A 55,454-nucleotide genomic window follows, 5' to 3' on the forward strand; every position below is an offset into this window, starting at 1 on the left:
CTTCGTCTTCTCCTTCTGTGGAGGTTTATTATGGATTCTAGTTGGTGTGGATCAGGGTCTGGAAATTGCAAAAGAATCTGCTCCCGGACAAGAGATTCCAGCGAGTCTTCGAATTTCCATATCGTATCTTTGATTCGTTTATCCAATGCATTCACCTTCGTCCTGCTCTTGCTGACGCTTGTGGTGTCAAGGCGTTTGAGGATGTCTTGCAATGGCTGAAGCTCGTCGTAGGCGAGTTGTATGATATATTGAGATGGCTCAACAAGGTACATATAAGAAGAATTCACAATATGCAGAATTGTATTCTTAAGAGAAACAACTGCACCCCAAGCTGTCATTTCTCTTAGTGTGGTGGTGGTGGTGTCGGAAAAAGGAATAACGTTGCCGGCGGAGAAATCGGGGTTGGATGAAAATTTAGAGTAAAACAGACTGGGTTGTTGATAGGGTCCTCGATCTTAGTTTAGCGTATCTTTTATTATAGTTAGTTATCTTTTTTTATTTTTCATATTTTTTTATTTTAATTATCTTTCTTAATTAGCAAGATATGTTCGTCTTATCTAACAAGGATCTTTTTGTGTTTTGGTTCTGTCGTTGTGCATTTACAAGTGGTTATGTGTTGTTACATAGTCAATTACCAGAAACGAGGATCTTTTTGTGTTTTGGTTCTGTCGTTGTGCATTTACAAGTGGTTATGTGTTGTTACATAGTCAATTACCAGAAACGTTTGTTTGTACTTATTTGCTGAAATATATTCAAATTTGGTGGCTGTTAGAACTTAAAAAGTCATTCTATAGCTGTCAAGTTTTTGGCATTTATAACATGGTTCAAACTAAGAGTCATTATTCATAACAAACAAACACATTTGAGCCCTTTGATCATTAAGCTAACAACCATTAAGCTACGGTGGATGATAATCTTAGCATGTAATGTAATGTTAAAATACTAAACAAAATTAAATCAAGTAATAATTATATTATAGTTAAAAATACATTTAATTATAATACTACAAACGAGATGGAGTAGTAAACAAGTGTATTAGGTGTGAGTGAAAAATGACATACCACCAACTACAGCTCGCAATTAGAGACTTAACTTCAGTTTTAATTTGATGTTAGTCAAATGATGTTTTAGGTCGTTGCCTTTGTTTTTAATTTGTAGTCTATAAATGAGAATTTCTTTTGTTTAAATGTTTAATTTTACTAAATCTTCTTGTAAAATTGATGGCAAAATTAGTACTTTGACAAGTCAACACATCAAATGATGATTAATTAGGTGAATGTTTATATTTCATTTGAGTGTTTTTTTTATGTATTTTGCGACGAAATGATGTTGTTTTGATCTATTTAGACATTTCAACATGTCATCTCGTATCAAAACGACATCGTTTAGAACTTTTTGATGCTGCCTTTGATATAATTTGATTTTGTAATAAATTAGCTACGAGCTACAAGTTCATGTACTATTTTTTATAGTACATGGAAATGGAAATTGAGGTTGGACTATTAGCAAATGGAAATTGAGGTTGGACTATTATCAAATGGAAATGATTCGGGCTTTATATAAGGGCTCTCAATAAATCTCAGGCCCAATATTGATTTATTTTGTTAGAGGTGTCTTGGTTTTAATTTGTCACGGTGGGAGAATTAGGTACATTCATTTTGTAAAAATCATCCATCACAATTTGCGACTATAAAAATTTGTCACGTGAAATTCAAGATTCAATAAATTTAACTTTACCAAAATTGAGGATGGGCAACTATATTTGTCACATATTCCCTAATTTTTTCCCACGTGAAGAGAATAAAATTTCACTTTCAACATATTGTAGTAAATCTTTTGATATAAATTGGGCCGGGGTGATATATTTCGGGCTAATTGATCTCTCTTACAAGCCGCGATGAATAAAAAATCATTAAAATGATTAATAGTAGATCCAAACTTCTTTTACAATTATACTCTTGATACATACAAATATGTTTATTTGAAAAGACAATATAAAATCCAAACTTATAATACTTCAACTATGATATAATCGTTCTAATTATGGCACCACAAATAGTTTGGGTACTTAAAAATAGACAAAATTGATCACCAAAGTTTCATTATAAAAGGTGGCCACAAATGACCAAAGCAATTTTGTCAGCACTAATCAATCTAAATTTGAATTTCAATCATCCAAAATATGTACATATAAAATTGGGCTTATCTACAAGTTAATCAAATGGAATCTCTTTAAGCTTTGTCCAATCAAAATCCCATTTCCTTCTTCGCTTTAGTTTTTTAAAAATGACATAAACTCAATATTGTAATTGACCACTAATTTTTGAAAATGAAAGGGAAAGGGGCTTTGAAGGTGTCGGCATTGGAATTATTGTCTAGTCATTTTCATTAAACCAATTGAGAAAATAAATAAGAGTACTTATTTTTGTGACTATAGTCTGCCACGAAATAGTACCTTTTTGATACGTGTATTAATTTGTGATTAAAAATTCAAATGGTTTATCACTTGCTATAACAAAAAGTCATAGCAATAAAGTTCCCTTTTTATAAGGGCATCAGTAGTGGGGCGCCCTAAGGCGCGCCCTAAAACTCACTCTATGCACCGCCACGTCAGTATTTTATCCTCCTATCTTTTCACCTGCAGTGGGGCGTCCTATAAGTTTTACTATTGTTTTGTTACGGGAAAAGGTATAGTTTTCTTATACATATAGCAATACATTTCGTTATATGTTAAACATTTCCAATAATATACTACACGAAAAAAAACGAATTAATGGACTAATAATAAAATATTTCCTTTCTTTAATGACATAGAAAATACAATCGAAAATCAGTCGTTAATAATATAATCGGTCATAAATTATTTTAAAATTATACTAGTGTGATTTTTCATTTTTTATAATTTAAATAAAAAAAAAAAAACGGTTAGAGTCGTGCCAAATGTAACCACCGAAATGCTTTTCTCCCCAAATGCGAGTAGCGCCACTCCGTCGAATCCTCTCTGATTTCGTGTAAATCTTTGAATTTTTTCTTGTTTTTTCAAGAAATGGAGGAAATTGGAGGAACGGAGAGGGTTTTGGAGCTGAAGAAGGAGCTGCGGAGAGTGACGGAAGCCTTGATGGTGGATGATGATGAGGATGGCGATTTGGGGGTTACTGATCATGCAATTGAGACATTGCGTGCCCTAAAGGAATTGGAGCTGAAACGGAGTGATTTTGGGGAGGGGATTGTGAAGCTGAAGAATCTGGAATTGCAGGAGGCGCCTCATGAATTCCGGTGCCCAATTTCTGGGATTTTGATGAAGGAGCCTGTTGTTGCCGCCTCTGGTCAGGTTAGACTATCATTCCCCCTTCTCTTGAGAGAGAGAGAGAGTCTGTACTTCAATGATTATCTGTGTCTTTGATACGATTCCCATACCCTAGGAAATCTCAATTATTTAGTATCTTTTGATTCACCGTATCTTTCCATATATTGCTATCTTGTTTGATAAGTTAGGGTAGAAGTTCTAGTATTATAAATAGGATAGATTGTTATCTTTTTATTCAATCAATCAATGAAATTACTTATTCGATTGTTATCTTTTTATTCAATCAATCAATGAAATTACTTATTCGGCTCAATTAATTATGCAACAAGAAACTCTCTTTATCGAATTTCTCTCGCGCTCAGCTTCCACTTTGCCGGAAGAAATCGCGACCCAAACCTCTTGGGCGCTCGACGACTTCGGCCTGTGTTTCTTGATTGTGTGGAAATAGGACGTTAAGGAAGGCTACCCTTAACAGTCTTGCATTGTAGGATTTGATTTTGAGGGAAATTGTTTGCATAATTGAAGTATAGGGAACTAATAGAGAGGGAGAGTGTGTGTTTTAGGATTTGATTTTGTGAAACTTGTTTGCGATTGCTGAGTAGAGATAGTGAGAGTCTGTGTTTTGTGTTTCAATGAATATATGTATCTTGCATTTTCGGACTTGATATTGTGGGAATTTGTTTGCAAAATTGAAATATAGGGACTTAATGGAGAGAATGTTTGTGTGTGTATGTATTTTCAATTAATATCATGGTTTGATTTTGCTTGAATTTATTTGCCATTGCAGTAGAGAGAGAGCTAGAGTTTGTGTTAGTTTGTGTGTTTAAAGGATTTGATTTTGTTGAAACTTGTTTGCAATTGATGTATAGAGGTGCGTGTGTGTGTGTTTATATAAGAATTATGTTTTGGAATTTGATTTTGGTTGAACTTGTTTGTAATTGCTCAATAGGAAATTATACATATTAACAATCTCTCTCTATCTTGTTCGAAATTGGTCTGTGTGTTTCAACAAATAATATACTCTGGTTTGCTTCGTTTGAATGATTTTGATTGAACTTGTTTCAAATTGAATTGCATCAATCTCTCTCTTTCTCAACAATTAATTGATCTCAAATTACTTGAATCTTGAATTCGTGCAGACATTTGAGGAGTTATCAATTCGAAAATGGCTAAATGAGGGCAACACAAAATGCCCAAAGACTCATCAACTACTGTCTCATAATGCCCTAATCCCAAATCACTCAATCAAGAACATGATCACCAGTTGGCGCAACGCCACTGGAAAAGGCGACGCTCGCCCTACTCATGCTGATGCTCCCGGACCAAACCCGACTAGGGAACATCTGGTAAAGCTGCTCGAGACTCTCCCAGATCAGACTGCCTCTGTGGGAGAGCTCCGTCTCCTCACAGCCTGTTCCTCCTCTGCCCGCACCCTCATTGGTGAGATCAGCGGCGCCATACCCCGACTCCTCTCTCCATTCTTGATCGAGAGGTGCTACTCCGATCCCGCATTGTACGAGGATATGGTGGCAACGATCTTGAACATCTCAACTGATCACTCGTGCCAGACGAAGATCTTGAAAGGGGGCACGACCACGACCACGTCGGCCGTAATTTCATTCCTCTCAGACGCATTGAGGAGTAAGAATAGCGACACGAGAGGCCACGCCGCTGCTGCCCTTTCCACCCTATCAACCCTTGATGCAAACAAGGCCGTGATCAGAGAATCGGACGCGATCAAGCAGTTGATCAAGCTCTTGGAAGAAGGGCACCCATTGGTTTCAAGAGATGCAGCTTTTGCTATCCTCAATTTGTGCACATTGGTTGAAAATAGGGAGAGAGCTCTCTCCCATGGCGCGGTCACAGTTGTCATAGACAAGATCGTTGCTCGTGTCTTCGTCGATGAGATGCTCGAGATTCTCGCACGTTTCTCCGGCCACCGGAAGGCTGTGGAGGAGATGGAAGAGCGCAATATGGTGGCGTGTCTACTTAGCATATTAGGAGAAGATGTTGGTGAACGTTGTAAGGAAAATTGTGTGGCCATTGTGTATAGTATGTGTTATAGTGATCCTAGGAAGCTAGTTATGATAAACGAACGTGAGGCCCTCTCTCGTGTAGCGAAGACCGGGACGTCAAGGGCAAAGAGGAAGGCGAACGGTCTTCTCGAGAGGCTAGATAGGTTCGCTTTCGTCTCACACACTATGTAGAAGTTGGTCAATTTCGGGCGTTCGGGTCAATTTGGAATAAATAGGGAACCATTATTGATCATCTTTTGTAAAGAAAAAGTGTAAATGAAGTGGTATATATTAATGACCATTCGATTGAAGAGTGTAATTGCAACAATATTTAGAGGGTATACTTGAATTATTGTGAATTTGTACTTGGGCTTGTGCATTAACTATTTTGGGCTTGGGCTTGGACTTGGCCCGGGTAATTATTCCATACATTTTTGCTCAATAAAGCCCATATACATATACTTTGAGAAATACTATTGCATGTCTTATGTGATCATCATTTTTGTTTAATCATGCCAATATTAGTCTTTGTTTATTTATTTGACGTCTACTTAAAATTTATATTGACGTTATTAATTTTACTAGTAACAAATCAAAGTTCGATTTGTTTTTATTCCTTTTTTTTAAAGGTATGAAGAAAAAAGATCGAGCTTAAAGATAAGCAAACTGACCATTATGTGTAGCTAAATATTTTAATGATGAGTCAATGTTCAATTCACCGTAACTTTTAAATAAGAAAAATATCTTTAGTAATTCATTTGATCAAATAGTTTGCGGTGCATTTTCCGCCGCCGCATAATTGATCCTTATCCATTATTATTGTCTATGAATCATCATCAAGCACATAGCTCAAATCTTGAACCAAATCCACAATGTATAATTTAATTTGATCAAAATGCTGAGTTTACAATAATTTGTTACAAACCATCGATGGTGGTTTCTTGATAAATTCGAAACACGTATAGAGCCCACATTTCAGTAAAGGGGTGGATTTTTTAATGTCAAATGTTTTGATGATTCCTAGGTTGATTTCTTCAGGAGCAAATTACTAAGCAGTAAATTTATACTAATCTCTCTATGTATAAGTATATAAGTTCATTGCATGAATTTATAAAAAAAAGAAAATGCTTTCCATTAATAAATAAAATTAATTACATAATTCTGATATGATTAGTAAGATGGAAGAAAGATACATAAAATCCAATTTCCTTTGTTTTACTCTTATCTCCCTCTTTCAAGCTGCGGTTCATTCTTTCCCATCACCAGGAGATCCAGGTTTTTATTCATCATAAATTTTCATTTTTTATTTTCAAATATTTTGTTACTATCTTAAGATCAAAGTGATGTTAATTTGTTAATTATGTGTCACAATTTCTTTAAAATGTGAAAAAAATATCTATTTTATGGCGAAGACAAAAAATAATTGTCTTCGCCATATTTTTATATTTTTAATTTTCTATGAGGAAGTAATCATTTTATTACTATTATTATTATTATTATTATTATTGTTATTGTTATTGTTATTGTTGTTGTTGTTTTTATAGTTTTCTTAAAGGCCTATTATGTAAAGGCACTCGAATTGGATCAGTGGTCGATTTCTAGGTTTCGTCTAGCTTGCAGGTTAAACTTCACTACATTCCCCTACAAACCTATCGGTGGATGCACCGACATCCACGAGAGGCTCGGCGATTGGAATGGCTACCCTAAGTCGAGTTGCTGTCAACACGCGCTAGCCTTTTTCGCGCACGGACTAGCCCTCCGCGCTGTGAGGGATCCGTCTGGCGCCATTTTCGTCCCACAATCTCAGTGGAGCGACTGCAGCGGGCCTGTCCCGCTGCAGCCGGCCGTGTCCATCCACACGTGTGGTTTCTCCGACTTCTACTATGGGAGCAGCAAATGCTCGAGTCTACACTTGACACGTGTCGATAAGAACGTCGTGGACCGGTGCTCCCTTTTCGGGCCCTCCTCGTTTGACGACGCGTGTGGGAGTTGTAACTCAGCCATTGAGAATGAAGTTGGGAAATTGTTGGATGATTTGGCAGCTGAATGGGATGACGTGGAAGAGTCCGTGTGCCGTGTGGCTGTTGTCGTGGCAATCATGGCGGGGACAATTAATCGGACGGTAGGGATTGAAAGCGGTGATCTCGAGAGGTGCTTGCCAGGTTTGAGTGGCTCAGGTATATATTTCAATCTCGTATTTTATTTCATTAGTACGTGGTATTAATGTCAAAATATTGATTTTATGAAATTTAGTACATTGGAATAAACCTAAAAATCTCATCTAGTTTCCTTTTTATCTTTTGCAGATCCAGAGAAATTTATCAAGCTCAACTGTAAGCTAAAAACGCTCATTCTAAGCAATTCAGATCAATTTTACACATAATGATCAACTCTTTGATTGCAGCATTTTGTAAATATATTCTTATTCAATATTCTTAATCTAGTTATAAATATAACTATATAAGAGATATTTCAGAATTTGAGATTAAATTTCCACGCCTTTCAGTTTTTGGGATTAAATTCATCCACTAGAATATGAGATTGAGTCATACAAATTTTTTCATTTTAGGAGATTTTTACTGAAATCCCTTATTGGATAGCTTGGTCAATCTTGTATTTTGTGAGGGAAAAAAAAAATTGAAAATTTTCATTTCGTAATTTGGTCAATTCTTGTATTTCTTGAGGAATAGAATAAGAAAAGAAAAGAAAAAAAAGAAAAATATAAAAATCCCCTAAAAATGAAAAGTTTGCATGACTAGTGAAATCTCATATTGCATGGTTTGTTCATTCTTATATTTTGTGAAAAAAAGAATTTTTATTTTAAAAAAAAAAACAAGGAAAAAATACAAAAATCCCCTGAAATCAAAAGTTTCGCATGCCTCGATCTCATATTTTGAAGAGTATTCAAATTTAATCCCAAAAACTGAAAGGCTTGCGTATATTATGAAATCTCACCATTCATTAACTTGATCAGACGGCGTAGCTGCAGCCCTTGTGGCAGCGATTCTGGTGGCTCTCGGCCTCATCGCGGTGTTCAACCGCGTGAGGCAGAAATCAAAGAAGAACAAGAAGAAAAAGAATACAAGCCTGAGCAAAGAACTGGCCACAAAATGCTCAGGCCTCTACCGATTCTCCATAGAGGAGATCGAAAACGCCATGACCCCAGAGAGGAAGTACCTGGGCCGCGGCAGCGCTGGCCAGGTCTTCGCCGGCCAGCTTCCCAGCGGTCAGCTCGTCGCCATCAAGCAGCTGTTTCGGAGCAGCGCTTCCGACACCTTCGCCAGAGAGATCGACGGCCTATCGAGGGTTCGACACCTGAATCTCGTGTGTCTGTTTGGCTGCTGCGTCGATGGTGAACAGCAGTATTTGGTGTATGAATACTGCCCCAATGGGAATCTTGCTGAGCATCTCTTGAGTATAATTTTCTTGAATCCTAGTAGAATCTTTTGTGTTTTTTTTATAGTGTGTGTCCTATTTAACGAGGAATCTTTTTACAGGTGAAGACTGTGTCTTGACTTGGAAATTGAGGGTCAGGATTTTGAAGGATTGTGCAGCTGCTCTCAAATATTTGCATTACCACATGAGTGGATGCATTGTTCATAGAGATATCAAGGTATTTAAATCGCAAAGTCTGGTCAAATTCTAGTGAGTTGGATTAAAAAATTGATATTAAATCATGTAGTTTTAAATTATTTTCAGAGTAAAGGTCAATTTTGATCTTAAACATATGATCAAAATACAAATTTGGTCCAAAATACATTTTTTGAAAAATATGTCCATAACAAATGGAATCATTGTATGAGTGGTCTTTTTTTACGGTTCCGTCAAAAAACTAACGGTCATGTCACTTGCAATTAGCGTTGACCGTTAGTTTTTTTACGGAACCGTAAAAAAAAGACTACTTTGTTGACATTTTCATTTGTCCTGGGCCTGTTTTTAAAAAAAAGTGAATGTTTTGGACCAAATTCGTATTTTGGTGACCAAAATTTACCTTTTTTTTTAATTGTCTTTAGTATACAAAAGTACATCTTTTGGTTATGTCACATTTTATCACTTTTCTTTTAGTCCTAATTTAATATCATGTTTTCCTCTTGCAGTTGACAAACATTCTTTTATGTCATGATCTCGTAGCGAAGCTTTCGGATTTCGGATTAGCCAAAATGCTGGGGATGGAAGAGAGTAGGGTTTTCACCGATGTTCGAGGAACCATAGGCTACATGGACCCCGAATACATAGTCAGTGCCAAACTCACTTGCTCGAGCGACATCTACAGCTTCGGCATCGTCATACTGCAGCTCTTGTCCGGACAGAGAGTGTTCGACCTTGACCTCGCCGCCAGGGACCAGCTCACAAGAAAGGTCTGTGCAGTGACGGAGCCAGAAACTTTTAATTTCAACCATTTTAGGACATACGGGGGCTTAAGCACCCCCAACCATTTAAAAACAAAAGACTACTACTCTTTGGGAAATTTTTGTAACACCTTAAAGTACTAGTAATATTTCAACGTCTGTCACTGACTGGACATGTATTGAAATTCTTGCAGGCAAAAGATGTGAACGCGGGATTAAGGCCATTATCGGAGTTCCAAGATCCTCGAATGCAAAATGTAAACAGTTTAGACTTGGGATCCATTTTGGAAATTGCAGTGTTGTGCACTGCTAGTTCGAGCCGAGGTCGTCCCACCATAGACTTGGTCTGCAATGAAATGGAGAGAGCTTGGAGAAACACTTGTTCGATTTAACATCGTTGTTTTTACTTCAATGTTTACATTGTTCGGTGCTAAGAGTCTTGTATTTGATCGTCTCATAGTGTACAAATCCTCATTTGAAATCTCTTATCCATCTTTTCAAATCTTACTAATGTTCTTCCTTCATTTATTTCTTTTTAACTTTAATTTCTTAACTTACTTCAATTTCATTTTGTTTGAATAAGGAAATCAAATTAATTGGTGAACAAGAAGGCAAGGGATGAAGTTATGGCCAGAATAAAGAAGGAAAACAATTAAATATTATGGAAAATCAAATACAAAGGATATTAGTATAATTAAAAATATATTTTCCATGTATAGCTAGAATTAGAGCCTATAAAAGATTGTGTAACCATTGAGATAATCAATTCAAGTCATTCACAATGTAGTCTTTGAAGTTCTCCCCATCTTTTACTTTCTGCAATAATATTTTATTTTTCGCATTATATAACACATTTTTATTTTCGAAAACTATCTTCGATCCTTACTAAGTCGATAGAGAAAGATAGGCTTGAGGAATTAAGAAATTTTTTAATCCATATGTATCATTTTTTCTCTCTTCTATGAAATAGAGAGTGTGTGTGCAAAAATAGGAAAGTAGAGAGAGAAGTTGGAAGAGAGAAAGCCACAGAAATGTCCAAAAATATCTCTGGTGTTGAATGAGCAAATTGCAAGGAAAAGTTTCCCACCCAACCAAAAAAGCAGCTTCCCAATAAACCAGCAAATTCCTCTTCTTCTCCAAATGATTTTCTTTCCTCCACCTTTCCACCTTTTCTTCCCACGACAGCCTTCCTTCGGGGTCCTTCATTCTTCTCTGGTGTGGAGGACCCATAACCCCACGCCTTCTCTCTCTCTCTCTCTCTAGAAACCTAATCTTTTAATTGAGTTGGCAAGAATTTTTGTGGGCCGGAGGAGGAAGACTCGAGTGTGTTTTGGAGGGAGAAAATTTTCATTTTTGGTGCTCCTTTGATTCTTTAAAAAAGGAGCAGAGATTTGTTTTGAGAGTCAGCTTGTGAGTGAGACGACATGAGCTGCTTCCCATGTTTTCAAAACAAGGACGACGACGACGATGAGGAGGATACCAAGAATATTCCCGTTGCTCAGCCTAAGAATTTCTCCCCGCGATCCAACCCTCCTGGTAACCGAAAAATCTTTATTTTACGGGACCCGACATGGGCCGTGTAAAGTCACTGCATGCCATGTAAAATTAGAAGTTTGGTCAAATTCTGATATTAAAAAAAAGTTTAATAGTAGTAAGTTTTTAGCATTTATCAAATTGTTTTGTAGAAACAATTGAAAAAAAAAACTTTATTTGTGATTTCAAACGTTATAAGACTAACTAGAATTTAATCAAATTTGATGGTTCAAATGAATATTGTTCCTTAGAAAAAAAGAATTTTAGTTCGACGGGAAAACTTTGCATGGAACGTATAAAGTCACGGCTTTCGATGAGAAATTAACTATAGTTAAAAAAACAAGATTCAGATGACTGAAAAGACCCTTATTGTTGTTAGTTTATGGGGGAGAAAATGAGGCATTTTGGTTGAGCAAATCGTTCTATGTTTCTTTGTTTATTTATTATTATTATTTTTTTGCAGGGAATGATAGTCAAGATTTTAAAGATCCATTCGAAGATAGCAGAAATGATGCAGAACTCGAAGAAGATAATAGCACCGTTAAATCTTTCACCTTCCGCGAAATCGCCACCGCCACCAAGAACTTCCGCCAGGAATGCCTGTTGGGCGAAGGAGGGTTCGGGAAAGTATTCAAGGGGACGATCCAATCCGGCGAGGTAAAGGCCTGTATTTTTAAAGAGGATCAATAATGGTTCCCCGATGAGGACATGTTTGACTTTCCTGTCTTAATAGGTCGTTGCTGTAAGGCAACTTGAGAGGAACACCGGAGGCAAGGACTTCGTGTTCGATATCTCGAATCTGAGTCTCCTTCACCACCCGAATCTAGTGAAGATGGTTGGATACTGTGGCGAAGGCGAGCAGAGGCATATGGTGTACGAGTACATGCCGTCCGGTTCTTTGAAGAGCTTTTTATTTGGTATAAAAATTGTTTACGAGGCGTTTACTTTGAGTGATAGGATAGACTAAAACGCGTGTTTTTTTTTTTTGTGGTGCTCGTGCAGACCATCATGATGGGCAGAAACCGTTGAATTGGTCTGAGAGGATGAAGATTGCGCACGGTATTGCAGCTGGGCTCGAGTACCTGCACGAGAAGGCGGACCCCGTGGTCATATACCGTGACCTGAGATCCTCGAACGTGCTCCTCACCGACACGAAGAACCCTAAGCTCTCGGATTACGGGCTTGCCAAGATCGTTGCGGGCGACAACAAGATGCATATGACCGTGATGGCGGGTTTCAATGGATATTGCGCCCCTGAATTCGAGAAGAATGGAGAGCTTACGATTAAGTCGGATGTGTATAGCTTTGGAGTCGTGATGCTCGAGCTCATCACGGGGCGTAAGGCCTTGGATACCTCGCTGCCACCGGAAGAGCAGAGCTTGGTTAGTTGGGTAAGTATAGTTGTACTATGTCAATGTTGTTATACGAAACCTATAGCTGTCAAATTATCGGACTGGTTCGGCCAAATATGGAATTCGGCCGAGCCAGGCTTCCGTTTTGATTTGACAACCCTAATGAGAGGCTTTTGTATAAATTTTGGACTGGACTTAGCCCAATTGTATGCCCAAAAGTTGGCCTAGGCCGTGTTTGACACCTATAATGATATAATTTTAAATTGATAATGATATAATTTTAAATTGATAAAGTGAAATACAAGATGGTAACACGAAACTTTACTCGTACCGGACCTAACTGTGCATATATTGAACAGGCACACCCGCTCTTCAAAAATCCATCCAAGTACCCGGACATGGCCGATCCTCTCCTCCGGAAAGGGTTCCCGGTGACGGGGTTGAACCAGGCCATCGGAATGGTGGCCATGTGCCTTCAGGAGGAGCCGATAGCGAGGCCTTTGATCAGCGACATATCAGCCGCGATCAGCTTCCTCGCTATGGCACCTCCTCAGGCACCTCTCCCCGAAGAAGAACCGGCTCCTGCCCTATCAAAAGCCGGTGGAGACGGCCATAAACATGAGGATAGTTCCTCAGAAAGCGAGGAGGTATCCAACGAGGAGGAGGAAGAACAAAAACAAGCCGAACCAATAAAACACGAGCAATCTGATTATAGCTCCGACGAGGATTATTCTGGCTCAGAGGCAGAGGAAGCAAAGCCGAGAGTGGAGAAGACAAAGAGCAGCTCGGATACAAGCAGCAATAACAAGAAACCGGGGAAGGTCGAATCAAGAAGAAGTTGCTCGTCATCAGATGATGACGAGTTGCCTCTCCCTCTTCCCATTCAACAATACCCCAAGTACGACCTCAACCTCGACATCGACCAGTTTAGCTCGAGTAGCGATGATGAGAACCGGGATGGTGGAGACGACGGCATCCCCCACCACAACGAGCTACAACGCCCTAACCGCGGGGGGAGCGTCGACGAGGGCCATTGAAATGAAGCAACAACATTGAGAAGCTAAGCACCATTGCGTCTTATCTTATTCATAAATGGCTTTTTGGGGAGATCAAGTAGGTGAATCATTTTGATCAAACACTTATGTTTTCACCATTGGAAGATCAAGATTTCTTCAACCTAAAGATATCCACACACTTATGTATAGGGCATTGAGGTATATGATGAAGAGTCAACATTTTTTTCACCTCTCATTTTTTAAAGCTTTACTAGGTTTTTTTCAAGTGAAAATGCAAGTAATTATTTTTAAGTACTATTTTGATTCCATTGTATAATGTGAATCATAATATGTGGATTACCTTACAGTAGTATGCTCAGCAGCTTGAAGCATGCTTCTTTTTTTTTCTTTTTTATATAATAATAGTTTGAAACGAAGTTCGACCATTTCTTGAAAAATCGTGTGTCATGTGTATATTTATAATGTCACTGAAAATTAACTGCACAAACAATCAAATTTACACACATATATACTTCTGTATAAATTATGAATCTCCAAAACTTAAACTACTATAAACATTATTATAGTTTATCAAGTCTTAAATCTAAAGTTACCAGTCGATAATTTATGTACTTACTAGGTGATAAAATCAAATTAATAAAATTGGACAATAAATTTGCCCATTCCATAATTTTAATGTGGATTAAAGTTCACAATATTTTATACTAGTAATTAACTGTGCAAATGCAACACTTATAATTGCACAATAAAATGAAATTTTATCTAACCATATACAAAAATACATATATGCCAAATTTATTTTTAAAAATAACATTACATTATTATATTTTGCCAAATATCGATTACCAGTGGTAACAATTTTTTTTCTTATTAAAGACAAATTTAAAAAATGAATAAATCTACGCTATTCACATCATATGTCAAAATACTCACACCACCATTTTTCAATACTCCTATTAGTTTTATTTAATAGATTATGGTGTATAAGAAAATACTCCAGAATACTACATTAAATAATTAATTAGGCGGTTTTACATAATTTTTTGTGTTTATCTAATGCTTTGGTCGGCCCAATATTCAACATTTTCTTGATTTTTTCTTACAGATCTGTCGATTCCTGAGGGTGACGGTGAAAACATGGCACCTTTAATTCTCCCTCAAGCCATATATTTTTTAATCAAAGCCCAATTAAACTGAGAGCGCAAGAGACGGAGAGAGCACGATCAATCGGTATATGAATGAGAAATCCGCCCACTCTTCTTTCACTCGCAATTGACTCTGCTGTCCTTAATTTCTCTCGAATTTCCGATCTCTCCTTCGTCCCCGAGCATATTCTTCTTGATCTCTTCGAGGTATTTGTATGATCCGTCCTGATTTTGTGTATCTGCGTTGCGTTTTTTCATATTCTGAAGAAATAAAAATTCGATCTTTTTTGGGGTTTCTTTTAGATGGAAGTGTTTTGGATGTTATTTTTGTGTGTGAATTTGGGTCTAATTGTTGTGAGTATTGTTTTGAATATTTATTGGGATTTTAGTTAAATACTAAGATTATTAGGAAAGAATGGAAATGGATTTGATTATGCTGATGAATTTAGCTTAAGGTGAAATTTGATTTGGAGCTGTGGAATATTGTTATCCATGGTGGTTTTAAATTTTTAATAGCAATAAAAATAGTTATTATCTGAGCTACGAATTCTGCTTCAAAGAAGTTTGATGTTGAAATGCAAAGCATCAAATTGATTAGCTTACCTCAATAGAATTTTATGATCATTCTTGAAATTCTAAAAGCTAGAACTGCGGAAATGGTTATTTATAATCTAAAGAATTTCAAAGTATTGTGTTGAAACACTCACTGAAATAACATGTGGCGTGCGACTAGAAACGTGCGTGCACACTGCTGTCCTTCCCTTCCCTTTGTTATTTATTGAAAATGGGATGAGCTCTTGCAAAGAAATCTCGGGCGTGTATGCTTGTGTAGTGCATGTGTCGACTATTTACATTTCTCGTATCTTTCGTTGAGTTGCGACTTAAAACTACTTGCTCTGATACATCAGCGATGAGTCTGGTAGAAGTCGAGAGTTATTGATGCATAACATGATAGGAAATAGCCTCAGTTCTCAAGCTCATATACGACTGAGTGTAATGTTTTTATTATTTTCTTTTTTATCACTCACCATCTCTAGTTCCTGATTGGTATAATCAACTTTTTTGAAATGTGTTGAGAAACAACTCGATGAATCCGATAATGGAACCTATGATGACTTTCTTCTTTGTCGAGTTCAATGTATGAAACATTTATGCACGATCATCTGATTTCTACCATCTTGCTATAGATTCTTATCTAAAATTTATTTTTAATTTGTAGAGGATATTAATAGCTGGAAAATTGAATGAGAAGATTCTGAAGTTATTCATCGCAACGGGTAAAGAAGAAGTCCTTTCTTTCATTGAGTCACTTAATATTCGACAACCTCTGGTTCCTGTTCTTCCAACTAGTGAGTTATCTCGTCAATAAACCATGTTCTTTGATTTCGATTGGTGCATTTATTTATCTCCCGAATTCTGGCAGGATGCTCTGAGAGATTTTGAGGAAAGCTGAAAATTAGCCTTTACCTGAGATATTGCTCGTGATATTCGATTGTTGCTTTACTAGAATCCTGAAACAATGTCTGAGGTTATCATAAAAAATGACGAGGTGGACATTGTCATCGGCGCTATTCAGTCTGATCTCACATCGTTCATGGAAGCATGGAGACCGTTCTTTTCGAATTTCCACCTAATAGTCGTCAAGGATCCCGAACTAAAAGAGGAACTCAAGATTCCTGGTGGATTCAACCTGCACGTCTATACAAAGTCCGACATTGATAGAGTTGTTGGCTTGTCAGCGGGTAGTATTTCTTTCGCTGGCTATGCTTGCCGCTACTTTGGCTATCTTGTGTCGCGTAAGAAATACATCATCTCGGTTGATGATGACTGTGTCCCTGCCAAGAACAGCAACGGGGAGTTGATTGACCCGGTATTGCAGCATATCATCAATCTCTCGACCCCAGCCACTCCTTTCTTCTTCAACACTCTCTATGATCCTTACTGCGAGGGGGCTGATTTCGTTCGGGGCTATCCTTTCAGCTTACGAAGTGGAGTAGAATGCGGCCTATCGTGCGGGCTGTGGCTCAACCTGGCGGACTTTGACGCACCTACGCAGGCACTGAAGCCTTCGTTGAAGAATACTCGGTACGTCGATGCAGTTCTGACAGTGCCAGCAAGGTCTATGCTGCCCGTTAGCGGGATCAACATCGCTTTCAACGCTGAGCTGGTTGGGCCTGCACTGACGCCGGCGTTTAGGCTGGCGAAGGAGGGGAACCTGAGGTGGGAGACGGTCGAGGATATATGGACCGGGATGTGCGTTAAGGTCATCTGCGACCACCTGAGACTCGGCGTGAAGAGCGGGATCCCGTACGTGTGGAGGCAGGAGCGAGGCGACGCAATAGAGAGCTTGAAGAAGGAGTGGGAAGGCGTGAAGCTTATGGAGGACGTCGTCCCGTTCTTCCAGTCGCTGAGGCTGTCTGAGGCGTCTGTGACGGCTGAGGACTGCGTGGCGGAGATCGCTGCGGCCGTGAAGGAGTGGCTCGGGTCTGTGGATCCGAAGTTCATGAGCGCGGCGGCGACTATGGTGGAGTGGATGAAGCTGTGGAAGAGGGTGCGAGGTCAGTAGTTGAGGTATGTGTTGCCATTGGTTGGAGTTGTGCTTTCCACTGTTGAAGGATGTCCCAAGCTAAATAACTCATTTTTTATTTTGGCAAAAAATTACTCTTTATTGTTTCTTATTTTATTTCCTCTTTTATGTATTTTAAATACTCCACTTAATACACTCTAAACTCGTATTTAAATTTCTTTAAAAATTTTTGCAATTTAACTTATTTGTTTGTAATGTATATAGGCTTTAGATATTTTACTACTCCATAAAACACGTCCTGGCAAAATGTTGTATGAAAAGTTATAAATTTGATGCGAAATTGATGAATTAACCATATGAGTTTTCATGATTTAAGAACTGAAAACTGTTGCACAATCAAAATTTCCACTAGAGAATTACAGTTTGAACTATTTATTTTTAGTGTTTACCAAATATAATTTTGAAGTAGCTATATTAGAAAGGGAAGCTGATACTTAAAATAAGCTGAGCTGATTATCAGTAGAAATATGGCCACATTCATAATCAACAAAGACAAACTATTTCCAGACAATAATTCATCATCAACATTCAACAATACTGGCATCCTACCCATAGCTAGGGACTGGCAGCTTCGATTTTTCAATAATGTCCGCGTTTATAAGAACTCCGGCTACTGCCAACGAGCACGAGCAGACGAAGCACTATTTGCAATCTAAATCTCTTAATGAATGAAGCTGGGACGATTCATGTGAAGGTGCCTTCAGGCAGTCGAACAACTGAAGCAACACCTGAAAGGAAACGAGCGGGAACGAGGGTGGGGCTTCTCAGGCTTCGCCTCCAGACTCTCGCGTGGAAAATGTTTATAGAAAGCTTGCACAGCTCCTGTAACACCGTCTTCGTGTTCCATCGCTCTTGCAAGTTCTTCGGCCTGCCTTTTTACCTGCGCCAAACGACACATTACTCATGGGGGACATGAATTTGGAATCATAAGGTCGTCGCTCTACCAACTAAGCCAGTAGGCCTTGGGCATGACAAACCATCAAGATTCGCGAAATTAGATAATACTATTAACGGAAAACAATTCTTGATACCTCGGGATCTAGCATGAACCGGATGGCGGAAACCAATTTGTCCAAGGTGAATTGGTTGACGGGGATTGGTTCACGACCCACTCCTTTTGCATGTACCTGCTCTCCCCAAAATGGTTGGTCTCCGAAGAATGGTATAACCGTCGTTGGGCACTACAAGGCAGTACGGAGAGCATATGAGAAAGAATCGTAAAGGCACAAATTCTTGAGTAATGTGAGAAAGAATGCAATTACAGCAGCTTTAAGACCAGCAGCCGTTGTTCCAGCGCCTCCATGGTGAACCTTCAATACGCGAAACAAAAGCCAAATTAGATCGCCTAGTGTTGTGCCATCAATATGTACTCAACGAGCTGGGGAGCCACAACATATGCAAAAAACTTGGGAGCACTGCAGAAACTTGGATAAATGCACAAAATGACTTACCACAGCTGCGCATCGAGTAAACAACCAATCGTGGGGGCAGTTATCCAGTAAGTAGACGAAGTCTTTCGTCTCTGCCACTGAGGGAAAAGATAAATATCAGACGAGATCATTTTGTTTATTGGAACATAAAGAGAACATACAGTTTCCCAAGCCACCCCAGCCTTTGTTAATGATGCCACGCTGTTCAGTGATTTCAAGAGCTCGAACAATTATCTGAGTCATTTTTTCAGGCTCTTCCACAGGCTGACAAACAGAAAAACAGATGGAGTTTCGATATGTTGTATAAAGATATTAGTAGTAATAAGCAACATGAGAATTCGAGAACTAAGCAAAATTTCTTGAAGAATTTTAGATCAGCGATCTCAAACGGCCCCAAGCCTCAATAAGCTGAACTATGACTGAACCAAGGGCATTGCTTTTCTAGAGACCAAGAAATCGGATATTAAACTAGCGAGAAAATGAAAAAATGGACGTGCAATATGGTAGTCTTCTTTCCTTAGATTGCAAAAAACCAAAATAAATAAATAAAACAGGAAGAAAAACAACATGATAGATACTTACAAGACTTCCAAATCCAATGTAGATAGGCTTTTTACCATCATTAAGCCAATTCACTAGTGAATCAGGAGGTATGTAATTTGAAGCAAGGTCGAGGAAACAAAAGCCCACCACATCAATCTTCGGCCCCCAGTCTGCAGTCTCAGAAAGATAAGCAAAATACACACATGGCATTTTGGCTGAGTATTATAAAAACAAGGTCTCCACTCCAAACATATGCATAGAGAATAGAGAAAGGGAGAACTCACCTTTTGGCTTAGGAACGAGGTGGGGACTCCAAATGTATGCATAAGGAATGTCAGGAGGAGAACTATGCGAATTGCTTAGATATGTAACAGGCCTCAATTTTAGCTCTTTCTTCCTGAACTCGTTTATCATATCACGTATTCCCAGCCAGATTAAACCGTCGACAATTTGATAGGACAACTGCCAGAAAAAGGCCAATTAGTTTGTGTATTGTGTCGGATCAGTAGGAAGGTATATGATCTACTAGCTCACTTTATATGCAACCGGTTGCTTTACACGAGAAAGAGGATGTGGAAATTCACTTGTTGGTCTGTGTGCAAGCATGGGGGGAAAATACAGTGAATAATATATCGATAATTTCCGGAATACCTCCTACATTTGGTGCAACATAACTGCTAGAATGAAGGGAGCTGAGGATAGAGAAATGCACGACACACTTACGTCCATGGCATAGTGAAAATTATGTGCAGCGGTACATCAAGTGCCTCGGAAACATGCGTATGTCCTGAGAAAGAAGTTCTGCACTTGATCAGATAAATATGCCTTTCAAATGTGTTGTGAGAAATGAGAATCATTGTATCCGAAGCATCATCGACTCAATCCAAGTTAACAAGCATGCACAGTTTATATGTATCCAAGAAAAAATAAACGAGACTAAACGAATGGGATATGCGTTGTATCTTACCATATGCAGGAGGGTTGGCAATTATTGCATTTGCCTTGAAAGGGATATCGGTATCGGGATCAGGAGCCTGACATGCTTGGTGCAGGGAGAAAATTATTTCTTTTATCTGGCTTCTTTGAATATGTATTTCAGAAGGTCCCGATGGCAAGAAGCCTTTATTCTTGACCATGTCTGCAAAAATGAATACAATTGTACGTTACTAGCTGATACGAAAACCATCCATCATAAACAACTTGGAGAAACCCTGATTGCCTGATGTAAAAACGACGAGTCTTGGACAAGCATTTGGTAAAACTATCTAGTTTGCGTGTATATATAAGACTGCAAAAATAAATCAGATTTGTTAATTTCTTGTCTGCATTTTCTGCTATGCTTAACGGGCAAAATTTTCCAGATCCCACCTAAAATTCTCAAGTTTTAAGAAGTAAGCCAAAACAATTCTAGTTGTGCAACGCAACACCTTATCTGATTATGATCTGAAGCCAACGGATTTTGGACGAGTAAAATTATCTTCAAATCCTCTAGTTTTTATTCATATAACAGTTCAGCCTATATTAGCATACTGCTGTTGAGAAGTTAACTTTGATCAGAAGAAAAGGAGCAGCCCCAACCAACAGAGCCGATAATTAGAAAGGCGAGAAATGAATATATTCCTAATCAAGAACTCACAAGCAGCAAGGACTTTCGGGTCTCCACCGAGAGGATAAAATTCCAATCCAGATGTCAACACAAAGTCCTTGAAATTCGAGTGAGTGGCAAGTCGTACCCTATGACCATCTGCCTGCCAATAAAATTCAGCGTCAATTGTTCAAAGGCAACTTCTACGGAAATATGGAGTAAAAATAGATGAAATTAATAAACTATAAGCTAGAAGCATGGTTGAAGTACGAACTCGTATGGGGGCATGCATAGTAAGAGAATCTTTCCAGCACCTGTAAACGTTTTCCAATGGCAACAAACGGTTGCACGTCTCCCCTTGTCCCAACTATTAGCATTACAATCTGAAGAGGAGGTAGCGATGTTGCATCCCCAGCTTCTTTATCTCCATCTCCACAATATGTATCTTTGGTACCAAAATCAAGATGTTGGTTGCTAACACTAATATCTCCAGGAACGTCGAGTTTTACAGTTCCGTCTTTTTGAACGGTGGCCAGCCGATTCAACATTTTGAGCTTTCAAATATATTTGAAATTCGATGGTAGAAATTAAAATATAGACATCACAAAAATCTCATATCACAATCAAGAATCTACCTTCTTTTTAGAGAGCACGTTTTTATCGAAAAACTGTTTTGCCAAGACTATAGAGTGCTCATGTTTCTTTTTCTCAATTGTGCTAAGCTTTCTGGACGTGGGATCTGAATGTCGTTCTGCCAACTTCTCCATGCATCCAGATTTCTGTCTGCGAAGATTCCTGTCAACCGATCCTAAGCAATGCAGATCAGACATAACAGGAAATCGATGCACAAAAAACTCGTTCAAACACAGTGCACACACAAAAAAAAACTAAGAAAATAAAATGGGATATTTTGCAGTAATCTATAACTCAACATGAAGGAATACAAGAAAATTTCAGGATATATAAATTACAATAATACAGTTCCAAACGATTTCGTGGACATGAATAATTTATACGGCATAAAATGAAGTGTCAGCTCCAAATCCCTAATATGCAGCATCTCCATTATTGAAAACACCCATTCCCCTCAATCTCTCGAGACTGTCTAGTCCTTTTCACTATACCCTCATCTCACATACCATTCAAGGCCTAAAACCGGCCTATGGTGATAGCAGTACAGTTACACTTACCTTCATATTTCTGGTATTGCAACTACTAAATTGAAGTAGTACAATAACCAGCATAGACCATGTGGACTCTTTAAAAAGGGAAAGTCTTCTTAAAAGTTCTTCATGATTTCAGTTTCCATCTAATTCAATGCCATTAATAGCTTCCAGAGTAGACTTATTAAATCACTACCAGCCAATAGGTTTACAAAATCACCAAGGTCATGTTTGGTTGTCTGTCTGGAAAGTAATCTGATTCCTTAAATTTTAAATTCATATGTTTGTTTTGATTTTTAATCAAACTGGGAAGTAATTAGAATCCCAAGAACAAGGAAAGTTAGTATAACTTTCTATGATTCTGAATCCCAACTCTTATTAGGTATTCTTTTTCTCAGTTTTATGATTCTTACATATTTAATGCATATATTATAGTTTTATTATTATTATTATTACTATTATTACTATTATTACTATTATTATTACTACTACTACTATTATTATTAATTAAAATATTTTCAAAATAATTTAAAATTGTAAATCATGCTACTTAATTTCAATATAAAAAATAACTATAATTAAAATTATCATAATTATAAAATATTATTATAATAATTATATATAATTGTTAATATTATTATTATTATAATTAATCATTTATTACATAATTAAAATATATTTATATAATATAAATCATATAATAATAAATAATAATTAATATTTTATAAATTAATAATTAATCAATAAATTCTAGTGAAATTTTAAATTATAAATTTTATTTAATTATAATTTTCATAAATATAATAATAATAATAATCATATTTATTATGATTATTATATATTACGATAAATAATCCATATTTAAACTATCCATTGTAATATAATAATATAATTATTATCATTTGTAATTAATATTTATTAAAAAATTTATATTATTATTCTTTTTTATAAATTAAAAAAATAAGTAGTACTCTATATTTTTAGATTGGTGTTTAAATCAAATATAAATTTAAAAAATCTTGATATTTTCCAAACGTAGGAAAGTAAAGTTATTAGGAATCATATTCCAAGGATTCATTTTCCCATGAATCATTTTCCTTGCCAACTTTACTTTCTCGTCAACCAAACATGGCCCAAATGTAAAATTCATGAAACTTTTCTTGCGTCGTACGAAAATGTCAATAATTCGGGGTAGTCTGGCTTTTGCAAGTCACCCAAAGCCAAGCAAAAACGAGCTAACGCTAAGTTGTAGAGCCTGAAAGTACTGAACATCTAGTCCACACCTTCGGCCGGATTAGAGCCGCCTTGTCCCTTTTAATTGTATACGAAAATAAAGTGAAAATCTCCCATAGTATTAGTCACAAACACCTAACCTCCTAACTAAGTGAAGCTATTCATTTAAAGCCTGGTCTCAACTCCTAAGCAACTACTATTATCAAATTATTAATTGAATAAATCATCTAATAATTCAAGAATAAAAGTAGCAGGGGATACATATACTCAACACTCAACAGGCATTGTACCCTGAGCTTCGGCAAGTTGTACATCCCAAAACACAAACAAAATCCCTAGACAAAATCTCAGCTAAAAATTCATCTTCTTCTCTGAAACAATGAGTATTACCTGAATATCTCAACCTGCAATGATCCCTTGAAACCCCATTGCTGCCCTCACTCTTCTTCAATCCATCAGCTCCATTGCCCTCTCTCCCATCTCCATTTTCTCTCTCTATCTCCACCTCAAAATCGACACGAACCTCCGCCATTACAGCTCCAGAAAATTCGACCCTGAAACCTCAATTCTTTCGTGGAAACAAAAAAAAACACTTTTTTATCATTCATTCACTCGAAAAGAGAGGGTGCCTTGGCCATTTTTTCATGCATGCAAATGGGAGTGATGGAGTACGTACTAACCAAGCCCAACAGCAGTAAAGCCCATCAGTCTAAGGCCCAAGAAAGAGTTCAGTTCGGCATGACTAAAGAGTTCAGTTCGGCACAACCAAAGAGTTCGGCCCCAGCCTACAGCTCGGTGAAAGCCAACCAATCAAACTCTGCTCTCAGGTCGGCATCAAGCTCTACTCTCAGATCGGCAAAAGCTGCTCGGCAATAATTCAGCAGTTCGGTCTCAGTATTCGACCGAACTGGGAGATAGTGGACTCATGCAGAACCTCCACGACCTCCACTACACCCACGATCTATTTAGTGGTGTCAAGCAGTCATTAACTCATGCAGGATAGTGGACCCATGCAAGATCGCCACGATCTCCACGACATCCACTACCTAGTAAATAGCTGCATGCCACGATCTTGGTCCTTTGTATAAATAGAACCCAGATCAGATAGATAGGGTTAGCTTCTAAACATTCTCTCGATCCCTAGAGATAAAATACAAAATAGCAAGTCTGTATTGTAAGCTGTAAGAAAACAGATCAAGCAATACAACTCTGCCCTCATTTCTTCCCGTGGACGTAGATTTACCTCAGTAAATCGAACCACGTAAAAATCTCTGTGTCATGATCTTTACTCTCTACCAGCATTCTACAAACACCAAAAATTCGCCGCTTCATCACTGGCGCCGTCTGTGGGAACAAGAGAACCAAATTTGTGATAAAGCGAGTTTTTTATCCCTTTTTCTACCCCAAAAAAAAAAATGCATACCAGATCACATAACACCCATAATACCGTTCGTGATAACCGTGAGGAAGCTAGTCCAGCTCGCAGGTCTGAAAAACGGCCTCGGGAGACATCTACCTCCGGTTCTCACGAAGAAGGAACAAGCCACTCCAGGAGTCATCGCACCGAGTCTTCCCAGCAGCCCGATTTAAATGAAGCTGTCAAGCTGTTCTTGGCCGAGAAGCAGGAGGAGTTCTTAACCTTCCTGCAGAAGAGCCAACAGCCGGAGAAGACAACGACGGATTCTCCCTCCTCGTCTAGGCATGAAAGTTACTACCGCAGTAGTGACGTGTCTTCCAGGAGAAAGAATCCTCAACCCCGACATGTTCCTGTTCCTCCTCGGTACCGGAACCACAGGAGAACTCCATCTCCTCCGTACCGAAGAGATGTCGGGTTCGCCATGTACGGAGCATTAAAGACTCCGTTCTCGGACGACATCACCCGAACTCCTTTGCCGCGGAACTACCGAACACCGTCAATGACTTATGACGGGCTAGAGGATCCTCATGACTTCTTGGGACGCTATCAATATAATATGGCAAACCAGGGTCTCAATGAGGTCCATATGTGCAAGCTGTTCCCCGAGCTGCTCATCGGGAACGCCAGAAGGTGGTTCGACAGCCTTCCTCAAGGCAGCATTAGATCCTACCGAGATCTAATGGATGCTTTCCATAGGAGGTTCTTTCAGAAAGCGGAAGCCCGGATCACTTCGGCTCAGCTGCTTTCTATACGTCAAGGTCGCGACGAAAAGATCAGCGACTTCCTGACGAGATTCCATAAGGAATGCCTACAAGTAGATAATCTCAATGATCTACTTGTCATTTCGGCATTCCAAAATGGAATCCTGCCCGGAGCTCTCTACAGAAAGCTCGTGGAGTGCGGTCCGCAAACAGCTCAAGAAATGTGGGACATTGCGGACCAGTTTTCCCGTGCGGATGAGGCAGACCGTCGAAAACGGTCTTTAGACAGCTCATCCCGAGGAGACGAAAAGAAGCCCGATCATAGCGATCAGAGGCTTCCCCGCCGAACTCCTTTTGAAAGAATTCAAAGGGCACCGGTACAAGGCAGATTGGGACCACGTCTCAATCCTGAGAAGCCGCCCGCTCAGTTCGTACCGCTGAACAAGTCCAGAGCGGAAATTTTCGAACTACATTCCGATATGTTCGAAAGACCAAGGCGGATGACGAAATCAGCCGCGCGGCGACCTCAGGATCAATATTGCTCCTTCCATCAAACCCACGGTCACGATACCGAGGAGTGCCGAGATTTGGCTGCAGGTATTGATGTTCTTGTGAAAACAGGAACGTTAAAAAAATACCAAAGCAAGCAGCCGAAAAAGAACAAAAGGCAGAGAGGTGCGAACTGCAATCCTCAGGATCCGAAAAGGCATGAGGATCCTAAAGACGACGACGAGCCGCAATATGATGGAGTAATCCTGACTATTGATGCTCTCCCTGCCGGGAAGACTAAGTCGTCCCTAAAAGCAGAACGCAGAGGTTCCAATCAAGAGGAGCCAACACATAAAAGGCTGAAGAAAGACAAAGTGATTACATTTTCAGATGCCGATCCCGTCCCAGCCATCTCTCCTCACCAAGACGCTATTGTCATTCAAGCCGGAGTGGCAAACAAACTGATCCACAGAGTATTTGTGGATACAGGAGCGTCAGTCAGCATTCTTTTTAAAGAATGTTTCGATAAAATGGAAGTGGATCCAGCTCGGCTCAGTCCGGCTCCACTTCCTCTGAAAAGTTTCGCCCAGGAGGACACCCGCCCTGAAGGTATTATCAGCCTTCCGATCACGGTGGGAAAAGCGCCTACAAGCTCCAATACGATGATCGAGTTCTTTGTGGTGAAAGCTCGGTCCCCGTACAACATCATCCTGGGGAGAGACTGGCTCAACACAGTTCGGGCCGTTTGCTCTACTTATCACCTCACCATCAAGATCCCCACTAAAGGTGGGATAGCGGTCATCCGAGGTGATCAAAAGAGAGCAAAAGAATGTCTGCAGGTTGCGCTTAAAAGTGCCGAGCAATCAGTTCGGCACCATCAAGCATAGCAATCACAGCAACCGGAGTCAGAGGCAAGCAAGATGACCGAAGTCACTTCAGAGCCGAACTCAATGACCGTTCAGTTATACGAAGATGATCCATCCAGAGCGGTCAAGATCGGCTTCGCAGGAACGCCTCTACTCCGGGAAAAAACCATCCAGCTCCTCAAGGAGTATAAAGACGTCTTTGCATGGTCTCCGTTGGACATGACCGGAGTGCCCCCCGAGGTAATCACTCATCGGTTAAATATTGATCCTTCAGTCCGGCCGATAAAACAGAAGCAAAGACTCTTTGCGGCAGAAAGAAGCCAAGTCATCCATGACGAAGTCCGCCAATTACTAAAAGCGGATGTACTATTCGAGGTGAAATATCCTTCCTGGGTGGCCAATCCTGTGATGATCAAGAAAAAAGAAGGAGGATGGCGGATGTGCATAGATTTTACCGATCTAAACAAGCACTGTCCTAAAGATTGCTATCCCCTTCCGAATATAGATAAAAAAGTAGAAGCTTTGATCGGCTTCGAAATTTTCTGTTTTCTTGATTTGTACAAAGGATATCACCAAGTATTGATGGATGAGAGTGACGCTCCGAAAACAGCTTTCATTACCGATTTCGGCATTTTCGCTTATAAAAAGATGCCATTCGGTTTAAAGAATGCCGGAGCCACTTATCAAAGGATGGTAGACAAGCTTTTTCGGCACCTGATCGGAAAGGAGGTCGAAGTGTATGTTGACGATATCGTCGTCAAAAGCAAAAGCACTTCGGAGTACGAGCACAACCTCAAGTCCACTCTCAACGTGCTCAAGAAAGCCAACCTCAAACTTAATCCCCAAAAGTGTACCTTTTTGGTAGATTCGGGAAAGTTTCTGGGTTGTTGGGTTTCAAAGGACGGACTCAAGGCAAACCCCTCAAAAGTTCAAGTCGTTCAGAACATGGCAATGCCGAAGTCCATACATGACGTGCAAAGGCTAACCGGATGTCTAGCCGCACTGAATCGATTCCTTTCCCAAGCAGCCGAAAAGCAACTGCCGTTCTTCAAGGTGTTGAAAAAGGCACCAAAGTTCGAGTGGGGAGCCGAGCAGAAAAAGGCCTTTGACGAGCTCAAAAGTTATCTAGCCGAGCTTCCTATTCTCTCCGCTCCAACCGAAGCCGAAGTAATTTTCTTATACTTAGCGGCATCAGATCAAACCATCAGCGCGGTGCTTGTACGAGAAGAAGGCCAAAAGCAGTTTCCCATCTACTTTACCAGCCGAGCATTAAGAGGTCCAGAAACAAGGTATCAACCTCTGGAAAAAATTGCTCTGGCATTAGTAAATGCAGCAAGGAGACTGCGGCCATACTTCTATGCTCACAAGGTATGCGTCTTAACCGATCTGCCTCTTCGGCAAGTTTTGACCAAGCCAGAAGCATCAGGCAGAATCGCCAAATGGGCCATAGAGCTGGGAGAACACTCAATCGAGTACCTACCTCGGAAAGCCATCAAGGGACAAGCCTTGGCAGATTTTCTTACAGAGGCCAAGTTCGATCAAGCAATCCCTGTCATTGCCGAACAGAAAAATTCTGCCAAGGCCGAACTAGCACAGCCCTTGGAATCCGAAGTAGAGCCGCCAGACTGCTGGAGCGGATTCGTAGATGGAGCTTCAAACAAGATGGGAAGTGGAGCTGGTATTTTACTCGTCGCTCCCAACGGACACGAGGTAACCTACTCACTTCGGTTCCTATTCCCCACTACAAATAATGAAGCCGAGTACGAAGCCCTCCTTGCCGGACTCCAGTTAGCGCAAAGTCTGCTCGTCAAATCTCTCAAAGTCCATTGTGATTCACAAGTCATAGTAAATCACATGTTGGGAACAAGTGAAGCTCGTAACGAGAGAATGAAGAAGTATTTGGACAAAGCGCAAAGCATCAGCCGAAGTTTCTCCTATTTTCGGATAATCCGCGTTCCCAGAGCGGAAAATAGCCGAGCAGATACCTTAAGTAAGTTGGCCTCAGATCCGAGCTCAAAGGCGGAAGAATTAATGCATCGAAGCATTGATGAAGCCGAGGTACATTCAGTATCCAGCTCGCCGAACTGGATGACGCCGATCTTGCAGTATCTGGATCAAGGACAATTGCCCGAGGATAAGAGAGAAGCTCGGAAGATCACGTGCCGAGCACTTCGGTACGAACTTCATGAAGGAGTCCTCTTTAGAAAGTCTTACCTCCAGTCGTTATTGCGGTGCGTAGGACCAGAAGAGACGGACTACATCCTCAGAGAAGTTCATGAAGGATCGTGCGGCAGCCACATCGGAGCTAGAGCTTTAGCTAAAAAAGTTCTAAGATGGGGATATTATTGGCCAACCTTGGTACAAGAAGCAGTGCAACTCGTCAAGACATGCCCGAAGTGCCAAATCCATGCAAATATCCCAAGGATGCCGCAGACCGATCTATCCACTATGCAAAGCCCTTGGCCTTTCATGCAATGGGGCATAGACATAGTGGGACCACTTCCTCAAGCTCCTCGGCAAATGAAATTCCTAATCGTTGCCGTGGACTACTTTACGAAGTGGGTGGAAGCTGAACCATTAGCTACGATAACGAGCTCAAAGGCATTGGACTTCGTCTGGAAGAACATAGTGTGCCGATTTGGCATACCCCACATCCTCATCTCGGATAACGGGACTCAGTTCACCGACAAGACGTTCAAGAATTGGTGCCAAGAGCTGAATATTCAACAGCGGTTCACTTCGGTCTCTCATCCACAAGCAAACGGACAAACGGAGGTAACAAATCGTATCCTGGTGAAAGGGTTAAAAGCTCGGTTAGAACAAGCCAAAGGACAATGGGTAGAAAATCTCCCTCAAGTCCTATGGTCCTACCGAACTACACCCACAACCTCCAACGGTGAAACTCCGTACAGTCTTGTGTACGGCACTGAAGCCGTAATTCCGGTGGAGATCGGCGTACCCAGTCCCCGAACTCTAAATTTCTCCTCAGAAATGAATGACGACGGACTGAGAGCCGAGCTAGATCTTGCCGAAGAAAGAAGAGAATTGGCATGCATAAAAGCAGCCAAGTACAAGGAGCAAGTAGCCCGGTATTACAACCAAAGGGTGAAGAAGCTACAATTTCAAGTGGGAGATCTCGTCTTGAGAAACAACGAAGTAAGCCGAGCAGAAAAGCTGGGCAAGCTCGAACCCACATGGGAAGGTCCGTATCGGGTGTCAGAAGTCCTCGGCAAAGGGTCTTACAAATTGGCTCACATGTCAGGAGAACAGGTACCCCGAACATGGCACATTTCCAACCTCAAAAAGTTCCATTTGTAAGAGACAGTCCGGTCAGTCAGTCTTGTTCAGTCAATGTGCTTTATTTGGTTTACTTGGTCTTTATTTGTCTCTGTGCGTTTTGTCTATATGCGTTTTGTCTGTCTCTGTGCGTGTCGTCTCTTACAAATGTTACTGAGGTATCTTGTTCTTCGAAGGCTGATCCCCTTCTTAGAACATATACAAGCTAAACGATTGTGAGTCAAAGCTTCTACAGAAGATACAAGACCACAATTCAGCTTAAACAAGCAGTTCGTCTGAAACGAGCTGCAACAAGCCAACGATTGCGAGTCAAAGCTTCTACAGAAGATACAAGACCACAATTCAGCTTAAACAAGCAGTTCGTCTGAAACGAACTGCAACAAGCCAACGACTGTGAGTCCAAGCTTCCACGGAGGATACAAGACCACAATTCGGCTTAAAAATCAAGCACTTCGTCTGAAACGAACTGCAACGAAAGTCCGATTCTCGCGATAAAACTTGCCTGAATTAGGACAAGGGAAAGTCCGATCCACGCGATAAAACTCGCCGAATTAGGACAAGGGAAAGTCCGATCCCCAAATTAGGACAACGGAAAGTCCGATCCGAGCGATAAAACTCGCCAAATTAGGACACAGGCTTAGTCCGGTCAAAGATGTTTATTTCATCAGACCAAAGACGAGTCCGGTCAAAGATGTTTATTTCATCAGACCAAAGACGAGTCCGGTCAAAGAAGAGTTCACTTCATAAGACCAAGGACAAACATCAACTTACCCCGTACCTTTATACAGAATGCCGAAGTAATTCACTTCGCTTTCCGGGGGGGGTAGTGATGGAGTACGTACTAACCAAGCCCAACAGCAGTAAAGCCCATCAGCCTAAGGCCCAAGAAAGAGTTCAGTTCGGCATGACTAAAGAGTTCAGTTCGGCACAACCAAAGAGTTCGGCCCCAGCCTACAGCTCGGTGAAAGCCAACCAATCAAACTCTGCTCTCAGGTCGGCATCAAGCTCTACTCTCAGATCGGCAAAAGCTGCTCGGCAATAATTCAGCAGTTCGGTCTCAGTATTCGACCGAACTGGGAGATAGTGGACTCATGCAGAACCTCCACGACCTCCACTACACCCACGATCTATTTAGTGGTGTCAAGCAGTCATTAACTCATGCAGGATAGTGGACCCATGCAAGATCGCCACGATCTCCACGACATCCACTACCTAGTAAATAGCTGCATGCCACGATCTTGGTCCTTTGTATAAATAGAACCCAGATCAGATAGATAGGGTTAGCTTCTAAACATTCTCTCGATCCCTAGAGATAAAATACAAAATAGCAAGTCTGTATTGTAAGCTGTAAGAAAACAGATCAAGCAATACAACTCTGCCCTCATTTCTTCCCGTGGACGTAGATTTACCTCAGTAAATCGAACCACGTAAAAATCTCTGTGTCATGATCTTTACTCTCTACCAGCATTCTACAAACACCAAAAATTCGCCGCTTCATCAGGGAGTAAAGTGGAAAATGTGGGTAGGCCTGGCCCAGAAAAGTGCTAATGCCTTCCCCTTTTTGGTTTCGAGAATTGTTTTATAATGGAAATGGGTTGAAGAAAGTTTGATTCTTGTGTTGTTTGTTGAAGGTGGTTTGATTCTGGTTGTTTGGATGTGAAGAAAGTCGGTGCCTTTGGATTTAGGCCACCTGCTGCACCGGACATTGCACACGTGTCTCTTTCCCAAGTGTCGAATTATGTCACGTCAATTGTGTCTTAATGAAAAATATATATATCGATTGGATATTTAAGCGGATATATTTCAAAAATATAGTACGAGTACTCTATTCTAACGTTATTTTAATACTTGAAATATTCGTATTGTCAATTAAAAAAGTGTAAACTCATTATTCATATTGGATTTGAACATCCGTGCCGAAGGCTCTGAACTATATTCACAATTGGTGTCAAGAAATCGAAGGCTAATGTAACGTTCCATTTGTATGGGCTGGCCCATGTAAACTTGATCACTACCCAATTGAAATTTGAATTCTAGTAAATAGGAGTATTTTTTTACATCACTACATGTTCATAATATTCATACTTACGAGAAATATAAAAATAACTCTATGTTTAAACCTTTCAACTGAATCAAATGTATAATTGACCCATTAAAAAGGGTTAGTATAATGCAAGTGGAATGATATCTATTCAAATTTGCAATTATAAAACACTGCAAATACATCACTTACAAATTGCAACATTATCTAGTGTTCTAGCATAAGTATAAAGTTGGTCGGTCTGTTTGAATATTTAAAGAACAATTAATAATGAAAATGTCATAACTACCTTAGCATTATAGTGCTCAATCACCACCCTTTATAAAATACTAACAAAACAAATCGTACAACTAAAATTTGAAAAAATATTTATGTTTATCACTTATTATTAAAATATACAAACTATCCAGAGTCAAAGTTGACCAAATATATTCCAACAATTGAAATTCGATTTATATAGAACTTCCTAATTAGAATGAAATCCACTCCATAAAACTAATTAATAAAATCCTATAAATAAAATTAATTAATCACGTTCATAAAACTGTGACAAGCTTATTTTGGAAAAAAGGAATAGAATATTAATTAGCCAATTAATTTAATAAGTTATGCAAATATATCGCAGTATTTTCACAAGTAGAAAAGCCAAAGTTGCTTCCAGAAAAAGTTGAAGCAACACGACTTATATCGCAGTCGAATCTAAAACGAAAGGCGCATTATCGGTTAACAGATCTCTCTCATGTCTCTCACACAAACACACACTCTCTCACTCTTAATTCTCCCATGGCAGATCTCTGATTTGCTGTTATAGTGAAGATATTTACGCTATCTCCGGTTCGCGAGCAAAACGAGGTAAAATCGGCACTCTTCCCGATTAATTCAGTCAATTTTAGTTGTTCGAGCTGAGATCTCACATCGACTGGCGTGATTCAGTGCTGGCAGTTCTCCGCCACTGATCCGGACCGATCCGGCGACAAATTATTGTGCTCTTTTGGCAGGGGATTGAGTTGAACTGAGTTGAGCTGAAGAAATGGCGGGGGCCGCAGCGGGTGGATTCGTGACTCGAGCATTTGAGTCGATGCTCAAGGAGTGTGCTCTCAGAAAGTACACTGCTCTGCAGGCCGCCATTCAGGCTTATATAGGTGCGTTCACGTGAAGAGCTTGGATCGTTTCTGCAGTAGTTTGGAATTTGATTCTGTTTTTATCAAGTGTTTGTTGTTCTAGTTTGTTAGTGAGCAGCTTCTCATGGTCGGTTGACTGAATGTAGTTCTGTTTGTTGCTTGAGTTTTCTTAGTTATCGCATTATAGAATTTGTTTGGAGCTGGATTTGAATGTGAAGTTTCAAATGGATTGCTTTTAAGTGAGTTCACTCGTGTCTCGGATATACTGGTTTGATTACTTAAAGGAGGACGTATAATCGAATATTTTGTTTGTAGTGTGGTTTCCCATGGTTCAGCCGGAAGCTAGTAAGTTATAAGCTGGGTTACTATGCAATGTCTAAGTATAGGTAACACTGAGAAATAAACTAACATGATTGGAGGAGGCTAGATGGCTGTGTGAGTTTTCAGTGTGTGGGCATAAATAACGGATGGTTGTCTACTTCCTTACAAATTACAATCATGTGAATATAGTACATAAGGATATAATCACACACATTGTATGGTGATGGTTACCTAACTTTAGAGTTGATTTAATATCTCAACGCTCATATGAAAGAAGATTAGTACTTGTCGACAGGGCTTCCATGTTCTAGTGCAACCAAAGCGTCTGAAGTATTGTGGGTACCAGTGATAACCTAATAGACGACTACGTAAAATTTGATTAGTGTAAAAAGTATTTTGGGTTCTTTGGGGATATGAGGATGTATGTGAGAGACGGATTTGTTTCTTTGATGATATGGATACAAAATTTTATTGAAAAATGATGTGATGGATGGGCAATTTGAGATTTTGATGTTTATCATGCGTGGGAGAAGGAAAAAGTTAGCTGTAGGATGAACAAATGACCCTTCCCTTTCCGTGGGTTTCCTTATCGTGAGTTGGTAGGTGCATTACAATCATCACCTTCCCATTTCTTTTCTGCAATCCAATTTTTGCATTTTCCTTTTTGGAGCTTTGCTGTGCAAGTACGTCCTATTTTGCTTTTGGTGGGAAATTATTGATGGTATGTTAGTACAGAGAAGATATGATTATTGGCTTTTTTGTTGATTCTTTAATCAATATTTTTTTTTCAGAGTACAGTTGTTTAAACTTTAAACAACTAGATGCACGTGATAATAATTTTTGTCTCTACTCTTTTAAATGTATTGCTGTCTTTAGAGACTGAAACGTTATGGTTATTGTTTCATGTGCTTTAAATTTTCAGACAATGGGAAGGAATCTGATCAACAATCATACACTAGTGAGACCAATGAAGCTCAACAAGCAACTTCGAAGAACAGGTGTTTTAACTACTGTGAGAGTAATCTATATGCTCTTTATTATGTGAAATTTGAACTTTCTTCCAACTTATCGTAAATATTAGCATAGAATAAGTGATAACCAAGTGTCAATTGTAATGTGGGAGCTGAAAGCAGAGAGAGAGATATATGATAAGGATATGCTGTCTTAGAATGACACAACATGCATTTAATTATGAGGGAAATAACAGAGTACTGAAACCAATGTAGATGCTGTCATGACATATATACATACATACACACTGGGCATCATTACTTGTTTTCTTTTGTTTCTCTAATGTGAAGGAAGAATTAGATGTCATAAATCTCTCCATGTACTGTGTGGCATAGACATAGGCCAAATTTTGAATTTATCCAGTTATAGTATTGGATAAGCATGGAAAGTCAGTTGAGATCTCCTTTATTCTGTGTCAATCATCAAATATTTATCCTGACACCATGTGCATATGATGAATAATATTCCTTTTTTCCAGTACTGTCTCTTAATCAATTCTTATATGGTTAAATATTTTTTGCAATAAACTTGTTGGATAGTTCTTCTGAGTCTGATACCGGGGCTGAAGAAGCTGAGCTGGGAACTAAGCAGTCGAATACAACTCCATCTTCTGTTGAGGATATAGAACCTGTTGGAAGAACTACAAGCAGTAATGTATCGGTCAGGATGGTCTTGGCAAATGCAGGACATACTTTATCTGGAGCTGAGGCTGAGCTTGTTCTGAATCCACTAAGGCTTGCTTTTGAAACCAAAAACACTAAAGTCGTGGAGCTTGCATTGGATTGCCTTCATGTATGTTGTCATTTTCTGCATAATTGTCGACTTACTTAAGTCCCATTTAGAGTACAAATTTAATACTGCCACTGCTTGTGTCTCTTGTATGTTTGTTTCTACATTACATATACAATGAGCTTTTCTCTATTTCAGCTATAGGCATGTTATTTGGCATTTTACTTACTCTAAATGAAAAAAAAGAAATATGATCCCTTTTTTCTATCTTGTCTTATTAATCATGAATGTCATGCTCTATGCATGACAAGCAGCTAGAAATCATTCTTCATGCACTTTCCTTTTCCTCTCGTCTCAATATAGAAACTCATCGAATACAACCACCTAGAAGGTGATCCTGGTCTTGATGGTGGAAAAGATGCACAGTTATTTACAGACATTTTCAACATGGTTTGCAAGACTGTGGATAATTCATCACCTGACAGGTATGCTAGTTAGCTGATTTAAACTGATTGTCTGAACCTTTGGCATTTTCTGTGTATAACCTACAAGGAAATACAAATGCAGTACTACTCTTCAAGTGTTGAAAGTGCTTCTAACTGCTGTAGCATCAACAAAGTTGCGAGGTATGTCGATTTGATTGTTTTTCTTATTGTGTGGTTTTCCATCATTGCATATATTCGTCTGCTGAGCTCTGGAAAATTAAGCATGATCTTTGTGGTATATTCTTTCCCTTTAACAATAAGAACAATATTAAGTAACTCATTGTTGTTCTTGTCTTGCCAAAATTAAGGGATGTGATAAATCGGTGGTCTAATTGTTAGACATTGCTCCAACAGTCATAGCTTCAAATATTTTATTTTCAAAGAGCTTGAGTTGGTGCTGGTTTCTCCTTTCTTCTATCTTCGGACTCCTCATATTTGTTGTATCTTATTCTTTACCCCAGCTTCACTCCCCCCCCACTTGGTTCTTTGGTTATTCAAATTATATTGGAATAGCCTTGAAAGGTAATACAGGTCAGTAGGTCACCACCATGTGCAGTATGTAAATTTTAATGATCCTTGGGTGTTGTGTGTGGACCACTCAATCTTTATTTCAACATTCCAAAAAAAAAATCACGAAACAGTTTGAATACTCGTGTTCACTTTCAACCCTGGCTCATGTTTATGTTTATGTTTGACCTCCAATGCGAAGATTCTTTTGTAAAGGTCTACCTGATTCACTGTAATCTATTGTTGATTAAGAAACAGGTTTTTATGTTTCATTGTATTTAGTTGGATCTGTTATTTTGCAGTCCATGGGGAACTGCTGTTGGCAGTCATCAAAATATGCTACAACATTGCTCTTCATAGGTATCTTTTAGATGTCACCATTATCAAAATTCCATTTGATGCATTATACAGTGACCATGACACATGACATTTTTTAATGTATAAATCTTTAGCAAGAGTCCTATAAACCAAGCAACATCAAAAGCCATGCTAACCCAGATGCTCAGTATAATTTTTCGACGGATGGAAGCAGATGCGGTATGCAGCAAAAGTTTCTCCTGGATCTTTATCTTTTTTGTTTTGTTTGTCTTTTCCACATGATGGACGAGATGGAGGAGAAGTATTTGTTTATTGTAGATAATTTCTCTTTGGTGATGCAGGTGTATTTAAATGAGACTGCAGTAGCTAACTCTGAGGATGAGTCAAAGACTGTGGTTGAAGAAGTGTCATCCAGTGATCATAATGAGCCAACTATTACTTTGGGTGAAACACTATCCATGAAACAGATAAATAGTACGCCTGTTGCTTCTGTTCAAGAAATGCAGAATCTTGCAGATGGCACTGATATAAAGGTAGGCTGTTACTCATATTGCTCTTTACCTGCCGATACAAACCTTCATTTCCTCTCACCAAAGATTTTGCATGTTTACTGTTTCCAGTTTCCAGTTTCCAGTTTCCAGTTTCCAGTTTCCGAGCTTCTGTCAGATTCATATGTGTTATACTAATTTTCTGGTGTAGGGTTTAGAGGCTGTTCTTGAGAAGGCTGTGAACCTTGAAGACGGTGCAAAGGCCACAAGGTAGGGTGACATACCAAAGTTGATGTTTTATAGTTTGAAGACAAGTTGTATAATTGTCCAATTTGTTCACACTATGAACCCTCAGACAGGGGCTTGCAGTGAGCAAACCTTGATTATTTATCTGCATCTTCTAGACATTACTTAGAACATTTCAATTCTGCTACTTAAAAATGCTATTTTGTTAGAGGGATGGTCCAAGAGAACATGAGTGTTGGACAACGTGATGCTTTACTTCTTTTCCGTACACTTTGTAAGGTTCGTGTTTCTATCATCTTCAATATTTTATAGTTCCAAGTTGTCTGTACCACCAGATTGATCAAATTATACAAGATGTTTGCAGATGGGCATGAGGGAGGATAATGATGAAGTTACTATCAAAACACGCATTCTGTCTTTGGAGCTTCTGCAGGTCAGTTCTGCTGATCTTCTGTACATTGATTATTGCATACTTGTTCTGGTGGTTTGAAGAAAGGAAAAGCTCTTCTTAGTTTCACTCCATCTCAATGATTATTGATTTTCATTTTTCAGTGATGCTAACTCTTAGAAACAATATTGTAGAATATATTCTAACCTTTTACCCTTGCTGACCATCCACCACAGAAAGCAATAACAAATTACCTCACTGTCTAAAAGAAGAATATATAGTGCATTTAAGTGGTTAGAAGAGCAATAACCTTTTTTTAATTACTTGTAGAGGGGCTATTTCTTTTCTTGTGCTCTCTGTCTTTGCAGACTGCAGAGCAAGGTTTCTGGTGTCTTTTTACTTACAGCTCTTGCTCAATTGAATTTTTTTTTTATTTTCACTTTTGAATTTTGCTCTAAAGAATTTTCGCCCGTGCTGAAATTAAACTCAACCCTCCATCTGTACGCCTATGGGTATTGGGTGGCAGCTTGCAGCAGTAACTAGATATCCTTTACCTTCAAATTGATGTTGCAAGGTTTAAGGAGTAATGCAGCTTCAATTGCATCTCTTTCTTGTCCTTCATGCACCCCATTTATATTTCTTTGTCCCCACTGATTGAGTGTGATACTTTGGTCAGAGTAGGAGGATGATACTCAGATATTACTTAAATACTTGTGTTTTCTTGTATTATACTCCATCCGTCCCATAAAAATAGGGACATTTGGGATGGCATGGGAATTAATACATAATTGGCGAAGTAAGAGAAAGGAGGAGAAGGGTAGTTAAGATAATGTTAATGGATAGTGGGACCCACATTATTATTAATGTTTAATGGTGGGCCCTAGTGGTATAAGTTGTAAATAAATTGATGTATATGAGTAATGAGTTGGGGAGAACTTTTGATAAATGGAAATGGGCTATTTTTATGGGACGGGCGGAAAAGGAAAGTGTCCCTATTTTTGTGGGATGGAGGGAGTACTTGTTAATGCATACTGCACAGTGAATAAGTATTGGCTGGATCTTTTAATTTTAAGCAACGGTGGTTTTCTCTACTTCGACAGCCTGCAATAAAAATCAGAATAAGGTGGTATCGTGTTAGTTTTTTTATTTATATGTGCTATTTACAATGAATCCAGGGTTTGCTGGAAGGTGTTAGTAACTCATTCTCAAGAAATTTTCAATTTATTGACTCGATCAGAGCTCACCTTTCATATGCATTGTTGCGGGCATCAGTGTCACGGTCTCCTGTAATATTTCAGGTATTATAGTTGTTTATTTCTGAAATTTTTTATTTGCTATGTTGAAATGTATTTTGCAGTACTAATAGGTTTGTCCCTGTCCCACTGCAGTATGCAACAGGAATTTTTGCTGTTCTTTTGTTGCAGTTTAGAGAAAGTCTGAAGGTATGACTGGTTTATTTGTTTCTTCTAATTGTAAGTACAGATACAATAGTTTTCCAATCAAAATATATAAAAAGAAGGATTGCTTTTCACTCGAACATATTTGAGCGGATTGCTTAATCATTACAGGCTGAAATTGGGGTTTTCTTTCCTGTGATTATTCTGCGATCCTTGGATGGCTCAGATCTTAACCAGAAATTTACTGTTCTTAGGTATGATTTTCTTTTTAAAACAATTTTAGTTTTCTATCATGATCATAATTTGTTTAATCAGGGAGCTTTTTTAGTTTTAAGTTGGCATCTTTACCCAGATGATGACTACTTTGACATATAATGGCATAGCATTTTTGTTTTAAAAGTTCTATTATAAATGCTAACATTTTTTCATCCATTTTAATTGCCAGGATGTTGGAGAAAGTGTGCAAGGATTCTCAGATGCTTGTTGACCTATACGTGAATTATGATTGTGATCTTGAAGCACCAAATTTGTTTGAAAGAACAGTATGTTTATCTCTTGAAAATAGTATAGCGTTTTGTATTTTATGCCATGTACCTAACTCTATGATCTCTTCTTGTTTAGATTGCCACCTTATCCAAAATTGCTCAAGGTACTCAAAATGTTGATCCAAAGGCCCCCACCACAACCCAGATAGGATCCATAAAAACATCTTCTATACAGGTATGTTTGGGCCTTACAGATCATTTTGAGGCTTGTGTTACCGTGTGTGTATGTTTGCTTGTTTCTAAATTAATAATGGGAATTTTGTCTTCAACATCACCTATTCAAGTTTGCTGATTGTTATTGTTGATAATTTTAGGGTCTCGTGAATGTTCTTAAATCATTGGTGGTCTGGGAAAAGTCTTACAGAGAGTCGGACAAGCAGAATAAGGGCAATGAGTCTTTTGAGGAAGACGTTTCAACTACAGGATCTGATGAATCAAAAACTAGGGAAGATCCATCAAGCAACTTTGAGAAGCTGAAGGCTCATAAATCCACCGTTGAAGCTGTGGTCTCTGAGGTGTCTTAACATGCTATTATTTTGTTTCTGTTAGATGAGGTCATTTGTACGAGCAGTGATGTCTCAGAAACATAGAGCTCTTTTACTAGCCGCTAATTGTTGTGTTAAACTTCCACAGTTCAATCGACATCCAGGTAAGGGAATACAACATTTAATATCCAGTGGATTGGTGGAAAAAACTCCAGCTGCAGTTGCTCAGTTTCTGCGAGATACTCCTAATTTGGACAAGGTGGAATCATGTTATTCTTTTGGAATTTGTGGTTATATGGGTTAAAAGTTTGCAGAGACGTATCTAACTGTTTCATACTTCCAGGCCATGCTTGGGGATTACTTAGGTCAGCATGAGGAGTTTCCACTTGCTGTTATGCATGCATATGTGGATTACATGAACTTCTCTTCTATGAAGTTTGACGTTGCAATCCGCGAGTTCCTTAAAGGGTTTCGACTTCCAGGGGAAGCTCAGAAAATTGACCGCATAATGGAAAAATTTGCAGAGCGGTACGTACTTTCTATTGCTCCATTTTCCTGTTTAGAAGCATAAACCATGCATGTGGTCCTCCTGCCAAAGGATAAGTTCTTCAAACACAAAAAAAAAAGAAGTCAAGATAGTGCCGTCTCACAAGCACTTGGGTTTTCCTTGGTGCCCCGACATATGCATATTGACACACTTATTTGGTGCTCTTCTTTTTGCTTAATCAATGCTCGACATGCCTACATTTTAACTGATCGTATTAGATAAAAAATCATTGCATGTTCAGTTCCAAGAATCTTTCCTGTTATTTCCAATTTGTGTTTAAATATAAATTTTATGCCACCCCCATTTTTAGTAAAACAGTAAAAAGATCTCTTTTGCAAGAAACCTTTAATAATTCTACATGCCTTATGGTGAATGTTGAGAGAGTTGTACAAAATATATTTAAGATCAAATCATTGTGTTATTTCGCTTATGTTGAAAGAACATTTATGCAAATTTCGTGGTTCTAATTCACTGCCACTAGGTTGCTTTTTTGATGTTTCATTACAGCCTTAAATGTTAACTAATGCTTCTAATTTCTTAATTAACCTGATTGAGATCATCAGGACTGCTCTTTGATTGGAAATTATTAATTTTAATCACAGAAATGGATTTATTTTTAAGAATGATTTATTCACATTCCACGTATTGACATATTGCATTTTCCACATTGAAATTGCACCAAGTTAGTAGGAGCTAGTATTTCCACATATTGACATTGCATTTTTTTTACAGCTACTGTGCAGACAATCCTGATTTATTCAAGAATGCAGACACCGCATATGTCCTTGCTTATGCTGTTATAATGCTAAACACCGATGCTCATAACCCAATGGTGTGGCCAAAAATGTCTAAAACTGATTTTGTACGGATGAATACCATGAATAATGCCGAGGAATCTGCTTCTCCAGAACTCCTTGAAGAGTTATATGATTCCATTGTTAAGGAAGAAATACAAATGAAAGATGATTCTGCTGGAGTTTTGAAAAACAGTAAGCAAAAACTGGAAGCTGAAGACAGGGGTCTCATCAATATTCTCAACCTGGCCATACCCAAAATAAGCTCTTCAACTGTCCCTAAGCCTGAGAATGATGCGGTTTTAAAGCAAATTCAGGCTATAATAAAGGACCATGGAGGAAAAAGGGGTGTCTTTTACACTTCACAAAGAATTGAACTTGTGCAGCTCATGGTTGAAGCTGTTGGATGGCCGTTACTTGCTACTTTTGCTGTTACCATGGGTGAGATAGATAACAAGCCCAGAGTTAGCCTTTGTATGGAGGGATTCAAGGAAGGTATACATATTACACATGTTCTTGGAATGGACACCATGCGCTATGCCTTTTTGACATCTTTGATTAGGTAATTCTCAATTTACAATTAGTTTCTCAGCTTGTAGATTGTGACTTGTAATTTCTTTGATTTTTTTAAATCTTTTTATATTCTATGCAGGGATCTTTTTTTCTTCTTATGAATTTGTCATGCTTACTTCCTTTATATTGAAAATATATCATTTCTATAAGTTGCCAATTGCCATGCGCAAAGATGTGCAACTTAGAGACCACACCCTCATGCAGCGGAAACAGATTTTGATAACAGATGAATTTACTATCTAATAATATGAGGATATACATGTCTGTCAAGAAAAGCTGCTAGATTCTGTAGTTTGCCAAGAAATAAGATATTTTGGCTATACGATAAGCAGCTGAACAAGTTGTCTTAACCATGATGTTTCTTAACTTTGTAACAACCTGTATTATTTCTACGATGCAATTTGGCATTAAAGAGTTTGTTAAGCATGGGCTAATGCTTCTGAAAATGAATTGTAGGTATAATTTCTTGCATGCACCAAGAGATATGCGTGGTAAAAATGTGGAAGCTCTCCGCACTCTACTTGCTTTATGTGATACAGAACTCTATGCCTTCCAAGACTCTTGGTTTGCCATTCTAGAATGCATTTCCCGGCTTGAGTACGCAGTATCATGGCCTGCTATGACTGCAACTATTATGCAAGGATCAAATCAGATCTCTAGGGATGCTATTATTCAATCTCTGAGAGAGCTATCTGGAAAACCAACTGAGCAAGTGTTTGTTAATAGTGTCAAATTGCCCAGTGAGACAGTAGTGGAGTTTTTTACTGCCCTGTGTAGTGTATCTGCAGAAGAATTGAAACAGATTCCAGCTCGTGTGTTTAGCTTGCAAAAAGTTGTTGAAATTAGCTATTACAATATGGCTCGTATACGCATGGTAATTTTTTCATCTACTGAATTTCACTTACTTTTGTCTTTTAGTTGCTACTTTGTTGGGTCAACTCAACTCTTTCTGGGTATTACTTATCCATAGTAGTTTACTTATCTATGATACTATCCACTTGTTCAGTTATATCTTCAGTATCTGGATGCTTTGTATCAGTATGCTAATATTATCCTGCCCACACAGCATAATTCTGACCTTAATAGAACTGGCTAAGGTGATAACTTGAAGCACTGTTCTGGAAAGAAAATAGTGTGGAAGTGCAATTTGTTATGTCCTATACTCCTATGCAGCTGTAAACAATCAGCACCCATGTTTTGTCAGCTATACTAAGCATTATACATTCTCATCTTAAGCACTCTGAGAGTCCAAACTTTCTGAGTTTCCATCTGTTGTACTTCCATCAATATCAGCTTGTTTCTCACCATCTCAGGCTGTACCCATATCTTATGGTATCTGATAAAGTTCCACAGTTACTTCCCAAATACAGCTTTGCACATAACTTTTTTTAATTCGTCTCTCTAACCATTTTAATTTACTTAATATATGCAGGTTTGGGCTAGAATTTGGTCTGTCTTGTCCCATCATTTTATATTTGCTGGGAGCCATCCTGATGAAAAAGTTGCCATGTATGCCATTGATTCTCTTCGGCAACTTGCTATGAAATATTTGGAGCGTGCAGAACTTGCGAACTTCACTTTCCAGAATGATATTTTAAAGCCATTTGTGGTTCTCATTCGGAGTAGCAGAAGTGATTCTATACGGAGGCTTATAGTTGATTGCATTGTTCAAGTATGTCTGCTTATCTTCTTTTTGTGTCTTTTTTAGCTTTACTGCTGTTTGGTATGAACATTTTTTTCTGGGGTAACAGATGATAAAATCAAAAGTGGGAAGCATAAAATCCGGCTGGCGGAGTGTTTTCATGATTTTCACTGCTGCTGCGGATGATGACTTGGAACCCATAGTTGAGAGTGCATTTGAGAATGTGGAGCAAGGTGGGAACTTTATTTCCATTATTTCTATTGAAATTACAGTAGCAGTTCTATTTTTTTTTTTTCAAAAAGTCATCTGACTCTGAGTAATGGTGCAGTTGTACTGGAACACTTCGATCAGGTTGTTGGGGATTGCTTTATGGATTGTGTCAACTGCCTGATTGGATTTGCCAATAATAAAACTTCCCATCGTATAAGTTTGAAGGCCATTGCTCTGCTCCGCATTTGTGAAGATCGCCTTGCAGAGGTACACCATATAATATACATATTTGGTCATGAGAGTCCTTTTTTCTCCCCTTTGGCCTTACAGACAATATTTTATTGCTTATATCTTTTCTTGTACCAGGGCCTTATACCGGGAGGTGCTCTGAAACCCATTGATGCAACTGCAGATGAAACTTGTGATGTTACCGAGCATTACTGGTTCCCTATGCTGGCTGGTCTCTCTGATCTGACTTGGGATCCAAGAGCAGAGGTCAGAAATTGCGCACTAGAGGTTTTATTTGATTTGCTCAATGAAAGAGGCAGCAAATTCTCATCTTCGTTTTGGGAGAATATATTTCATCGGGTTTTGTTTCCCATCTTTGATAACGTGAGATATACTGGAAAAGAGAGCTCTATGTCATCTGGGGATGAATGGATTCGAGAAAGCATCGTTCATTCACTACAGTTGTTATGCAATCTTTTCAACACCTTCTACAAGGTAGTCCATGTACAATAAACAGTTGAAATTATTATTTCTATATTGTGGTGTCTGTCTCCTACATGGACCTTAATTTATGCTCATTTTTCTAAGAAATCTATCTGTGTATAATTTCTATGTTTGTTAGTGATTAACAAGTTACTGTCCGATGCTGAATTTAATCATGTGGTAACTTAAATAGGTCTGTTAATCTGAAATGGCTCCCATGCAATGAAGATTATGTTTTTTATGAAGTGAACTATGTGAATGTATCTGCTTCTTGTGTATTCTCTGGTCAATTCAGTTGAAAAGTAAGGGAATCTTTGAAAATAATTCTATGTGGGAGGATTTATGATTAAAGTAGCATCGTGAATCCCTAGCAATAATGAATTTCTGGTTTAATTTTTAAATGACAGAAAATAGAGTTTTCTTTTGTTCCGGATTGGTTGGCCACCTTGTCCCCTATCTGTCATACTTTGGTCGGTTTATGTTATTAATTATAAAGTTTTTCCTTATCTATGACAGTTTTGTGACAATTGAGATCTTTCATATGTAGGATGTCTGTTTTATGCTGCCTCCACTGCTGAGCTTACTGTTGGATTGTGCCAAGAAAACAGATCAGTCAGTAGTCTCAATATCTCTGGGTGCATTAGTGCATCTTACTGAAGTTGGAGGTCATCAGTTCAGTGATAATGACTGGGATACTTTGTTAAAAAGTATAAGGTGCACATACATTCTATTTCCCTCTCTTTCTGTGACAAATGAAAACGCACGCACACACAATTACACGTACACATACACATGTACCCCACTGCTCTCACACATAAATAGATGGTCAAACATGGATTGATAATTTGTCAACTCCATTCCTTCTATTGATGAAGGCATTTTGGTATGTATTCGTTGATTTTACCAGGGATGCTTCATACACTACTCAACCCCTTGAGCTTCTCAATAATGTGGGATTCGAGAACACCAAGCATCATAACGTATTGATAAGAGACTTAGACAGCCCTTCACGAGTACCTATTGGTAGTTATTTATCTAACCATCATGATACTGTCTATGAAAATGGGAGTATGATGGGAAGAGATGCCATTGCTAATGGAATTCCAGGGGAACCCAATCAAGAAATAGTGCGAGCAATAGATATGGAAGGATCTGAAGGTTTGCATCTTGAAGTGTATAATGTTTTTTCTTAGATAACCATATGGAGATGGCATATTACCTGTATCAGAAGCTGAATGTCTGACATTGCTTTCTGTAGGCACAGCGTCACCATCTGGACGAACCAGACCTACTGATGGTGGAGTCATTCAAAGGAATCAAACACTAGGACAAAAGATTATGGGAAATATGATGGATAACCTATTTATGAGAAGTTTTACCTCTAAAGCGAATAACCATACACCTGATGTATCACAACCGTCTTCTTCATCCAAGGTTGGTATTGCACCAATAGTTTTGATTATAGCTATGCCTGTAGTTACGTGTCATTTGATAACTGAGTACTCTTGGCAATATATCTTATAGAGGCTTGTAAGTAAGCATATCATGGTTCTACTTTAATGAAGTTACAACTTATCAAATTAAGAAATGGAGCATAAAACATATTTGTTGTGTTATGTATTCATAAGTCATGGCATAGATTTTTATGGTTAATGCCACTTGATCACAAATTGGATTAATACAAGCCTATTTCTTACTTTCAAGATAAGCTATTTGAGTGCTCAAATTATCAGTAACCTGGTATATCATGAGTTATTGTTGTCTTTCGTTACCCATTTCCCACAAAATTGCCAAATACCAAATCTGTTGCTATTTGGTGCTATCTGGATTGTACCAGCTTTCCAAATAAATGAAAATTGCATCATCTTGGTACTGAATCCTTTTTACTTGTGGGCACTTTAAACGACATATATCTGGCTTTGACTTTTCTTTTCTTTTTTTGCTTGATCTGCAGCTTCCTGATTCTATTATGGAGTCCGATTCCAGAGATGACGAAGAAAGTCCTATCTTCGGAAAAATTAGGAGTAAATGTGTCACACAGTTGTTATTGTTAGGTGCAATCGATAGTATTCAGGTATTACAATCTGTTTCATGAGCATTTTATTTTAGAATAATGATGTCCCTATTCTTCATTGCAATTGATATTTTAATTCTACTGTGCTTAATTATGTATTAATTGCTTAATGCTATATCCTCTAGCAGACTTGCAAAATTGTGAAGTATCATCAACTCCTTATCCTTATGAATGTTAACTTTGCAGAAAAAGTTCTGGAACAAGTTGAATATGCAGCATAAGATCGCCATTATGGAGATTTTGTTCTCTATCTTGGATTTTGCTGCCTCTTACAATTCTTTTAGTAATCTCAAATTGCGAATGCACCAAATTCCTGCAGAAAGGTTGGTTGATTGTGCCTCAACTTCAAAAATAAATGTCATTCCTTGAGTTGGTCAGTTCCATTAATGTGTGAATTTTCCTGAATAGACCACCACTGAATCTTCTCCGTCAAGAGTTGGCTGGAACTTGTATCTATTTGGATATCCTACAAAAGACCACATCTACAGCTGATATGCAAAAAGAGGAAGCTATCAAAGAAGATGAAATTGAAATAATTGCCGAAGGAAAGCTTGTGTCTTTTTGTGAGCAGGTGCTGAGAGAGGCATCTGAATTTCTGGCTAGCATGGAGGAGGCATCAAACATGGATGTTCATAGAGTTCTAGAACTTCGATCTCCAATCATTATCAAGGTACGACATGTGTCATGTATAAGATGCGAGGAAATATGCATGTCATCTTCACGGCTTCTTGCATTTAGTTCTTGAGGAGGCTGGTCAACAATATTGGTGCCTGTATCTTGAAAAACGAGTTTTTATTACTTATCATGTGTTCAATGTGTCTCAAATAGTGTTCAAATTCATTTGAGGATTTTTATATATCACCCTCCAAGGTGATAGTTTTTCAAACTGCCACATACTGAGCTTGATTAATCGTATTCCAGGTGCTGAAAGGCATGTGTGAAATGAATGCGCGGGTTTTCAGAAGTCACCTGAGAGACTTCTATCCTTTGATTACGAAACTTGTCTGCTATGACCGGGTAAATTCTGAGCCTTACATGAGTTTTGCTAGTTCTGAAGTGTGTGAGAGAGAGAGAGAGGTGATATTCAGTGTCTTGTGCCCAACAATGTCTGCCAAGCTTATTAATGGAAAAAAAAATCCCCTTTTACAGATGGAAGTTCGTGGTGCCATCACCGATCTTTTCAAGATGCAATTGGGAACGCTTGTACCAGCCAGCTGAAAGAGCGATATCAAGTGTCAAATCCCTACAGTTTTATGCTATGGTCATGGTTATTATCATGTGTTCTAGCATTCGTGCAACGAGCCCCTTCCTCATATGTAAGTTCGTGGTGCCTTTTCGAGGTGTGCTGTTTAGTCGCTGTTAACATAGGATTTCTTGTTGTAGATAAAGATCAGAGGGTTGTCTCCTCTTCTTCTCTGATGGATTTTACTTTGCGGCTTATTTTGCTTCAATATTTCGGCTTGTCTGTTGGTTCTGTCTGCACTATAAATAGCTTTGGAAGAAATCGGAGTTGGATACATACTATCGCCTCATTTTTTTATGTTTTAGCAATTTTTTGTACTATAATTTTGTAGAATGATGAAATATAGCACTCACAATTTCTGGCCGATTTCTTTATAAAGTACATCTATTATGGAATGGAGCAAGTATCATTTTGATGTTGTCTATACTGTGATGCTGTAATTATTAAGTTACAAAAACGTTTATAAAGGGATTTAAACAATTGTTTTGTGATGCTCTCTCTCTCTCTCTCGCACATACAAACACAGTTACCTTATCAATTTGTGATTTATTTCCTGCACAAAATTTGAATTTGGGCCTATGCACTTGAACTATTACAAATATGGGCCTATTCAGTAACACTGACTCAGGCCACTCAATTACTCAAGCTCAATATTTGAGATTGAATTTGATGAAGATTATTCAAGATTAGTCTTGTCACATGAAACAATCAAATAGTATTTCCTGTGTATGGCTAATCTCACGGCATTATCTCGAGATTAAGCTCCGACCAAGACCATCTAATGAGTAACATATTATGAGGCTAATCTTATCTAATCCATCATATTAAACCTAATTGTTAGAGCGAGAATTCAAACACTAGTGATTTATTTTTCCCTCCTTTCAAAAACAATAGGCCAAAAAATAAAAATATCACTGGAAATACTAGAATGTAATTAATTGAGGATTGACCAAGGCACGAAGTCCAATCTCTATCATGACAGCTCTTGGCACTCTCTTATGAAAAGAGTAATAAATAAATGAATTGAAAGTTATTTTCATTTTAAATAATTACATTGTGATTGAGTAGCTTTATTCATTTAAATTTCAAAACCCATTCACTGAAGCTAACTTATTTAACACTTAACGCCTAAAAAAATACATAAATACATTTATTAAAAGAAGAGCATTTAAAATTGAATTGTCTAAATAATTCTGACTGCAGAGTATTCGATTGGTCCAATACAAATATATTTGACCAGTCAAGCTGCTACATGCTACAGCAATTGAATTTAACCTTAAGTCTAGGAAATATAACTACCCTATATATTAAGGTGGACTTAGCTAGGATGGAAATAAATTGGACGACAATATTTAATTATTTGAGTTTGACCTTTTTGTTTTTATTCTACAAAAATAGTATTAGAATCTTTTTAATTAGTTACATATTATACACAAACAAATTAGTTTGATGTGGTATTATTAGAGTTAGAATACAGCTATAGTGGTCACATTCATTTATCAAAAGTGTATACTTAAAATTACCAAAAAAATACTTTATGAAAGGCGTGTTAAATAACAGTATTTAAACTCGACAATCAAAAATAGGTATTTTTCTATCATCTCATTCGATCTGATTAATAGTTTTTATATTCACTCCATGTTTTCTGTTATTGTTTTTATCGATAAATAAAAGGAATAATATGATTTGCAAGCCTTAAGTGGGCCATACAATTATTGTCCGATAATTGATTCGTACAAATCAAATTCTGTCATTCTAAATTAATATGATTACAAATTACAAATTTGCAAAAAAATAAAGAGCTTACTATTTTTACACATGTTTAAAGCTTATCATAATATTGTTATCCATATTTATAATTAATAACTTAAACTTAGTCAATAACGCATTAATCGTGAAACACACTCTATTATTTCTAAACAAAATTATTTGATTTTGAAAAGGCTCAATAACATAAAGAAATTAATCCAAAAGACTATAATTACTCACGTACCAAAGATCTTGAAAGTTATTTATGTTAATAAGACTCCCATCTCATAATAATTACTCCATAAACTAAAAGTATAATTAATTTTGCTATTGATGCAACTATATAACGTACACATATAGCATAATTATCAAGGAAGTTAACTGATTATGGGATCGTACATGTCCAAGAAACTCAAGAATTTACAAAACTATTAAGCCCCTTCTAATAAATATGGGTAGGAATATAGTGCAAGACCTAAGTTGTACGTTAATAAGGGCCAATTTGTGATTTCAAAGTTATAAATACTAGTAGTATTTTTTTGCCAACTGCCAAGTAAAGTATTAAAGCCTCTACTTGTATTAACCATTACATGACACACTTTGGTAATGCAACTAATACAGTACGGGTTTTGATCCATGCAAAACCATTCTTAATACAAAAATGCAGAACCAAGCATACAAAAGTCATTTTTAGGTCATTGTAAGCTTATTTTTACGTCATTATAGTAAGGATGACATAAAATGATCTTAACATGACCTCAAACCCAAAGTTTATAATATGACCTAAAACTGTTTTACAATGACCCTCCGTGTTTTTGTTTAATTATTGACCATTGGATTGTCAAATCTCATGGTCAGAATTTGGTCTGGATTTTGTATTGAGATCAAGTTTTGTATTGATCATTTTCCTATATATATATATATATATATATATTCAATTTTAAAGCATTAATATTTTTAAAAGTATTTTTACTTCTTTTTAATAAATTTATTTATTTTTATCATTTCTCAATTATTATAATTTTTTTAGATAATGAATCTTTTTACCGAAAAAAATAATGACATATTAAAAGGAGGATAAAAGATCGATTATGAAACTCCAAATCAATATAGTAATTATTTATTATACCCCAAAACTGAAAAAATCTGGATCCGTCACACTTCCTACAAAAACCACAAACTTGTAGTCCCATGTTCTTGGTCACAATTTATGAGGTACTAAAAGCAATTGCAAAAAAATAAAATGTAAAATAGTGTTCATAATATATATATTCTCAAATGCAAGACACCAAATACATCTTCTAAAGAGCACAAGCTAGAAACCCTAAAATGAGATAGCTAAGCATCAAAACTTGACTACCATAAATAGCCAATTAGGGATAGGGCAGATGACCCTAAAACTATGGGAATTATCCCACAAATATTAACTCCCCCACTCTCACCCACCCAAGATTATTATTACAACATCAAAAAACACAAAAAATTAAAAAGAATTAAAAGGAAAGGTCATGTCACGACACTAGACAACTCGCTCTCAAATCTCTGCACTCTGAATTCTGTAAGATAGTCATAGTGATTATACTTATACCTTCTTCCCACCCTTACCCACCCACCCCACCCCATCCCACCCACCTTCTGCATTACAATAATTCAATTTTCACAAGCTTCTTCCAATTTCAGGGTGATACATACACACACACATTTTCACACACACTACACTATTAGTGAGTGAGTGATATTTCCCTTATGCTCTAAGTTTCCACTCCATTAGCAACATTTTCACTTCACTTTTCTGCCTTTTCTCCCCCATTTCCATAGCCTCTGGCCTTGGGGGAATTTCCTCCGCCTTCACCTCCCTCTCTCTCCTCTCTCTCTCTCTCTCTCTCTATATATATATATATATAGTTAGATTAGCTAACACACACACTCTCTCTCTTCCCTCTCTTCCGAAGCACCATCTTTATATGCACTTCACATTTCAAGATTGCACCTCAAAGAAACACCCTTTTTGCACCCCCATTAAAAGGATTATATCATCATTTCATTATCCACAAAAACAACTACTATCACTCCTCACAATTTCTGTCTCACTCTAGAATTTGATCTGTTTTGTCAAAAGAGGGGAAAAGGAATTGAAAAAAGTGATCTTTGACCGCAGAAATCGAGGCACGTTAGATTTGTCAAAGAAGAAGAAGAGAGACGGGTTATCAACAACTTTTATTCTGCCTAGGTATACTATTTCATATCCCTTTTCACATTCTCTCCTTTTTCTTGCTTCTTTTTCACTACATATACATTTTCCTATATGTGTGTGTGACAAAAGGAAACAACTGGCTTTTCTCAAAAGTCTCATTTTCACAGGTAATTTTGAAGTCACCTCTTTGTGTGTGTGTGTGTGTGTGTGTGTGTCGAGATTTTGGCTATTAGTCACTCACTCACATGTGAAAATTGGATGAGGATCTAAGCAAGATCTGTTTACAAAAGACTAACATTGATATCAAAATAATAAAGCAAAAGAAAAAAAATCTCACTTTCACGAGATCCAATTCCAAAATCTTACTTTCTTCTTCCACTTTTTTTATGTATTTAGGTACTAAAATAGAACCCTAAAAACACTAGCTAGCTTCCCCTCTCTCTCTCTCTCTCTCTCTCTCTCTCTAATTCTCTCTCAATCAAGAAATAGCACTATGAAAATCTTGAGGAGGGTTCTGGTGTATTTTTTGAGAGAAGCCCACTCATAAAAATGAAATCTTTTACACTCCCACATAATAAAAATGAAATCTTTTACACTCCCAAATATGTTTGAGATTTCAACAATCTGCAATTCCAAATTTTCTTGTGTGTTTTCCATCTATATTTTGTCACAAATCACCAGCCCTGAACAGGAGGAAATATAGGTATAAACATAATTACTTACCCCTCTCTATTTCTCCATTTCTCTCTCTACATATATATGTATGTATTTATGAATGTATTGATTGATTAGATGGAATTATATGGATGAAAGAATTGACAGATCCTAGGAGGTGTAGAAAATATAGGGCAGGTATATGGGATTTCAATTTCCAGATATAGTTTCTTTTCTCAAAAATTTCTGTGTTGTTTTTGTGTTCCATGTTTGATTTCAATCAACTTTATTGATTTTACCTATTAAAAGCTGTCAATGATTTGGTGGTCAAGCTAATTTTATGTCTTAAATTAAAAGCTGTCCGCTTCAATCATGCTCTGATACAACACTGTAATTTCTTTTCTCCAAATTCATGAATTTTAGCAACTAGGTCTTCCTTTCAAGCATCCATCTTATATCAATTGCATAATTTCTCCTTCCTTCTTCAATTGTCACACCAAATATATTTTCCTCCCCATCCATTTCTCATCCAAACTACTTAGTTTTCTCAATTTCACCACTTAGTTTTATCATCTCGTGCTTTATCAATTTATCATATCAAAACCTCTTTCCCCTCGCAATTTTTTATTTTTCATAACAAATTTTTTTCTAATTACCTCTTTCTCCTTCAAAACGGCGTAACATTATCGTCTCGTGCTTTATCAATTTATCATATCAAAACCTCTTTTTCCTCGCAATTTTCCATAAAACAAATTATTTTTTTTCATATAGCTAAAGAAAATGGCATCCTCGTCCACAACCTCGCCCTGCGCGGCGTGCAAGTTCCTCCGGCGCAAATGCCTCCCCGAGTGCGTCTTCGCGCCCTACTTCCCGCCCGACCAGCCGCAGAAATTCGCCAACGTGCACAAGGTCTTCGGCGCCAGCAACGTCACAAAGCTCCTCAACGAGCTCCAGCCCCACCAGCGCGAAGACGCAGTCAACTCCCTCGCCTACGAGGCCGACATGCGCCTCCGCGACCCCGTCTACGGCTGCGTCGGCGTGATCTCCCTCCTCCAGCACCAGCTCCGGCAGCTCCAGATGGACCTCAGCTGCGCCAAATCCGAGCTCTCCAAATACCAGAATTTGGGGCTCCTCCACCACCACCACCACCAGGGGATCAACCTCGGCCGCGACCACCACCACTTCCACCACCAGCTCTTTCCGGTGACCAACCAGCAGATGATCAGGGCGTTCGACGGCGGGAGCGGCTACGACGCCAGCAGCCTCCTCGCCATGAACATGTCCGCCAGCATCGGGCAGCTCGGGGGGTTCCAGCAGTCGAGGGCCGCGGGGACGGCGCCGGATGGGAGGCGCACGCCGGTGGAGCCGTCTTAAATTAATTAGGGTTTGTATAATGTTTTCTTTTTTTGTTGTTGTTGAGGATTTTATGAGAGAGGAATGTTAGTTATATTATTATTAATATAGAGGTAAAGGAAATCACATGACCTAAGTTTTATTTTTATTTTTATTTTTATTAATTGTTGCTGTTTTTTTGTGTATTTTCTGAACTTTATTATTACTATTATTATTATTCAATATTTGTTTTGTGATATCTTTGTCTTGGTTATTACATATTGATAGTGACGTTATTTTTTGTTTATGATATTTAGGAATTTTGTTTTGTATTTTCAAAAGATGAAATTCGAAATTCATGAGTGTATATATATTATGTTTAATTTGAATAGAAAATTGTTGAGAAAATAAATAAAAATTAATCGATCGTTTTAATTAATTAAGTATAGTTATAACAATATGAACAATATTTGAAATACATACAATATGATACTATGAAACAGTTAAAAAATTTTGTTGTAGACAATGTAAGATGCAAGAAAATTAATTTAAATTGCCATCTGAAAATATTATTGGTTTTTAATAATTTTAGAAGAGAACATTATACATTATGTTAGTATTTTGTTGTAGCTCATTAATTATTGTTCAAAATTCTGTTAGGAAATAATTGGCATCATTGAGATACCCAATCCCTCATTAAGAGACCCTAACAACTAGACGTGACTACAAAATTTAATGCTCTTCAACGATAAGAAATTAGTTTATTTAATTTCACCCCTTTCGTATTATATTTATAGTACACTCTTAGTCAAAATTCTCATGAAATGCATATTAGTTTAATTTTCTTTATTACCCGTAAGAACGAAACATTAAATCAAATGCAATATAGAAATTATAGCAATTAAATAATAACTACACATTGTGGGTATAATTCAAGAAGCTTGATGATGATTTAGCGAATTTTTGATGGGAATAAATACAAGTAATAAATGAAGATCACAACACTGAGAATTACGTGGTTCGATTTACTGAGGTAAATCTACATCCACGGGAAGAATAGAGGGCAAATTTGTATTGCTTGGTCTCGCTTACAGATTACAATACTGATTTTCTATATGAGATTCAAGATCTAGAGAACTTAACCCTGGTCTATCTGATCTAAGTTCTATTTATACATTCGAACTAAGATCGTGGTTTGCAGCCCTGGTAGGGGGGTTGATAACTGCTTAATACCACTAAATAGATCGTGGGTGTAATGGAGGTCGTGGAGATCCTACATGGGTCCACTATCTCCTTGTTCGGTCGAATACTGAGACCGAACTGCTGAACTTTGCCGATCAGCTTTTGCCGATCTGAGAGTTGAGCTCGATTGGTCGGCTCTTACCGAGCTATAGGCTGTGACCGAACTCTTTGGTTGTGCCGAACTGATACTCTTTCTTGGGTTTTGCCGAGCTATAGGCTGTGACCGAACTCTTTGGTTGTGCCGAACTGATACTCTTTCTTGGGTTTTGGGCTGATGGGCCGTCACTGCTATTGGGCTCGCAATTATTGTTTAGTTGTTTAGTTCGTATCCCATCACCACCCCCCCCGAAAAGCGAAGTGAATCACTTCGGCATTTTGG

At 38.2% G+C, this 55,454-nt stretch overlaps 7 protein-coding genes and 1 pseudogene across 10 annotated transcripts in view; 6 read left to right on the forward strand and 2 right to left on the reverse strand.

Moving 5' to 3' along the window:
• The window catches only part of LOC121759898 (putative late blight resistance protein homolog R1A-10), a 3,860-nt gene extending 3,306 nt beyond the window's left edge, over positions 1–554 (reverse strand). Inside the window, exon 1 of the mRNA XM_042155468.1 lies at positions 1–554. This exon is cut by the window's left edge and continues 2,547 nt beyond it. Within this exon, the coding sequence (XP_042011402.1) occupies positions 1–338 (338 nt within the window). The 5' untranslated portion in view covers positions 339–554.
• A 2,381-nt stretch (positions 555–2,935) lies between these two features.
• Positions 2,936–5,641, forward strand: LOC121762864 (U-box domain-containing protein 9-like). The gene is made up of 2 exons (XM_042158874.1): positions 2,936–3,331; positions 4,447–5,641. Exons 1-2 carry the CDS (start codon positions 3,047–3,049, stop codon positions 5,512–5,514), a joined length of 1,353 nt encoding a protein of 450 aa, XP_042014808.1. The 5' UTR covers positions 2,936–3,046; the 3' UTR covers positions 5,515–5,641.
• Positions 5,642–6,500: 859 nt separating this feature from the next.
• On the forward strand, positions 6,501–10,063 carry LOC121760972 (probable receptor-like protein kinase At1g11050). Its single transcript, XM_042156554.1, has 7 exons — positions 6,501–6,597; positions 6,867–7,499; positions 7,629–7,655; positions 8,297–8,737; positions 8,820–8,935; positions 9,420–9,680; positions 9,866–10,063. Exons 1-7 carry the CDS (start codon positions 6,501–6,503, stop codon positions 10,061–10,063), a joined length of 1,773 nt encoding a protein of 590 aa, XP_042012488.1.
• A 773-nt stretch (positions 10,064–10,836) lies between these two features.
• On the forward strand, positions 10,837–13,970 carry LOC121761405 (probable serine/threonine-protein kinase PBL25). Its single transcript, XM_042157053.1, has 5 exons — positions 10,837–11,207; positions 11,668–11,861; positions 11,938–12,121; positions 12,207–12,595; positions 12,916–13,970. The coding sequence occupies exons 1-5, from the start codon at positions 11,096–11,098 to the stop codon at positions 13,591–13,593; spliced, it is 1,557 nt and encodes a 518-aa protein (XP_042012987.1). The 5' UTR covers positions 10,837–11,095; the 3' UTR covers positions 13,594–13,970.
• Positions 13,971–14,653: 683 nt separating this feature from the next.
• On the forward strand, positions 14,654–17,479 carry LOC121762220 (probable UDP-arabinopyranose mutase 5). Of its 3 annotated transcripts, none has more exons than XM_042158032.1 (3): positions 14,654–14,924; positions 15,937–16,066; positions 16,247–17,479. In XM_042158032.1, exons 1-3 carry the CDS (start codon positions 14,811–14,813, stop codon positions 17,281–17,283), a joined length of 1,281 nt encoding a protein of 426 aa, XP_042013966.1. In that variant the 5' UTR covers positions 14,654–14,810; the 3' UTR covers positions 17,284–17,479. The 3 variants fall into 3 exon arrangements, with proteins under 3 accessions (XP_042013966.1, XP_042013965.1, XP_042013964.1); XM_042158031.1 differs by having other exon boundaries at positions 14,843–14,924; positions 15,937–15,994; positions 16,141–17,479; XM_042158030.1 differs by lacking the exon at positions 14,654–14,924 and having other exon boundaries at positions 16,141–17,479.
• A 259-nt stretch (positions 17,480–17,738) lies between these two features.
• On the reverse strand, positions 17,739–23,872 carry LOC121762975 (annotated as a pseudogene).
• An 8,889-nt stretch (positions 23,873–32,761) lies between these two features.
• Positions 32,762–48,299, forward strand: LOC121761192 (brefeldin A-inhibited guanine nucleotide-exchange protein 5-like). 2 transcript variants are annotated; one of them, XR_006041951.1, is made up of 35 exons: positions 32,762–32,921; positions 33,003–33,211; positions 34,434–34,509; positions 35,062–35,314; positions 35,615–35,736; positions 35,819–35,877; positions 36,546–36,603; positions 36,696–36,780; positions 36,903–37,094; positions 37,261–37,319; positions 37,505–37,574; positions 37,660–37,728; positions 38,859–38,981; positions 39,072–39,125; positions 39,252–39,334; positions 39,526–39,622; positions 39,702–39,800; positions 39,940–40,140; positions 40,259–40,369; positions 40,454–40,638; positions 41,390–42,013; positions 42,481–42,898; positions 43,457–43,696; positions 43,776–43,899; positions 43,995–44,143; positions 44,243–44,599; positions 45,135–45,301; positions 45,495–45,745; positions 45,846–46,021; positions 46,542–46,661; positions 46,848–46,984; positions 47,070–47,331; positions 47,583–47,678; positions 47,811–47,977; positions 48,045–48,299. XR_006041951.1 is itself a non-coding variant. In XM_042156800.1 (34 exons), the coding sequence occupies exons 2-34, from the start codon at positions 33,100–33,102 to the stop codon at positions 47,877–47,879; spliced, it is 5,298 nt and encodes a 1,765-aa protein (XP_042012734.1). In that variant the 5' UTR covers positions 32,762–32,921; positions 33,003–33,099; the 3' UTR covers positions 47,880–48,299. The 2 variants fall into 2 exon arrangements, 1 of the variants encoding a protein (XP_042012734.1); XM_042156800.1 differs by having other exon boundaries at positions 47,811–48,299.
• Positions 48,300–51,329: 3,030 nt separating this feature from the next.
• LOC121761666 (protein ASYMMETRIC LEAVES 2-like) lies at positions 51,330–54,092 on the forward strand. Its single transcript, XM_042157301.1, has 2 exons — positions 51,330–51,883; positions 53,273–54,092. The coding sequence occupies exon 2, from the start codon at positions 53,282–53,284 to the stop codon at positions 53,873–53,875; it is 594 nt and encodes a 197-aa protein (XP_042013235.1). The 5' UTR covers positions 51,330–51,883; positions 53,273–53,281; the 3' UTR covers positions 53,876–54,092.
• Positions 54,093–55,454: the final 1,362 nt, after the last annotated feature.

Source organism: Salvia splendens, chromosome 13 (assembly GCF_004379255.2).
Source record: "Salvia splendens isolate huo1 chromosome 13, SspV2, whole genome shotgun sequence".
Classification (NCBI taxonomy): domain Eukaryota; kingdom Viridiplantae; phylum Streptophyta; class Magnoliopsida; order Lamiales; family Lamiaceae; genus Salvia; species Salvia splendens.

Excerpts from the sequence above, each read along its gene's own strand:
- LOC121762864 (XM_042158874.1), top strand. The coding sequence starts at position 3,047 with ATGGAGGAAATTGGAGGAACGGAGAGGGTTTTGGAGCTGAAGAAGGAG. Across the intron at positions 3,332-4,446 it reads TTGTTGCCGCCTCTGGTCAG|ACATTTGAGGAGTTATCAAT; the intron begins GTTAGACTATCA and ends GAATTCGTGCAG.
- LOC121760972 (XM_042156554.1), top strand. The coding sequence starts at position 6,501 with ATGGAAGAAAGATACATAAAATCCAATTTCCTTTGTTTTACTCTTATC. Across the intron at positions 6,598-6,866 it reads CCCATCACCAGGAGATCCAG|TTTTCTTAAAGGCCTATTAT; the intron begins GTTTTTATTCAT and ends TTGTTTTTATAG. Across the intron at positions 7,500-7,628 it reads GCCAGGTTTGAGTGGCTCAG|ATCCAGAGAAATTTATCAAG; the intron begins GTATATATTTCA and ends TATCTTTTGCAG.
- LOC121761405 (XM_042157053.1), top strand. The coding sequence starts at position 11,096 with ATGAGCTGCTTCCCATGTTTTCAAAACAAGGACGACGACGACGATGAG. Across the intron at positions 12,122-12,206 it reads TTTGAAGAGCTTTTTATTTG|ACCATCATGATGGGCAGAAA; the intron begins GTATAAAAATTG and ends GTGCTCGTGCAG. Across the intron at positions 12,596-12,915 it reads AGCAGAGCTTGGTTAGTTGG|GCACACCCGCTCTTCAAAAA; the intron begins GTAAGTATAGTT and ends TATATTGAACAG.
- LOC121762220 (XM_042158032.1), top strand. The coding sequence starts at position 14,811 with ATGAGAAATCCGCCCACTCTTCTTTCACTCGCAATTGACTCTGCTGTC. Across the intron at positions 14,925-15,936 it reads TTCTTCTTGATCTCTTCGAG|AGGATATTAATAGCTGGAAA; the intron begins GTATTTGTATGA and ends TTTAATTTGTAG. Across the intron at positions 16,067-16,246 it reads GGTTCCTGTTCTTCCAACTA|TTATCATAAAAAATGACGAG; the intron begins GTGAGTTATCTC and ends CAATGTCTGAGG.
- LOC121761192 (XM_042156800.1), top strand. The coding sequence starts at position 33,100 with ATGGCGGGGGCCGCAGCGGGTGGATTCGTGACTCGAGCATTTGAGTCG. Across the intron at positions 36,781-36,902 it reads GACGGATGGAAGCAGATGCG|GTGTATTTAAATGAGACTGC; the intron begins GTATGCAGCAAA and ends TTGGTGATGCAG. Across the intron at positions 45,746-45,845 it reads AGATATGGAAGGATCTGAAG|GCACAGCGTCACCATCTGGA; the intron begins GTTTGCATCTTG and ends TGCTTTCTGTAG.
- LOC121761666 (XM_042157301.1), top strand. The coding sequence starts at position 53,282 with ATGGCATCCTCGTCCACAACCTCGCCCTGCGCGGCGTGCAAGTTCCTC.